The 72,089-nt window shown below is 39.7% G+C and overlaps 3 protein-coding genes across 5 annotated transcripts in view; 1 reads left to right on the top strand and 2 right to left on the bottom strand.

Annotated features, from left to right (window-relative positions):
* The window catches only part of LIAS (lipoic acid synthetase), a 16,590-nt gene extending 2,533 nt beyond the window's left edge, over window positions 1-14,057 (top strand). The window contains exons 3-11 of one of the 3 annotated variants that reach the window (XM_021701617.1): window positions 225-318; window positions 1,708-1,788; window positions 4,298-4,454; window positions 4,541-4,598; window positions 6,708-6,836; window positions 8,895-9,040; window positions 10,555-10,625; window positions 11,610-11,721; window positions 13,867-14,057. In XM_021701617.1, the coding sequence (XP_021557292.1) occupies window positions 225-318; window positions 1,708-1,788; window positions 4,298-4,454; window positions 4,541-4,598; window positions 6,708-6,836; window positions 8,895-9,040; window positions 10,555-10,625; window positions 11,610-11,721; window positions 13,867-13,922 (904 nt within the window). In that variant the 3' untranslated portion in view covers window positions 13,923-14,057. The remainder of the gene's footprint in view (window positions 1-224; window positions 319-1,707; window positions 1,789-4,297; window positions 4,455-4,540; window positions 4,599-6,707; window positions 6,837-8,894; window positions 9,041-10,554; window positions 10,626-11,609; window positions 11,722-13,866) is intronic. The other 2 variants (XM_044912747.1, XM_044912748.1) reach the window with 2 other exon arrangements.
* Window positions 14,058-23,683: 9,626 nt separating this feature from the next.
* Window positions 23,684-56,093, bottom strand: UGDH (UDP-glucose 6-dehydrogenase). The gene is made up of 12 exons (XM_021701570.1): window positions 55,807-56,093; window positions 47,796-47,964; window positions 39,745-39,846; window positions 36,270-36,470; window positions 35,941-36,138; window positions 34,703-34,850; window positions 32,053-32,147; window positions 29,202-29,332; window positions 28,831-28,964; window positions 27,522-27,613; window positions 27,292-27,402; window positions 23,684-25,050 (listed from the first exon to the last, which is right to left on the bottom strand). The coding sequence occupies exons 2-12, from the start codon at window positions 47,955-47,957 to the stop codon at window positions 24,940-24,942; spliced, it is 1,485 nt and encodes a 494-aa protein (XP_021557245.1). The 5' UTR covers window positions 47,958-47,964; window positions 55,807-56,093; the 3' UTR covers window positions 23,684-24,939.
* A 12,622-nt stretch (window positions 56,094-68,715) lies between these two features.
* Window positions 68,716-72,089, bottom strand: part of SMIM14 (small integral membrane protein 14) — an 83,640-nt gene continuing 80,266 nt past the window's right edge. Inside the window, exon 5 of the mRNA XM_021701551.1 lies at window positions 68,716-71,892. Coding sequence (XP_021557226.1) covers window positions 71,860-71,892 — 33 coding nt within the window. The 3' untranslated portion in view covers window positions 68,716-71,859. The remainder of the gene's footprint in view (window positions 71,893-72,089) is intronic.

Raw genomic sequence — 72,089 nt, 5'->3', positions numbered from 1 at the left:
AGTGCTCTGTTAGACACAATTACGAGGGTTTTCTGAAGTGGTTTGAGCAAGCCTAAATTTGAGTCTCTGTTCTTACTCTTATGACAGAAATTGTAAGAGTTAACCCAGGATTATGGAAAAAAAACCTCTGCACTAAGAATTGTTACAGAGCAAAGTAACTTCAAAGCTGTGTGATTATTTGGGAACATATTTGTTAATGGATAGTTATGTTTGACTTTCCTCAGGTTAAGACTCCCTCCTTGGCTAAAGACAAAGATTCCCATGGGGAAAAATTACAATAAACTGAAAAATACATTGCGGAATTTGAATCTCCATACAGTAAGTTTCAAAGTGTTAAATGTCCCTCTTAATTAAAAGTCGTAGTGTTTCTGCATATGTGTAACTTAAAATTTAATAAAACACATATCAAAAACAGCAAGGAAAGTGAATAAAGATGTTTAGGGACGCATTATTATCAGTAATGGAAATACATTTTTTTAAGAGATTTTGTTTCTTCATCTGAGACACAGATACAGAGAGAGAGCATGAGCATGGGGAGACGCAGAGGGAGAAGCAGGCTCCCCACTGAGCCAGGAGCCCGATGTGGGACTCGATCCCAGGACCTTGGGATCATGACCTGAACCAAAGGCGGATGCTTAACCATCTGAGCCACCCAGGTGCCCCTGGAAATACATTTAAAAATCATTTTCCCGGGGCATCTGGCTGGCTTGGTCGGTAGAGCATGCAACTCTTGATCTTGAGATTGTGAATTCAAACCCGATGTTGGGTGTAGAGATTAGTTAAAATTTAAAGTAAAAAAAAAATTTTTTTTTAGGGACGACTGGGTCACTCAGTCGGTTGAGTGTCTGCCTTCAGCTCAGGTCATGATTCCAGGGTCCTGGGATTGAATCTGGCATCGGGCTCCTTGCTCAGCAGGGAGCCTGCTTCTCCCTCTGCCTGCCGCTCCCCCTGCTTGTGCGCGCGCTCGCTCTCCCCTCTCTCTCTCTGACAAATAAATAAGTAAAATCTTAAAAAAATTTTTTTTAAATCATTTTCCTTGCAAAAGAAACAAAAGGTAATTGTATTTCTTAATTTCACACTTAATAGTACAAAAAAAGATTTTTTCCCTTGCAACTTAGGAGATGAGAGGTTTTTTCTATGTTTTATATTACAAATTAAATACGTGCTTATTGGAAAGAATATAATGTTAAATGTGAAGCATCATATATGCAATCGCAAACGTTAACTACACCACTTTTATTTTTTAGCATATTTCCATCCAGGCCTTCTTTGCATGTATAAAATATATCCATTCCTATTGTTTTTAATTTAAAAATGGGATCCTGATATATATACAGTTTAACAATTTAACAGCATTTTTGGTTTTTTTGTTTTTTTTTTTAAAGATTTTATTTATTTATTTGACAGAGAGAGACACAGCGAGAGAGGGAACACAAGCAGGGGGAGTGGGAGAGGGAGAAGCAGGCTCCCTGCAGAGCAGAGAGCCCGATACAGGACTCGATCCCAGGACCCTGGGATCATGACCTGAGCTGAAGGCAGTTGCTTAACCAACTGAGCCACCCAGGCGCCCATTAACAGCATTTTTGAATAGTGACTTTCTTCATAAATACATTGTAAAGAATGGACAGTTTAAGATGCTTGATGACTACTTTGCTCAGCTGGTTAATATTTTCAACTTGATTGTATTCCATTCCTTCTTACTCACAGGTGTGTGAGGAAGCTCGATGCCCCAACATTGGAGAATGTTGGGGAGGTGGGGAGTACGCGACTGCCACAGCCACAATCATGGTAAGAACAACCTCAGCCTGTGAAGTTTTAGTCTAGAAACTGAAAGGGATATTTTATGTCTTTCTCCTAAAAATGTGCACTCTGAATCTCTGGCCAGATTTTTTGTTACATATGAATTTATGAGAAATATGAGGGAAAAAAACCTGACAAAATAGTCTAGGCTGATACACTCTCATCCTTCTCTGAATAAATCTATTATTGATTTTTCCATGTATGTGACAGTTAATCATGTGCTACATTAAGATACCTCTTCTGTTAATTTTTGGAAATGTTATTCATGATTGCTTAACTTTTTCCCCCTAAACAATAACAAGCATTTATTTTTCTGTCTATGGCCTGGGGTATAGCTGCTCTTGACAGGGCTGAAAATGGACTGCAGGAAGTAGGTTGAGGTCTCAGGGTTCAGGTCTGCTCCACAGAGCTTTATTCTCCTTAGACCAGCAGGTCTCCAAGCCACATTCTTATCATGAAGAATGGAAAGCACCAGAGAGCAGGCCAACCATCCATGCACATTTGAGGCCTCTGCTTGGTCATGCCTGCTGTCATTCTGTTGGCCAAAGTAAATCACATGGCCAAGCCGAACAGCAGTGGAAGTAGAGGTATAAGCTCCCCCCTCCTCAGTAGGAGGGCCCTGCAAGTTAAATGAAAAAGAGTGAGATGTATAATCTTAATATGGTGGAGTCAGGATTGGCATTAACTGTGCACACTACCATCTTTATCCAGAGGGGCTTGGAGATTCAGGTATCGGGGTTAAATCTAATTGTGTGCTACTGAAAGTTCATACATATCTGGGAATGTCTGTGTTGTACCAGTAGGAGGCTGTTTACCTGAGGAACCAAGGATTCTTATGAAACAGAGCTGGCTGTGGAGCTTATCCAAGTTATAGAACCTCAGTTCTTGAAGGAACGAGTGATTTTCAACACTCCATGATGGAAATCTCTGGTTTCATCCCTTGCCTGGCCCTTCCCCACTGACTCATGACTGGTTTCTGGGAAGAGTTCATTGTTTCAGTAAATCCCTATGGGATGTTGGGACCATAGCGATGAGTTCACCCCCCTCCCCGGGGGGTGGGCGTTAAACATAAAGAGGAGCTTTTTCCTCCAGATCTCAACCCATCACTTTGCAGGTTTGAAACTCCAGTGGCCCCAGAACATCTGCAATGGCTATGCTTGGCAGGGGCCAGAACGTGGTAGTTACCTATAGCAGCAGAAGCAGTGTCCTGAAGAATAACTCAGAGGAAGCAGATTTTACGTGTTTTCTGTTTCATCTATTTAACAAGGAGCTGTGCCTTCTGTTTAACTCCCACAGAGACCTACATGTTGATACGTTAATTGAATATTTTATTTCCTTTAAAATCATTTAAAAAAATAAAATCGTTTTTATTAATATTAAATAGGTACAAAAAAACTTTATAAACTATATGTAGGTTTTATTTTTTATTTTTTTTATTTCTTTTAAAATTTTATTATGTTAGTCACCATACAATACATCATTAGTTTTTGATGCAGTGTTCCATGATTCATTGTTTGTGCATAACACCCAATGCTCCAGGCAGAATGTGCCCTCCTCAATACCCATCACCCGGCTAACCCATCCTCCCACCCCCCTTCCCTCTAGAATCCTCAGTTTGTTTCTCATAGTCCATCGTCTCTCATGGTTCGTCTACCCCTCCGATTCCCCCCCTTCATTTTTCCCCTCCTGCTACCTTCTTTTTTTTTTTTTTCTTAACATATATTGCATTATTTGTTTCAGAGGTACAGATCTGAGATTCAACAGTCTTGCACAATTCACAGCGCTTACCAGAGCACACACCCTCCCCAGTGTCTATCACTCAGTCACCCCATCCCTCCCACCCCACTCCCCTGTAGGTTTTAAAGAGTAACAGTATAGTAGACAGCCTGATACCTCCAGTTTGAGAGTAGAACATTATTATTATCTTTGAACCCCCCTGTACATCCTTTCCTGATCCCATCACCTTTTTTTTCCTTTAACATTTTTTTTTAGTAGGCTTCACACCCAGCATGGAACCCAGCATGGGGCTTGAACTCTTGACCCTGACATCAATACCTGAGCTGAACCAACTGAGCCACCCAGGCGCCCCTCTTTTTTTTTTTTTTTTTTTTTACGATTTTATTTATTTTTTGACAGAGAGAGAGTCAGCGAGAGAGGGAACACAAGCAGGGGGAGTGGGAGAGGGAGAAGCAGGCTTCCTGCCAAGCAGGGAGCCCGATGACAGGGCTCAGTCCTAGGACCCTGAGATCATGACCTGAGCTGAAGGCAGACGCTTAACAACTGAGCCACCCAGGCACCCCATCCATTTCCTTTTCTTTCCAGTTTTATTACATATATTTGTATTTCTTAACTGTATTTTGTTTACCTTTGAATGTTTCAAATTTCCTATAAGCAAAATCAAACTATATTCATTTTTTGTAACTTGCTTTATTCTCTCAGCATATGTTCTTTTGGGTCATCCATCTATGTGATTTAAATTATAACATCTCTGTTCTAGTTGATGGGTGACACATGTACAAGAGGTTGCAGATTTTGTTCTGTTAAAACTGCAAGAAATCCGCCTCCACTGGATGCCAGTGAGCCCTACAATACTGCAAAGGCAATTGCAGAGTGGGGTCTGGATTATGTTGTCTTGACGTCTGTGGATCGAGATGGTTAGTGCGTCATCATTGCCTCTTCCAGAAATTGGTCCTTAATAAGTTGTGACATCATCTTGAGCAGTGGACTCTTTTGTTTCTAGATTTGCCTGACGGAGGAGCTGAGCATTTTGCAAAGACTGTATCATACTTAAAGGAAAGGTACTTGTTCTTGCATTTGCTTGTGTAATTTGATGACTTTTTTTAGCCCATATAAATTCAATTTCTTTAAGGTATTTACCTTAAAGCAGAGGTTATTGGGGCGCCTGAGTGGCTCAGTCATTAAGCGTCTGCCTTCAGCTCAGGTCATGATCCCAGGGTCCTGGGATCGAGTCCCGCATCGGGCTCCCTGCTTGGCGGGAAGCCTGCTTCTCCCTCTCCCACTCTCCCTGCTTGTGTTCCCTCTCTCACTGTGTCTCTCTCTGTCAAATAAATAAATAAAATCTTAAAAAAAAAAAAAAAAGCAGAGGTTATTAACCTTTTAGGGGATTATAAACCCTTCTGATAACCTCCTGGAAATTATGTGGTCTTTTCTCCAGAAAAAGTATATTCAAACGTACAGATACATATTTGCATAAAATTTTAGTCAGCAGCACAGACTTACAGACCTTTAGGCCATAGAACCTGTCCTTCCTATTTGAGTGTCAGTTTAAACTTTGAGTAATTTTTAAAAAGATGTATAACACTGCAGTCTTCCCGGCACTAATTTTGAATAAATCATCATCTAGAAGTATATAGAATGAGATAAGTTCTCACATTGTTAAAGTATGCAATGCTTGATATAGATTTTATCCATATTCATATGCCCTGGGAAATTTACCCATGATCCACATTTTATTAATATTTAATCCCATCTATTTAAAAAGTATTAAAAAAGGAGTTATGCTTGCTTCCTACAGCTTAGTGCTAGTTGAGCACCTAGCACTTAGTAGATGTTTTTTTAATGATTCCCCTAGTGTTTTCTAAATTTTTTAATAGTTTACTTTAAAAAGTTCTGTTTGCAACCCACTAAATTGATTTCACAAACTACTGATGAGTCTCAACTTTACAATTAAAAAAACAGTGAGTTATAAGCTATGTTCTTTCAACATTTCTTTTATCTTATGAGAGGGTATATACGTGGTCCTTTTTACATCTGTTCTCTCAGGAAACAGCTCCAGAAACTTTGCCATTGGGTTTGTGAAAAAATTTATCAGCTGTCCTAGTCATTTCTACTGCTGTCAGAGGGAACAGCACTATGACCTAGTTCACATTTTAATGCTTGAATGCATAGATATAGCCAGAATATAAATAAGAAGATTAATGTTTAACTTGTATTTCATTTAAGCAAAGCTCATGACTCAGCAACTCAGAAAACAGTTTTTAAAACCCACAGCACTTGTGAAATATTTGCCTGAGGAAAGGAGGATGACACTATTTGATGAATTTTTAAAGAAATCAGAATTAAGGCAGTCAAATACTATTTGCATTCACATAAGAACTGTCCCAATTTACTTTCCAAAGAATAAAAAGATATATTTCATGTTTTAATGTTTATATTTGAATTCTTTTAAGCAACTTTTTTTTTTTTTTTTAAGATTTTATTTATTTGTCAGAGAGATAGAGAGCACAAGCAGGGGGAGTGGCAGGCAGAGGGAGAGGGAGAAGCAGGCTCCCCGCTGAGCAGGGAGCCCGACGTGGGACTCGATCCCAGGACCCTGGGATCATGACCTAAGCCAAAGACAGTTGCTTAACCAACTGAGCCACCCAGGCGCGCTCTTTTTTTTTTTTTTTTTAAGATTTTATTTATTTATGTGAGAGAGAGAGAATGAGAGGGGGAGGGTCAGAGGGAGAAGCAGACTCCCTGCTGAGCAGGGAGTCTGATGCGGGGCTCAATCCCGGGACTCCAGGATCATGACCTGAGCTGAAGGCAGTCACTTAACCAGCTGAGCCACCCAGACGCCCGAGCAACTTTATTTTCTTAATACTGCTCAATAAAGTATAAGTCTATTAATCTCAAAATGTATTCTGATCATTATTTGCAAGCAGATCTGTTGTAACCATTATGTACATAATATTTGATGTTCAGGGTTGTTTTTTTTTTTCATATAACAGTTTATATATGAACATTTGTATGTTCATGCTTTCTAAAGCATGATTCCCAGATTGGCAAGATTCTAAAGATAACTGTGTTGAAACTGATACCGAATGAGTACTGGTAATTTCTGTTTTGAGCAATAGTTATGTGAATTCTTTGCCTCAGTTTGATACTTATTTTTTTTCCCCTCATAGGAACCCAAAAATTCTTGTGGAATGTCTCACCCCTGATTTCCGAGGAGATCTAAAAGCAATAGAAAAAGTTGCTCTGTCAGGATTGGATGTGTATGCACATAATGTAGAAACAGTTCCAGAATTACAGAGGTGATTTCATGTACAGAGTCACATTGGCAAGTTTGGAGGGCCAGAATCTGCTATCTTTTCTCACGTTTTGCAGGGGAGAACTTTCTATTTGACTTTTACAAAATGAGCTCTCTTTCTTTTCTTAACAAAAGCAACATATACGTATTATAGAAAAATCAGAAAATAAAGCCAACAAAAAGAGCATAAGCATCACCCGTAATATTTCCACCCAGTAATATCAATTACCATAACCTAAGTGTATGTATTTATATGCATGTGTGTATGTTTTGGTGCACATATACATCATGAGCATCTTTTTTTTTAAAATAGTATCATACTGCAAGTGCCGATGAGTAATTTTTTCAAAGAACGGTTTTCAAAAATAAAAGAAAAAATTATACAAGAGCAACAACTCTGATTGTAATTCTAAAAAGAAAAGACTTTTAGAATATTTAATTTAATTAATTAATTTATTTATTTGAGAGAGAGAGAGTGAGAGAGAGCACAAGATGCGGGAAGGTCAGAGGGAGAAGCAGACCTCCCCGCTGAGCAGGGAGCCCGATGCGGGACTCGATCCCAGGACTCCAAGGATCATGACCTGAGCCGAAGGCAGTCGCTTAACCAACTGAGCCACCCAGGCGCCCCAGGAAAAGACTTTTAAAAATACATTTGGCACTGGGGATGCCTGGGTGGCTCAGTCGTTAAGCGTCTGCCTTCAGCTCAGGTCATGATCCCAGGGTCCTGGGATCAAGCCCCGCATCGGGCTCCCTGCTCAGCGGGAAGCCTGCTTCTCTCTCTCCCACTCCCCCCACTTGGGTTTCCTCTCTCACTGTGTCTGTCTCTGTCAAATAAATAAAATCTTAAAAAAAAAAATACATTTGGCACTAAAATATGCAATAAGTGATACAAAAGGAACACTGTTATCTTTCAGATGTATCTTCAATCTCTTAAAAAGTAGGTACTATTCTTTCTAATAATGTTAATAGTTAGGAAAATTTACAGATTGTTACGCCACAGTAATGATCATATTCATATTTCAGAAAGATGAAAATTTAACCTTCAGGCAAGATTAATATGTTTATTTAATTTTAGTAAAGTATATTTGGCAGTGATCTTAATAGCTGCTGCACATTATCTGTATTATAGGACTTGAAAAAAGTATGGTAAACAATAACCAGCCTTTCCACTAAATCATAAACATTAGGGAGCATAACAAAGCCAATGGAGAAATACTTTCTAGAGTAGTTAGTTCGGTATTGTCGGGTTTTGTGGTTATTTTTAAACTCGCAAATTGGTTTCCTTTCTTCCTGTGAACTGGTCTCTGATTAAAAATAACAGCAAGTAAGTTACACAAAATAAAGATGCATTAGGATTCAAACGGATACTGGATTAACGTCAACTGATCAGCAACTCCTTCCTTTTGGCCTTCTCGCCATTTAAAACGTGGTGGTTTGGCTGCTGTTGAAGTCTGACACACAGCGTATTCCAGCGCTGTCATTTCTCATGAAACTGCCACCAGTGGGTGCCAATTTCCCTGGTTTCACTTAAGAAACATTATCCTTTCCAGTGAAAATTCCAGAATCATGCGTTTTTACCGAAGAGATGTCAGTGTCATATACTCACCAGCAGAGGGCAGCTTGGTCTTTAGAAAAGAACTGATCATAAAAGTTTCAGACCTCTGAAATGTGGGTACATGTTAAACAGTTTTTCCTTTGTTCGGTGTTGAGATTTTCTTCCACTCTTTTTCTCTTCTCTCTTGACTATCCCTTACAATCACTCCTCGGCTTCGAATTTTGGTTTCTCAATGAGTAATTCATAAACCGAATTATTTCCATTCTAGTTTTCTCTGCCCCAGGCTTGAAAGGCCTTAAAAGTAGACAGAACTACGGGGCCCAGTGAAGCCTGATTTTCTTCACAAAAGCAACAGCTAGATATTTGTGCACAAATGCTAATATTGAACCACATGATGTAATATAATGTCCAGAATGTCCTTTCCCGGTCTTTTAACTTGCTTGCATAACTATGTACTCAGTTGAGCTTGTGGTTATTCTTGCTGACAACAGCCCTGCTGTTTTCAAGGAAAGTTCGTGATCCCCGGGCCAATTTCAACCAGTCTCTGCGCGTACTGAAACACGCCAAGGAGGTTCGGCCTGATGTGATTTCTAAAACATCTATAATGTTGGGCTTAGGCGAAAATGATGAGCAAGTATATGCAACACTGAAAGGTAAAGAAATTGGAAAATGAAAACTCTTTTTCATTTAATTTGAGTAATAGCAGGAACTCCATTTTGAAGGCCGTGTTATGCTTCCTCCATAGTCTCAGTGAAAGTGCCAGTAAGAACAAAGTACAGAATATGATTATAACAGCAGCATAAAAAGGAAAGGAAGTAGTTTTCTTTTCTTTTTTTTAAGATTTTATTTATTTGTCAGAGAGAGGGAAAGCACAGAGGGAGAGTGGGGAAAGGGAGAAGCAGACTCCCCGCTGCGCAGGGAGCCCAACATGGGGCTCAATCCCAGGACCCTGGGATCATGACCTGAGCCAAAGGCAGACGCTTAACCGACTGAGCCACCCAGGTGCCCAGAAGTATGTTTTCTTAGAACACTATGGAATGATATGCAGAAAGGATATGAAATTTGTATCCCATTTTATTCCATACCCTTTAATCAAGTGAAAATAAGATTTTATCCACGTTTCTTATTTAGTCATTGCATAGTTTTAAGAGCCAGCCAGGTTTCCAGGAGCTCTGACAGGCAGTGACAAGATGAATAAGATGAAGCCAGGCCTTTGAGGAAGAGCTTACTGGTAACATTGTCACATAATATGATGTGCTTTGGACTTTGCTGAATCTTAGTCTCATAAGCCCATCTGCTTTATGATTCTTAGGCTTTATAAATTGTAAAAAAAAAAAAAAAAAACAACCTGTTATTTACATGAGGATCCTTTGCCTACTTGCAGTTATTTATTGGTTCTAAGAGTAACAAGTGCAAATAGTAATTAAAAGCTTCTCTTTACTAGAGTAAAATTACAGTTGTACTAGAAAGATTCTGATACATGAGAGGTCAAATCACATCCTCCAAGCATATCTTGCACAGTTAGTAAAACTGAGTACAGCATGTCTGGTCTATAGTATGAGTGATTTCAGGCCTTTTGTATACCATTCCCTTCCTCTTTTCTGCCCAACAGACTTCTGCTCGAAATACCCTTAACCCTTATTTTAGCATTTATTCCATAGTATTAGAGTTATTTGTCCTTCTTTTTGTCAGCCGCTCATGACTGTCTTACTCATTCCTATGTTTCCAATCCTTTTCATATTCCCTGGCACTTTTAAATGGATAGATATAGTCTTACTCCCCAACATCAGGGTTTTGGGACAGCGTAAAATTCACACTGTTCTGAAGTAAAATCATGCTCAGGGAAATTATGCTTAAATCTACAATTTCAGCATCATAAAAACATCTGCCAGTGGAGCGCCTGGCTTCCTCAGTCTGTGGAGCATATGACTCTTGATCTCAGGGTTCTGAGTTTGAGTCCCACCTTGGGTGTAGACGTTACTTAAAAATAAAAAAATCTTGGGGCGCCTGGCTGGCCCAGTCTATAGAGCATGCAACTCTTGATTTCAGGATCGTAAGTTCGTGCCCCATTTTGGGTGTAGCAATTACTTAAAAATAATTTTTTTTTTTTAAGTTAAAAAATCTTTTTAAAAAATCTGTTAATGTAATGTGTGCCTTTTTTCTACAGCACTTCGTGAAGCCGATGTAGACTGTTTGACTTTAGGACAGTATATGCAACCAACAAAGCGCCACCTTAAGGTATTGCTATCTTGAATTACCGAACGTTCACTGGTAATTTGAATTAGATCTTTGTCGTCTGTAGGTACAATTAAGAAGCTGCTGACTTTCTAGTGTAATGTTCCCTGTATATTTCCAAGCCCCAGTTTCCTTTTTATTATCTGCATAAAGCCAACAGATATACTGGCCTGAAAATTATACGACTTCAGTGAATGTACAGAAAAAGAATTAAATAGTTGGGAAATGGCATTCATTCACACTTGGTCATCTTGTGATTTGTTTTAGAGGGACATGAGAGCCAGAGGTGAAGTAAAAAAGAAAAGTCAGTCTTGGGCGCCTGGGTGGCTTAGTTGGTTAAGCGACTGCCTTCGGCTCAGGTCATGATCCTGGAGTCCCGGGATCGAGTCCCACATCAGGCTCCCTGCTCAGCAGGGAGTCTGCTTCTCCCTCTGACCCTCCTCCCTCTCATGCTCTCTGTCTCTCATTCTCGTTCTCGCAAATAAATAAAATCTTAAAAAAAAAAAATTTAAAAAAAAAAAGTCAGTCTTCTTATTTCTGTATTGGACATTCGTTCGTTCAAGAAACTTTTGTCGAGTAGTGACTATGTGCCAGACTCAGGGCTGAGCACAAAAGACGAGACAAGACATGGAAGTCTGGTCCTCACGAACCTTGTAGACGTGATTAATTCTTGATTATACCTGTTAGTCAGTGAAGGAGTAATACAGATATGTAATCTCTACAGATAATCTCATCTTTTAGAATAGTTAATGTACTACAAAATTGATGTTTTCTCTCCTCTCTAATTCCCCGTGATCGAGTACTGATAGAGGGGCCCAGTAACCAGTAGACAGGTCGTCTGTGAGGAAGGAGAGGAGAAAAGCCCCTGGGCAACTGGGTAAATTATGAAGTGAAAACCATCCTGAATGCATGAGCATAGATTTTCTACAGAATCACAATGATTTAGGGAAATTCTAAAATCTATCTGAATGAATTCTTTAAATGTAGGTTGATGAATACATTACTCCTGAAAAGTTCAAACACTGGGAAAAAGTAGGAAATGAACTTGGATTTCATTACACTGCTAGTGGCCCTCTGGTGCGTTCTTCATATAAAGCAGGTAAGTCAGACCGCAGGGCATGGTTTTATTTAGACCATAACTTTCCATGTTAAATTTATAATAGCTGTGGTTGCCTTTTATAGGAAAAAATAAGTTTTTTTCTGGAACTTCCTTAGGAACTTTGCTCCATAGAGGACATGTTAAGGAAAAATTTCTCTTAAGCCTGTTTTTTCCTTTAAATAAAGAATTCGCTCCCCCTTTCTAGCTCAGCTACTGTGACGAAAGCAGGAGGAATCAGCTTATTCTTTGTGTGGATTTCAATAGTAGGTTATTCAGAAATGACAAATACCAGTTAAGTATATAACGTGGTTTTCTGAAAAATGTATATTCATTCGCCGTCATGCCTGCTGCATCTCTAAACTCCTAATTTCAGATCAGTTTAAATCCTGAGAAGTAGCTGTTTGACTACATTGCTGTTTCTCTTAATATCTCTGTGGTTTTCCTCCCAGAGGCAACAGGAAAAAAATGTGTAAGGTTATTTTCCTTATAGAAATTGTTACTGTTTTTATTAGCTACACTGCAGTTCTTCACCTTTGTAATTTCAGCTCTTATTTTGGTCAATAGCTTGAGCTGACTTATGAAAAGAAAAGCCTTTTCCAAGGGATAAAAAGTCATGTGATAATGGCCATCAAAAAGTCTATGAGAACATATCTGAAGCCTGAATTTAATCCAAAAAATGTTTATAATGTTTTCCCTATCAGTTGGACATAACAACTGTAATTTCTTGAAGAATAAGCAGTTATTTTTTAGATCAGTCTAAACTACATGATTACTGTAAATGATCTTTTAGATGATTGTGTTATATATTGGGTTTAAATCATGAATATATTTAAATTAGGCATGCATTCTATTGGTAAAAGCTAATGTTCATGTATTAGTGATGTTCAGTGTGTTCCTATAAAGAAATTCAGGGCATTTCAATGAACTAACAACAGCTTATCCTAGTTATAAAACCCAAGACTTTGATTCAACACTGACTCACAGGATGTGGGGACTTTGGAAGCCAATAAAGTGATTCTTCAAGCAAGAAGAATTCTGCTGGCAAGCTGAAAACCTCTGTAAAGAATAGAACTAACATCAGCTTCCAGAGTGGTTAGAGTAAAGTAAAATCATTTGCAAGGAGTTTTTATTTTGTTTTTTAAGGAAAATTTTTAACATTTATAAGAAAGTAAATTATGAACTTTTTAGTGCTTTTAAAGTTACCAGTAAAAGATATATGTAGCGCATTAGACTCATATGATGGGCTAGGGCCTGGTAATGTTGGTTCTGCTCCTGCCAGATTTAGATAAGGTCTAGAGGAGCATGGATAACTCTCCATTACGTGGCTGGGTTGTGAACCTTGGGATTCTTGGTGATTGTGTACACGTATGGTCGTTGCAGTTATACGTATATATTAAGATGACATAGCAAAGTTCATCAGACTCATAAAACCAGGCCCGCGGTGCTGGGCTCTGCCAGTAAGCACTGAGCCATGCTGTAACAGTGAGAGACGAAATGGAACCCTAATGACCTGAAAAGGGAATGTGCCCCCTCTAAGCAGCTCTCTGAATGCTCAGGCACAACTGAGGGGGTGGGGAGAAAGCCCATTATAAATGAAGAGCTCTTGCTTCCCTAGAGGGGAATAAGCTGAAGGGATTCCATCAGATGAGTCTGCTCAACTGCAATGAGGTCTGTTTTATAAACATCAGATCCAGGCTAATAATGGAGCAGAATTGCTCTCTGAAATGAATTGTGCCAACGGCAATAGTTTGTCAGTGGCGAGGAATAGATAGTGCACATAAAGTGGAATAAATGTTCAAAAGTGTACAATACAATAGAAACAATACGTAGATACAATAGGGTCACCCTTTTAAAATGTTGAATTACTAGAAAGAGTAACAGACTATAGTGATAAAAAATTTTTTGTAAGCATTGGGGGTAGAGTTTACTTAAAAAAAAAAGATAAAGCTAATGGGGCGCCTGGCTGGCTCAGTCGGTAGAGCATGCAACTCTTTGATTTCCGGGTCACGAGTTCAAGCTCCACATTGGGTGTAGACCTTAACATTAAAAAAATAAATTAATTTAAAAATAGAAGGGAAACACTGACGTGTAATTCTGAAATTTATGTTAAGTTGGTAGTAATGTGTTTTCATTTTTCCTAAATAGGTGAATTTTTCCTGAAAAATCTAGTGGCTAAAAGAAAAAAGTCCTCTCAAATATAACAAGACCTTCAAGATCACATGAATTGTGAATATCTGATTCCAACTGGTAATAGAAGTGGTACCAGAGGGCGCCTGGGTGGCTCAGTCGTTAAGCGTCTGCCTTCAGCTCAGGTCATGATCCCAGGGTCCTGGGATCGAGCCCCGCATCGGCTCCCTGCTCGGTGGGAGGCCTGCTTCTCCCTCTCCCACTCCCCCTGCTTGTGTTCCCTCTCTCGCTGTGTCTCTCTCTGTCAAATAAATAAATAAAATCTTAAAAAAAAAAAAAAAAAGAAGTGGTACCAGAATGCCTGACTTCAGTGGACATACCTCAGTCTCCTTGTTTTAAGAAACACGTTGAGAGCTGTGCATATTTAATTCACTTGCCTTTTAGCGTATCTTCTTTGTTCTATTAAACAATTGCTTGCTGTGATATAATCATAAAATGTCTTTTAAGAGTTTTACTGTTAACAGTATAATTAAAAATACATGAAAAACTTCTAGAAAAGCTTCCAAGCCTATTACCTGTACATCATCATCACATGGCACTTGTGAAAAATGACCTATCGTGATGAAACAGCACAGCTCGAGGGTGATCTGCTTTCTTACAGTCAGCATGTGGCCTTTACAGAATACTGCAGCATCGCTGGAATAATTTAGAAAGGCTTAAGAGTTTGCATGTTGATTCTTTACATTGGGATGACTGCTTAGACCTGCAAAATAGTTTCACAATAGTTACTTGGTTAGGACCTCGGGGAAACCAAGATCACGATGGTATTGGAAGACAGGGAAATAGAACCTAAGAAAAAGGGTGTTAACCCTCATTTTACAGTAGTTTGCCACATCCACGTGTACTATCCCACTGATTCCTTCTATTTTTCACACCACTCCACTGAGGGGGTTGTATGCGATGGTAATGACCTGAGGGAGGATTTTCTTTCCCAGGTACTAGAATTCAACTTCATCTTTTGACTCTAAATCCTGTTTTTCTACTACGTTCTTGCAAAGGAAGTTTTTAGATGGCTAAAGTTATAAAATATGTAATGTAGAAGGCCAGTTTGATTTTGATTTTTCAAATAGGCGAACTAATATTTTTTTTATAAAAGTAATGCATAACTTTGAACATGAGTTACATTTTAATTGAACTCGAAGGAGCCGTATATACTTCGGCTTACTTTCTTTATAGATCCTAATAAATTTTGTTTTGTAAAATTACCCCAACTTTAAACATCTCAGGCAACCACCCTCCTTAAAATCTGTTATTTCAGGGGCGCCTGGCTGCTCAGTCAGTGGAGCGTATGACTCTTGATCTCAGGGTTGTGGGTTTGAGCCCCATACTGGTTGTAGAGACTGCTTAAAAATAAAATCCTTAAATGAATAAAATAAAGCTTTCAAAAATCTGTTTTTTCACAGGAAAAATGGATTACTTTTCAGATTCTGATTCTATGACATAATCTGGATATTTCCTAATTTTGCACAATGTAGGTGAATGGTAATGAAACATTTTAGCAGCGGAAGAATTTTGTCGAATGAAATTTTTATAGAATTCAATGTAAAATAATTAAAACAGCATTTTATTTGTGCAAATACATGTTACAGTTTCATACAGACATATTTGGAACTATATCTAAAAATGCAAATGATAACATGAAGCTGTTTTGTTACAAATGCAGCATTGGGAGTCATGGATGACTTTTGCAGTTTTTGGTCAGCCGCAGCACAGTATCAAAAAACTTCTGACTGATAGGGTGAAATAATAGTGAATTAGACAAAATTTTAAAACACCTACTGTTGCAATCTCAGGATACTCTCCAGTTAAACTTAATCCCAAAACTTGAAAGAAGAGTAGCAGGAAATGTTTGTTTCGAAGTGGAATCACAAGATGCCTGGGTGGCTCAGTAGGCTGTCTGCCTTCGGCTCAGGTCATGATCCTGGGGTCCTGGGATCAAGTCCCAAAGTGGGCTCTCTACCCCCTCCCCTGCTTGTGAGCTTTCTCTCTCATGCTCTCTCTCAAATAAATAAAATCTTGAAAAACAAAACAGCAACAACAAAAAAAGTGGAATCACAAGTCATATCTTCTGAATTTGTTATTTCTTCACTCCTTATTACATAACTGGCCATTATGCCATGACTAGACCATGTGACCAAATACCTGGGTCTTGCTGGACATTTGAGTTAACATGTGTAGAGATATACTCCCTTGCACAACTGTACAAGAATGGACAGGCCTGAATCTTAAAAAGCCAGGGCAGAGCTTTGACCTTCCTAAACAATGATGCATTAATAAGCACATTTAAATGCACAGACATGATAGGAGGTCTATATAAAAATTCTTGATCCAGGGGTGCCTGGGTGGCTCAGTCGTTAAGCGTCTGCCTTTGGCTCAGGTCATGATCCCAGAGTCTTGGAATCGAGCCTCGCATTGGGCTCCCTGCTCCGAGGGAAGCCTGCTTCTCCCTCTCCCACTCCCCCTGCTTGTGTTCCCTCTCTCGCTGTGTCTCTCTCTGTCAAATAAATAAATAAAATCTTTAAAAAAAACAAAAATAAATTTTAAAAAAGAAAATGGAAGTGATAAATGCACGTGGTTTTTAAGATATCAAGTAATACAAGAGTTTCAGCCCCTTTTCCAACCACTGAATCTGCCAACACTGAAAACCACTTCCTGTTTGGTGAGATAATAAGTATCTTCATTAATGAAACCAGTTTTGGGGCGCCTGGGTGGCTCAGTCGGTTGAGCCTCTGCCTTCTGCTCAGGTCATGATCCCAGGGTCCTGGGATCAGTCCCACGTTGAGCCCCTCATCCAGCTCCAGCCCTGCATGGAGCTCCTGCTCAGAGGGGAGTCTGCTTCTCCCTCTCCCTCTGCCCCTCCCCATGCTTGTGCTTTCTCACGCGCTCACTTTCTCTCTCTCTAGTAAATAAAATCTTTAAAAAAAAATGAAACCCAGTTTGGGACGCCTGGGTGGCTCAGTCGGTTAAGTGTCTGCCTTCGGCTCAGGTCATGATCCCCGGGTCCTGGGATCGAGCACCACATCGGGCTCCTTGCTCAGCGGGGAGCCTGCTTCTCCCTCTGCCCCCCCCCCCCCCGCTTGTTTTCTCTCTCTCTCTCTCTGACAAAAAAAATCTTTAAAAAAAAAAAAAAACCAGTTTGAATAGGAGTTTCTCTTACTTGAAGCTGAAAGCATGTAACTTCAGAGATATTATCAGTATCAGAGGTATTACATTAACAAACATGAGTACCAGTGGCTTTGCAGAAAAATGGGAACAACATCCCAAAGAAGGATTCAGAATGTAAGCAGAGCAAGGTAACAGGACCAGCCGTGAGAGGGGTGTGAGAACATGCCCTTCATCCCCCTGAGGATCTAGCCACGCACGCTTTCACATACATTTTTACTAATAAAATACCATTTCAATCTATTTTAAGTTGGGCTTCCATGAAAATTTCCTCTGACAATGATTCCCTTGCTAAAATTTTGGCCACCGCATTTTCACTTTCAAGAGTTCTCTGATGATTCCTTTTTTTTCTTCTTTTTTTTTTAAATAGCATCCTGTTCTTGTTTCCTAGCTGCAAGTTCTTCTATTTTTCTCTCTGAGGATAACTAGTCTTTTGAAGTTGTGTTTCTCCACATTGAGCACTGTCTCCGTTTCCTTTGTTTTGTCTCTGCCCTTCGGGTTGAAGGGTCTCCTCAACTGCCTTGTGATCCTTGGCGGCACATGCCCACTGAGTGATGAGCCGCCCTCAAGCTGCCAGAATGCTGGGGTGGGGGGAGCCCCCCTGTAGTGTTTGAGGGGAGAGCTAGATTCCTCAGTGAGGGACTCCCAAATGTTTGGATTATTTCTCCAAAGCCATTCAAGTTTAAAAAGATAATATTTTTTTAAATAGCCTTGAGGGTTACCAACTTGGCTGCTGACTTTCTCAGAACTGGGTGAAGAACAGCAAGGAGGATGTTGGGGGGGGGGTGTGGGTCTCTGTTCAGCATGCAGGCTTTTAATTAGTTCACTTATTTCTAGGCTGGCATCTCACTAACACCCTCCCTATGTCTGAAACTTTCTGACTCTAGTCTTCCTGAAAATAAACCTCTAATAGCCTATGAGAGTGAGGGGTGGGAATGGTAGTTTCTTTTTGTAGGAAAGAGATCGGGTGCAACGAACTTCCTTACATGTACGGTCTTCCACAGAAGTCCTCTGTTTTCCGCCCCACACTTAGGCTCCATCCTCTGTGATACCTGGTGCTTCCAGTCCTTGAGATCTTTTTTTTTTTTTAAGATTTTATTTATTTATTTGAGAGAGAGAGACAGAGTGTGAGAAGAGAGCATGGGCAGGGAGGAGAAGGAAAAGCAGGCTCCCCGCTGAGCAGGAGCCCCACCCCAGGACCCTGGGATCATGACCCCATCCCAAGGCAGACGCTTAACTGACCGAACCACCCAGGCGCCCCTCCTTGAGATCTTCTAAGGAGCCATTTACCTACACCAAGAAACAGTCCCTTACATGGGCATTGATGTTTCTGCTCACTCTTCCTAAGTTACTCAGGTTCCCATTGCTTTCCACCTAAGACTTTGTTGACATCTCTCATCCATGCATGCCTCCTTTCTCACTCTCTTTGTCTGTTTCTAGCTTTCTCATTCCTTTCCTGCCATTTTATCTTATTTTTCCTTTACTGTCATGTTGGTAAGTAAGCTCGAGTGAGGGCTCATTCTCTCATTCAGGAGAGAATGAAAATAGTGCATGTGTTTAATTCAACACATGTAACTGGAAGTCCAGACAGCCTTTTGACTAGGGGCTTTGCTTTAGGGCAAAGTGGTGTTGGACTCAGAACGCAGAAAGAAGGCTTAGTTCTCGTGCAGGACAATTCTCATCGCTCTAGTGCTCCCCAAACAGTTTAATCAATTTCTTTAGAGAAGAGCCCTGTCCCTATCCCCACCCAGTTTGTTGGTTTGGGTTTTGGTTTTGGTTGGATCCCGGGGGCTGAGAGATGTAGTCACGTAGGGGTAAATGCACCAGGCTGCCTGTCATTCTGCTTGTAGAGGAGGACTGGGTGAGAAGGTTGGCTGCTGAAGTTAAAGACCCTCAGTTAAGCACACCCTGTGTATCCCTCTCTCTCTCCCACATCCTTTTGGGTAGATGGTCTGCTGTTCCGCGGGGCAGGGCCTCCTCCTCTGCCAGTAATCCAGGAAGGAGCTCTTCTTAGTCAATATACATCCATCTGCTCAATGCTTTCCAGAAATTTCTTTAAATCTCTTGACCACGGATGGTCCCTTCCTATTCTCTTTGTTTTATTGGATTATGCCTTTTCCCTCTCTTGCTATAATTTTCATGGGGTTCTAAGAAGGGAGAGGATATGTGTGTGCTCAGTATACCAGGCTGACAGAGAGCTCTGCTTGCTGTCTTTTTAATAATAGCTTGGTAGGTAGTTTTACATTTATACTGTAATTATCTATGTGTGTATATATGTATTTATATTTAAATCAGTCATCTGCCGGCTCCCTGAAACACCTCTGTAGAGATGCTTGGGTCACAGTTTGCAAATCATTGCTAGAGAACTATTAACACCTAATTTTCACTTTACATCTGTATGTTTGCCATTACGTAGGCATGGTCTTTAAGTGTTAAGAAAAACTATCATCCCTGGTAGCTTCCTAAGTTTAGTGTGACCAATTAAAACGACCAGGGTATTTCCTAAACTCTACTCATTCATATACAACCTCTACAATTTTTGCCCTATCTCAATGGGAGCTACAGTATTATTTTTTTTTTTTACAACTGACTGAATTTCTAAACTTAAATCCCTTTAAAGTGAAATTTTATATCCCCCTACCATAATGGAAAGTCAGCAATAGCAAAGAAAATGTTGATTTTATGTGTAAGAGTCTGCTAATTATTCCCAATTTTTATCAGCCTCCTATGATTATAGAATTTTTAGCTGGCACATGGTTGGTAGTCCTGCTAAAAATTATATTTCCCAGACTCCATTGTATCTGGTTGTGAATATGTGGCTAAGTTTTGACCAACAGTAGGTGAACAGAAATGATCTGTGCTACTTCTAAATTTGTTCTTAAAGAGTGGGCCATACCTTTCCCTTCTTTCTCCTCCTCCCTGCTGGCTGGAATGAGAACATGACTTTGGAGCTGGTACAGCCATCTTGGACCCTGAGATAGACTTGTGTCAAGGATGGCAGGGCAACCAGGTGAATACGCTGAGACCTCTGACTATGAACGTGCTCCACCAGCCCTGGACCACCTACCCAGACTTCTGTATGAGAGAGAAATGTATTTCTGCTGTTTAAGACACTGTACTTTTTGGTCTCTGTTAGAGTAGCCAAGTATATGTACTAACTAATACAATTTGTAAATGATGTTTATTCTAACACCTTCAAAATAAATTCCTATTAAAATTAAGAAAAAATGTATATTCACCTAAAATTAATCTCCCATGGTAGTAGTGGTATATTGTAAAATGCAGATCTACAATGAGTACTCTCTTTTATCTGTCTGCATTTAGAAAAAAGGAAGGGAAGAAGGAAGCAAGAGGTCACTGTATCCAATTTATCCTCTGAAGTTTAAAGGTTACTTATAGGGGTGCTTGGGTGCCTCCCAGTCCATCGAGCATCTGACCCTTGATTTCAGCTCAGGTTCTGATCTCAGGGTCGTGCGATCGAGCCCCGTGGCAGGCTCCCACTCAGCGGGGAGTCTGCTTCTCTCCCTCTGCCCCTCCCCTGGTTTCCTTGTGCTCTCTCTCTCTCTCAATCTCTAAAATAAATAAATAAATCTTTTAAGAAAAATAAAGGTCATTTATTTTTTTTTTAATATTTATTTATTTGACAGAGAGAGACACAGCGAGAGAGGGAACACAGGGGGAGCAGGAGAGGGAGAAGCAGGCTTCCCGTGTAGCAGGGAGCCCAATGCGGGGCTCGATCCCAGGACCCTGGGATCATGACCTGAGCTGAAGGCAGACGCTTAATGGCTGAGCCACCCAGGCGCCCCAAGGTCATTTATAAATATTATTTTACAAGGCTGGCGCTAATGTATTTCTTCTTGTGTTTTGGTCTAAAATTTGAATTCAGTGCCAGAATATGATTAAATTAGATGGTAACATCTGGTTTGGGGCTGCATGCTCTAATTTTTGTTTGTTTTTAAGAAAGTGACTACATTTTAAAAAGAAAACCTTCAGTGTTTCCATTTTATCATTTGAACCATATTCTAAAGTGTACAAGTCAGTGGCATTAGGCACATTCACAGTGTTGTGTATCTACTGATGTCTCCATTTTGACAACAAAATGAAGCCCATACTCAGCTTGGCATTCAAGGGTTCCTACAGTCTGTTCTTAGTGTAAGCTTCCAGATCAGCTCTTCCTCTTCATTCTCCTTTCAACTCCAGAGAAAAGGCAGCTTGCTTTCCCTAAAACCAGTCTGAATTTTCCTGAGTCCATCTTTTTGCTTCCATTGCTTCTGCCACTGATGTGCTCATCTTACCCACCCCTTCCTTCCAAATCATGTCTATTAAGACCTACCTCACATGCCATCCTGCCTCCAGGAAACCTTCCTGTTTTCCTCAGCTGGAGTGAACGTTACCTTTGTGCCCACATAGCATTTTATTTTTATCATTTATGGCAATTCTCATATTTAATCAATTATTTCTACATGTGTCTTAGCTTCTCTACAAGACTGCTCTCATTCACCTATGCCCTCCATTTTTTAGCACCTCACGGCATCTGCTTTATGGGGGTACAGACACTTAATTAGAAATAGTTTGAATATTGCTACCTGAATGTGAATACAATGGATCTACGGAGAGCTAGCCCTTAATTTCGCTGTCCTAATCATCTCCCCTTTCTGTCCTCAGCCTCCAGTCAAACCTCAGACCCCTTTCTGGTAGTTGGGAGTCTCCGAGAGGATAAAGGGCAGGGACTCACATCCTTCTCAGCTGCTGCTCAGGCTCTTTTGCCCTCTCTACCTTCTGATTCTCTCCTTGGGATGCCTAAGGCCACAGGTGCTCACTCTTTTCATAATACCTCTAAAATTAGGATGTTTTCAACGTCAAGAAAAGTTCCTATTCAAACCGTTGTGACCTTGAGCAAATTACTTAATCTCTCTAGCCTCCTGCCTTCATCTGAAAATGGGGATAGAACTTATCTCAAAGGACTTATGTGAAGAATAGATGAGAAGATGCACCTAAAGGGCTTGGCGTAGAGCCTGCCTTTGTAAGCTGTGTTAATTTAATTATACTCTTAGTGATTCCAGAGCCTACACGTGGTTCTGGTTCAGTGGGACCAGCTTGTTACGGTGTCTAATGGCAATGTCCATCCCGCCAGCCACTGTGCAGTAAGATCTTTGCATGACCACTGATCTCACATAATCTTTGTAACAACTCTTGGTGTTAGAGGTTAAATAAGGTTAGAGGAAAAATAAGGCTTTCAGGTAACTTAGCCAAGATATCACATGCTAATAGGTAGTGCAGTTAGGATTTAAAGCTTAAGTGGAATGACACATTCTGGAGAATGTGAGAATTGTGAGAGAGATTTCACTTTTCTATATATACTTTGTCTCTATTTGAATGTTTTGTTTTGTTTTGTACCATGTCCCTGTATTGTTTTCTTTCTTCCTTCCCCTTTTCCTTTCCCCCTCCCTCCCTTCCCCCCTTCCTTTTTTTAAAAATTTTTTTATTTTTTCCTTCCTTCCTTTTTATAGGAAGGGAAGAGGAGAGGGGCAGAGGGAATCCCAAGCAGGCTCCACGCCCAGCATGGAGCCCAACAAAGGGCTCTGTCTCACGACCCCAAGATCATGAAATGAGCCAAAGCCAAGAGTCCAACGCTTAACTAACTGAGCCACCCAGGTGCTGTCCCTGTATTAGTTTCAATTGTAAATCCTAGTTAATAATCTGACCAGTATTCATTGCCCCAATCAAAAACATACCAGCTAATAAAAATAGAAATCTTATGTCATTTAAAACACACACACACACACACACACACACAGTCTTTAATTTTCTTAGTAGGGAGAAAAAGGCTAATCACCTTCTTGCAACTTTTCACACAAAGGACTCAAATTGCTGTGTTAGGTTACTTGCCCAGTTACTGGTTTTTTTTTCTCCCCATTACAAACAGCAAATATACATGGTTCTATGAGTTATCTCTTGCCCTTTTTTCCTTCTCTTTAGTCAATAACTATACTTTACACATAATTATTTACTTATCAATCCTAGGCATCGAAACATCCTGCAACTTAAAATCAGTGCCTGATTCTATCTGCTTTCGCAGGACATCTTTGGGTTATAATCCCCTTAACAGAATATAAGATTATTGTGCAGAATACGAGAATATTTTCAAGCAGGAATGTAAAGCAAATTCTAATTAATAAGCTCATTCTCACCTCAGGGTCTTATGAGTAAAGAATTATTTTATGTTGAATCACTCTGGTGTTTTTCTGATATTTTGTTTTTTTCACTCTGATCTGCAAACGTTTTCTTAAAGAGCCAGATAGCAAATATTTTAGGCTTTTCAGGACAAGGGGCAAAATTGGGGACTTACATAACCATTTAAAATGTAATCATGTAAAAATGTAAAAACCATTCTTAGCTTCCAGGTGGCTGGCCAGATTTGGTCCATGAGCTTTGGTTTGCCAATATCTGATCTATTTGCTAAATTCCCACCCTTTCTTACATCATTTGAAAGAATGATGTAATACCCTTTTCCCAAAAAAGTGAGGAGTAATATTTTTCTATCTAATGTCAGACTGTCATGACTCATTTGTTACTTGCACTATGACAAAAAATACACCCATGCAATTGTTGATACAGAATATTTTATTTATGTATTTGATATCTGTACAGATGTCTGTCCTCATCTTTATATTTGTCTCTGCATTCTCACTGAGCCACAAAATTCCTAAAGAATGAGACTTGTATCTGTTTTACTTGATTTGTACATTCTCAGCAGAGAATAGCATCAAATGGACATCTGACATATTTCAATAATGAAAAAGTACAAAAGAAAATCAAATATAAGTCAATAAAAGCCATAAGAAAAAAGCACATGGAAACATACAAAAATTCTTATTTTAGAATTATGCTATACGTACTTTGTAAAATCTACTTCTTTAAGTTCATACATGAGATTATATTGGTTTTCTTATTTAAAGAAAAAGGGGAAACTTCAATGAGTTACAGAAATAAAAATGTAAAATACAGGTAACAAATATTTTTGGCTCTTGAACTAAAAAAATAATGATCAGTGAGAAAAAAATGAGATGTGAAGAATAAACTAGACCAATACTGATATTCTATTCATGTTAAAAATAAAACTGCCTTTTAGTCTTATTTGGATTGATTGGAAATGAGCAGTGATGATCTTCTTGGGCTAAAAAAAACAACACAGCTCCTTAAAACAAAAGGAGCAAAACCAAACTTATAGGGTCACTAGTAACATGGAAGCATAGGGAAAATGTTTTAAGCACATCCAAAAAGAAAAAGAAAAAGAAAAGCACACAAGGCCCCATTCTGTCCACTGCATCTTCCTTCCAGGTTCAAAGAGACAAGAAGTGGCTTGGCAAACACCTTACCCGATTAAGCCAGAAACCTCCAAGTCTCCAGGACACTTTTTGAAAGGTTAGCAGGTTTAGCCCAGTATTTAGGACAGCAATCTCATGGTTTAAAATACATATTTAATGACAAGTAAATAAACCAATGATCAGAAAAACCAAGGAGTGCCTTTTCCTTTACAACGTGATATTAAAGTGCTGGCTACGGACATTTTATAAAGTAAAAAGTGTTTCAGGTTTAATTTTTATTTTACAAAAATTGACACCATTAAAACCAACATGATTATTTACCACTCATCCAATCACTGAGGTAATAACATTATAAAAATATGTAAAAAATATACTAGATTCCTAATACCAGATATGCTAATTCCCATACAGCTAGGATAAATTTAATTATTAAAAAAATAGCTTTGTTTCCTTAAAAACACTTGGTTCATTTACCGTTTAATATCAGATAGATATCTGCTATCCTAAAGTACCAAAAAAATTACCAAAAAAATGGCAATGTCTATACTCTGGGTTTCTTGTTCGGTGGATCCTGAAGACTAAACTTTGGAATTTCCCCAGAAGGAGCATACGGAATTCTCTTTGAAGACACCTTTTTTCCAATTGTTTCAATCTAGAGGGGGGAAAAAAAGATTTTAGGAAGAAAATCTAGAGTATTTTTTTCCTTTTAAAAGCAAAAGAGGGTCTCAAGTGGTCTGGGTTGCTACGAAAGATCTTCGGTTCCCTCCATCTCTTTTGTGTCTCTAGAGTCAATCTGCACGCCACTCTTCCTAGTCATGTCTAGAGTCTCTTACTTCTGCCACTCCCAACACCGGACCCCCTCAACAGAGGACCGGCTCACATGCCGCCATTGTCTCAGCACGTGGATGGAAGCAACTCACAGACCAGATTCCAGGGAAATCACAGTTTCTCTCAAACTTTCTTCTCGTGTCTGCTTCCCTTATTCTAAAAAATTAGCATACGCTGTCATAGCGTAGATTTCAGGAGTTCAGGCTTCAGAGTCTGAAAGGCCCCAGCTGCATTCCTGACGGATAATTGTGTCCACCTAAGCTCTCTAGGTCTTTCTTCCTCATTTGTAAATGGTGTCACTACCACTTACTTCCAAAGGTTGTGGTATGGATTAAATTACATAAAGTGCTCGGCACTACGCCTGGCAGACAGTCAGCCTTCAATAAATAAATGGTAGTCAATTTTTATTTTGCGTATTACAACAAACTTTTCCTCACATATCCAAAATCATTAATCTTATTTTTAAAGGCACTGCTTCTTCAACGATCATAAATTGAGCTCCTCTCTACAGCAAAAATATACTAGGTAATTTTCATAAAGGTCTTTTGAGTTAAAAATTAATACTTAATTCTGACTCAGAGGGCTTCTGCTTTGTATTCATCAATTGTCTCAGTGACTTATAAATGCCCTTTATTTAGTGATTCCATTCCTACTTTTTTCCCTATTTTTTAAAATCCCTACCACAAAAAGTTAACTTTTATAAGAACCCAAACTCAAATTAAATATATATACATTAAAGAGTATATATATATGTGTATATATATCTATCGATCTTTACAACTCTTCTCCCTTAGATGAGTCATACAAGTAGGAGAGAAAATGTGTCTATGCCTTGGAAGTCATCTTTAAAAAATAACATTGCTTCAGTTTAAGTCATGACTGGCAAGAGTAGTCATGCTGTTACTCACTAAGGAGGGGCAGGACAGAAGAATCCCCAAGGTCCCTGATGGAGTGTTAACAGACAAGGATGTCATCTGATTCTTGTTGCAAGTGAATCTTTCATGAATGAGAAATGAGCACCAATTCTAAATAAGAAGGATCTTCAACAGCTCAGTGACAGGTTACGGGAACTAGAACACATATTCTGAGCAGTAGATGAGGCCCTATCAGTATGTCCCCAAGACAGCTGGTGCTGAGCAGACGCACATGGCCAGCTCTAACCCCTGCCCCGCTCTGCTCTGCTCAAGGACTCTGCTGACTGCAATCTCCTGGCATATTTCCTTATCCTCCTCAACCTCACCTCAAGCCTCCCGCCCCCACATCCACACTGCTCTGAGGAAATGGAAAGTACCTCCTTCTCATGAATACTCATGGGACTCCTGGGGGAAACTGATAGAGATGCAACATAAAATGGACGGGTCGGGTGACTGTCAGCTCTCTGAACATTCCAGAATTAACTGACAAACTTGGAATTGAAAAGGGCCAGTCCCACGGAAGCTCCCATACTTTTCACTCAGACTCTCAGGTGCTAGGACAGTGCTGAGCACTCAGAAGGTATAGGATCCTATACAACATGTGACAACTATACTGCATTTTGCAGTTTTGTTTGGTCTTAAGGTTTTATTTATTTATTTATTTGTCAGAGAGAGAGAGAGCGAGCACAAGCCGGGGGAATGGCAGGCAGAGGGAGAAGCAGGCTCCCTGCTGAGCAAGAAGCCCGATGTGGGACTCCATCCCAGGACCCTGGGACCATGACCTGAGCCAAAGGCAGTCGCCCAACCAACTGAGCCACCCCAGGCGCCTGAAAAAAATTTACTTTTAAGTTCGTATATTTTCTTACTTGATCTTTAGATGAGGTAAGGCAAGGTACAGTCTATCCCCATATAATAGGCAACTGCTGAATCCTAGGTACTACATAAGGAAGACCACTACTGAATGATCTTTAGATCACAAATTAAGGAGGGAATAAAGTAATTACACACAGCACATAGACATTTCCCAGAGAACACATTGCCCCAATTTATGTTATTGCTAAAGAAGGGAATATTAAAATACTAAAACTCAAACCCACTAAAAAGCAAATGACCAAACAAACAAAACCAAACCAGTCTGGGACCATAATTACCTGGAAGCCAATGGTTTGTAATTCATTGTGGAGCCCATCCAGGACACGTCGCCCATCAAAGATAAAGGCTGGCTTCAGCATTTTTTTATGAATGCGTTCATAATCCAGTTCCTATAAAGACAGAACGAAAAAAACAAAACAATTAGAACATATACATGAACACACACTCAACCCCAAATGATACCAGAATACTTCTAAAATTTTCATTAATATGACTTCTGTCACCTCACCTTAAACATGTCCCACTCTGTGCAAATAACCACGGCATGGGCGCCATCACAGGCTTCATATGGGTCCTTGGAAATGGTCACGAGCCGGGACACTATAACGACAACAGCCACGAGATATTGGCAATGAGAAAGGAGTTATCTGAAATTACGCACTTTACTACTAGGATTGCAGGCAGAGTTGAGGGTCTGACAGAAGTGGAATGGTCTGGTTGAAATGAGAATGAGAGGAATGGTGGACGCCTGGAGCACCTGCACCTTGCCCTAGCAGCATCTCCTTGGAACCTCTGAGGCTTTTTAGAATATGTTGGAAAAACCATTAGACTTACCCACTGCCGATCACTTCAAATCAAAGTTGATGGAACAATGTCTAAGAGTTTAATTTTAGAGAAATGAGGCTGAAAAGAGGGCCTACGAATGATATAAATGGAACGACCATGGAAGCAACACAAATGTCTATCAGTAGATGAATGCGTAAAGATGTTTTTTTTAATTTATTTATTTATTTTTTTAAATGTCCATACAGGCGAAGGTTTTTTGTTTTTTTTTTTTTAAAGATTTTATTTATTTATTTGAGAGAGAGAATCAGATAGAGAGAGCATGAGAGGGGGGAGGGTCAGAGGGAGAAGCAGACTCCCTGCTGAGCAGGGAGCCTGCTTCTCCCTCTCCCACTCCCCCCGCTTGTGTTCCCTCTCTCGCTGTGTCTCTGTCAAATAAATAAATAAAATCTTTAAAAAAAAAAAATTAATATATATTCCATTGTGTACACACACACACACACACACACACACACACACACAATGGAATACTATTCAGCCATAAAAAAGAATGAAATCTTGCCATTTGGAATGACATGGATGGAGCTAGAGAGTATGATGCTAAGTGAGGTAAGTCAGAGAAACAAATACCATATGATTTCACTCATGTGGAATTTACGAAACAACAACAAAAAAAAAACAAAGGAAAAGAGAGAGAGAGAGACAAACCAAGAAACAGACTCTCAACTATAGAAAACAAACTAATGGTTACCAGAGGGGAGGTGGGTGGGGCGATGGGTGAAATAGGTGATGGGGATTAAAGAACACATTTATCATGAGGAGCACTGAGTAATGTATATACTTGTTCAATCACCATATTGTAAATCAGAAACTAATATAATACTATATGTTAACTATACTGGAATTAAAACTTTTTTAAAATGCAGCATTTCATTAAAACACACACACACAAGGACAGAACAACCAAAGGTTTCTAGAGAACAAACAGGTTTTAGGGCCCATACTCAGAGTGATTCATGAGACTCAAGCCTTACCTTGGTCATCCTGTGAAACTCCTGGGTGAGAAAGATCCACAACTATTTGTTCCCTTGGTACTTTTGGATCATATATATGGAGATGTGCACCTTCATCCATCAAATATTTGCTGATATATATACTAGAAGATTCTCTGAAGGAAAAAAAAATCAGTATTGCTAAGCTTTGAAATGGCATATATTCTAATATCTAGGAGTTTATAGAGGTAAGACTCTATTTCTTGTGAGGATACAGATACTCACTTTATTTTTACTCTTTATACTATATATATATGTATATATTTCACATACACACATCCACCATTAAAAATCAAAATGAGATGAAGAGTCAGCACTCTCAAAGGGGTAGAAATATTTTAAAGAACTGATACCTCGTATCACCAGTGTCCTTTTTGAATGCAAATCCCAAAATAGCTATCTTCTTATCAGTTACCGTATTAAACAAACTGTCTATAATCCGGGAAGCAAACCTCCTCCTCTGGTAGTCATTCATATCTATGACCTGAAATTACACATACAATTGTGCAATGTTGCGTACAGTTAGTGCAGTTAAAAGAAGTGCATCCTATGCCATACACTGCTCACAGTTTTACAGGACTATTGTATGAATACCAGCCTCATAAAGTAACAGGAGGCAAAGATTAACCAACCTCTTTAGTATCTACTGGTTTAAAAAAAAGAATTAGTACCCTACCACTTAAAGCCATCATGAACATTTTCACTTGGCTTAACTTTCCATGCATCAATCTGGGATGGAATGAATATAAAGATGGGGAGTACAGTTAAGTTTCAACCCCATTAGAGATCTAGCTATAAGAACAGCCTAAAATGGAAAACAAGTGCTTTCCTTAGCCAACTTCTCCAAACCCTGTGGAAGCAAAGCTATAAGCAATACAATCCCAAAGCATCCCCTCATATGCTTACCCCTCACCCCTCACCAGCGAGTACAAAGTGGACAGAGAACAGTTGAACAATGCAGAGTTATAGTTGCCCTCTGGATGAACCATAACACCACTAACCCTTGGCAAACTTGTTGTTTTTTTGAGAGAGAGAGTGTGTGTGTGCAGGGAGGAGGAGAGGGAGAGAGAGAGAATCTTAAGCAGGCTCAATGAGATCTCACGACCTTGAGTTCATGGCCTGAGCCGAAATCGAGTTGGAAGTTTAACCAACTGAGCCACCCAGGTGCCCCTCTCCCTTGGCAAAGTTTTTAAATTGATATTATAAAAGTCTCTGATCACCTAATCCTTTACTCTCCTAAGGGTATAAACAATCTTCATATTGGTGACCAGATGAATATAAGGAAAGAGACTGGTTTTTACCTTTTTTTTTTTTTTTTTTTTACAGCTCTGATTTCTAGGGCCTGTCACAAAATTTGAAAGCTTGGGAAATGAGCCCAAAATGTTACAAAATCAAGCATTTATCTGCATTTCTGCCATGATGGACAGGAAGATAAAGTCACCTTGCTGGATCGAGTGAAACAAACTTTTACATTGTACATTTTTCTTAAAAATGTGCATTTTCCTATATTCTCACCCACTGCTGAAATCTATAAAACTATAAACTTGCAGAAAAATTTTGGGGGAAGATATATATACTGGCTGGTATCTTGGACAAATTATTTAACATCTCTAAGACTCAGTTTCCTCACCTATAAATGGGGGATAATATTAGTGATGAGGACCAAACGAAATACTACATGCAAAGTACCTAAAAAAATGCCTGGCACAGAGAAAGCACTCAATTAATGTTAACTCTATTTTCAATTTGGGAAAGGTCTCTAAGTTTAGCTCTGAATCTCAAAAGGACAAAACAGATATCAACACACACAAGCCACCTGAAAGCATTACAATACAGGTTCTTCCTTTATTTTGATTTTCTGCCTTTCAAGATAGAAAAGAGTTATAATTTTTTCTTTTTTAAAAAAATATTCTTTTATTTATTTATTTTTAAAGATTTTATTTATTTATTTGCGAGAAAGAATGAGTGAGAGAGAGAGCACGAGCAGGGCGAGCAGCAGAGGGAGAGGGAGAAGCAGACTCCCCCTGCTGAGCAGGGAGCCCAATGCAGGGGCTCAGTCCCAGGACCCTGGGACCATGACCTGAGCGGAAGGCAGATGCCCAACTGACTGAGCCACCCAGGCACTCCAGAAAAGAGTTATAATTTTTTTAAAGATTTATTCATTTATTTTAGAAAGAGAGTGAGGGAGAATGTGGGGCTTGGGGCAGAGGGAGAGGGAGAGGGAATCTCAAGCCGACTCCACAATGAATGCGGAGCCTGAGGTAGGGCTCAATCCCAAACCAAGAGTTCTATCTTTAACTGACTGCGCCGCCCAGGTGCCCGAAAAGAGTTATAATTAAGAATAATAGTTCTTAGGATGTCTGGGTAGCACAGTCGGTTAAGCATCTGATTCTTTTTTTAAAGATTTTTTATCTATCTATTTGACAGAGAGAGACACAGTGAGAGAGGGAACGCAAGCAGGGGGAATGGGAGAGGGAGAAGCAGGCTTCCCGCAGAGCAGGAAGCCCAATGTGGGGCTCGATCCCAGGACCCTGGGATCATGACCTGAGCCAAAGGCAGACGTTTAACGACTGAGCCACCCAGGCGCCCCAAGCATCTGACTCTTGATTTTGGTTCAGGTCATGATCTCAGAGTCTCAGAGTCATGAGATCAAGCCCTGTGTGGGGCTCCGGGCTGAGTGTGGAGCCTGCTTAAGATTTTCTCTCCCTCTGCCCATTCCCCCACAAAAAGAATAATAGTTCTTGCTTTATTTTGGGAGCAAACTTGTTATAAAACTAGAAGAAATATGATTTACCAGAATTACCATCAGAGTTCATTCGCAAAAAAGACAATTAAGAACAGAGAAGCCTAAGAAATAAAACTAAAATAAATGAATATAGGGGCGCCTGGGTGGCTCAGTCATTAAGCGTCTGCCTTCGGCTCAGGTCATGATCCCAGGGTCCTGGGATCGAGCCCCACATCGGGAAGCCTGCTCCGTGGGGAGCCTGCTTCTCCCTCTCCTGCTCCCCCTGCTTGTGTTCCCTCTCTCGCTGTCTCTCTCTCCATCAAATAAATAAATAAAATCTTTTAAAAAATAAAATAAACGAATATAATGATAGTTGAGTTCCTGGAATAAAAAAATCCTATCAAAAGCACTTTATAGACAAAGGGTCAAATGTTTTCATTAGAAGTTAATCAAAAGTTGTTGACTATCAAGATTAATACCTGCTGCCAATAACGAGCTACTTCAGGCAAATTCAGAGCCTCACAGAGATAAACCAAATTCAGAACATCTTTCTGAAAGCAGCTTCCACCAAAACCTGAAGAAAAAAGTGACAATATTTTCATTTAAGAACCACGACCGAATCATGTGACAAATCTGTCATACTAAATTTGAGGGCCTATGCTAGAATTTTTTTCTAAGTAAACTCCATACCACATGTGGGGCTCGAACTCACAACCCCGAGATCGAGAGTCACGTGCTCCACTGACTGTGCCAGCCAGATGGCCTTATGCTAGGATTTTTTTTTTTTTTTTTTAGAGAGAAGGGAGGGGTGGGAGGGTTAGAAGGAGAGGGAGAGAGAGAATCTTAAGCAGGCTCCATGCCCAGTGCAGATCTCACAACCCTGAGATCACGACCTGAGAGGAAATCAAGGGTCAGACATTTAACCAAGTGAGTCACAGAGGCGCCCCTAGGATTTTTAATACTAAAATTCAGATGTTGGAAATTTAGTGGGTTTATAGATTGTGTGAAATCTTTAAGCAACTAATAAACTCTATAAATAATTTCCAGATAACCTTCTCGTTAATGTTTTATTATGGCTACATTTTCTATTTTATTTCTCATTCATCTAGTATCACCGCCCTACATCTCTTACTTTAGCACAGGGCTGGTAAACTTTTATGGGACAAATTGTCAATATTTTAGCCTTCGTGGGCCACACAGTCTCTGGCACAACTATTAACTCTGCCTTTGCTCAAAAGCAGTCAGACAACATGTAATAAAATAGCCATGGCTAAGTGTCTCTTTAATCCCCATTACCTATTTCACCCATCCCCCACCCACCTCCTCTCTAACTATGTTCTTTATAGTTGAGTCTGTTTCTTGGTTTGTCTCTTTTCTCCTTTGTTTTGTTTCTTAAATTCCATATATGAGTAAAATCATATGGTATTTGTCTTTCTCTGACTGACTTATTTCACTTAGCATTATACTCTCTAGATCTATTCCTGTTGTTGCAAATAGCAACATTTCATTTTTTTTATGGCTAATATTTTAATACACACACACACACGTATGTGTGTGTGTGTGTGTGTGTGTATTCCACTACCCAGTAGTGGAATTACTGGATCATATGGTAATTCTATTTTTAATTTATGAGGAAGCTCTATACTGTTTTCCACAGTGGCTGCACCATCTTACATTCCCACCAACAATGCACAAGGGTTCCTTTTTCTCCGCATCCTCGCTAACACTTGTTGTTTCATGTGTTTTTGATTTTAGCCATTCTGACAGGTGTGGTATCTCATTATGGTTTTGATTTGTATTTCCCTGATGATGAGTGATGTTGAGTCTTTTCATGTGTCTGTTGGCCATCTGTATGTATTCTTTAAAGAAATGTTTGTTCATGTCTTCTACCCCCACCCTTTTTTTAAAGCTCTATGCCCAAAATGGGGCTTGAACTCATGATCCTGAGATCAAGAGTCACAAGCTCTACAGACTGAGCCAGGCAGGTGCCCTGTATCCATTTTTTATTGGATTATTTAGTTTTTTGGGTGTTGTTATATAAGTTCTTTTATATTTTGGATACTGTTTATCGGATATGTTATTTGCAAATACCTTCTCCCATTCAGTAGGTTGTATTTTAGTTATGTTGATACATAATCGTTTTGTGTTGCTTTTTTTTTTTAAGTAAACTGTACCCCCAACGTGAGGCTCAAACTCATGACCCCGAGATCAAGAGTTGCACGCTCTATCAATTGAGCCAGCCAGGTGGCCCTGTTTTTATTTTTGTGTGTTTAAAGACACCTTATTTAATATATATTATTGATTCATTAACACTAAACTCACAGCCGACAGCACTATAACTCGTGCCTGAATAAAACTTATCTAACCACGTGTATTTTGTCTGAGGGGCACACATCACAGCCTCCTGGCATTTCAGAACCCTAGATAACACTAGCACTTCACACACAATATACCTGGGGGCTATTTAAAAAAGGTAAATCACCAACAAAAACGTAAAAAATGTGACACTAAATAGACCACAAAAAGAGCTCTTGTTTACAGAACGGGAGCTGAAACGAGAAAACAAGAGCATTGCCTGTCGCAAATTCAGCTGGGAATGTCTGTGTTGGGTGACTCAAATTTTTTGCCGCCGTGTGTGTGTCTGCAGATGACCATGAAAGCACTATGAGCATTGATTTGGGGATTCCAAATAAATTTTGGCAAGTAGGATAATTCATATGTACAGAACTGGCAAATAATGAGGACCAACTGTATTTCACCAAGACCACATTTCCACAACTATATATTAGTAGGCAAAGCAAATGATAGGGGATGTTCTTCCCATTTGCTTCAGTAAGGTATTGAGTTATGTCCTATGTAGTCTCCCAAACTTACTCTTCCTAAATGTTCTACTTAAATATTAATTAATCCTCCTAAAACAGTGAACTATGTTTATCTTACTAATCAATCAGTAATTATTAAAACAATAGAAGTTTAATTATTGCTTCACTTGGCAAGTTCTTGATAGGTTGAAGGTTACATGTATCATGGAATCATTACTCTAAGGGCATTAAGTTATACAAAGACTTCCTTAAAGTTAGAGACCTAGCTAAAGGAACCTCCTCTATATACAGAAAAAATTCAGTTTACCAACACTGGCTTTCAGAAACTTGTTTCCAATTCTCTGGTCCATTCCAATGGCTGTTGCCACTTCTTCTACATCAGCCCCTGTTGCTTCACAGAGGGCACTTATGGAGTTAATGCTGCTGATCCTCTGGGCAAGAAAAGCATTTGCTGCCTTTGGAGGGGGAAAAAAGGAAAATTATGATGAGTTAAATAGCAATTTTATATGTCTGGATTATATTTCATTGAGTTGATACAAATTACTGAGGGAGATATGAAAGTTACTGACAGGCTCAATTTGAGGAGGCTATGGATGTGTTGGTAAAGGAAAATGTATTTTTTAAAAATTTTTTATTTATTTATTTGTCAGAGAGACAGAAAGAGAGAGAGCGAGCACAAGCAGGGGGAGCAGCAGGTAGAGGGAGAAGCAGGCTCCCCGCTGAGCAAGGAGCTTGATGACAGACTCTATCCCAGGACCTGGGATCACAACCCGAGCCAAAGGTAGACACAGAACCTACCGAACCACCCAGGCGTCCCAAGGAAAATGTTTTAAAGTAGAGAAGAAAGATGATTAAGAATGGGATTAAAGATAGAGTGATTTTAAAAACTATTTTTTTTTAAAGATTTATTTATATGAGAGAAAGAGAAAGGGAGCAAGCAAGTGCAGGGGTGGGGAAGGGGCAGAGCGGGAGAGAGAATCTCAAGCAGACTCTCCACTGAACGCGAAGCCTGACTTGGGGCTAGATCCCATGACCCTGGGATCATGACCTGAGCCGAAATCAAGAGTCAGACACTCAACCGACTGAGCCACCCAGGAGCCCCATTAAAAACTACTATTTTGGGACGCATGGTAGGCTCAGTCGTTAAGCGTCTGCCTTCGGCTCAGGTCATGATCCCAGGGTCCTGGGGTCAAGTCCTGCATCGACCTCACTGCTCAGCAGGGAGCCTGCTTCTCCTTCTCCTCCCCACTTGTGTTCTCTCTGTCTCTGTCTCTCTCTCAAATAAATAAACAAAATCTTAAAAAAAAAAAAACTACTATTTTAATGCACCCTCCATTTTATGTTACATTTTATTAAAAATTGAGAATTTTCCAGAATATTTTATACCCTGATATTTGATTTCCCTTGTGAAAATTATTTCATAATGGACAAGAATATTATGTTCTAAATATTAATATTAAGAAAGTACCTGTGTGGCTTATCAGGCTTAAGAGAAATAAGTCCTTAGCTTTAAATGTAATGGAGGGTCGAATGCTATGTACCAACCAGTTTGGAAAGTTCTGAAGACCAAGTATTAGTGGTGAGGATCTTTTCTCTGGGAACCCAGTGCTCATACACAGCACACAGTGCCTGCACAGCTCTCTGGCCCTCTGGGGTTTCATCCCCTCCAATCAGTACTCTGTCTGGGTTCCTTAGGTCCTTGATGGCTGTTCCTTCCGCCAAGAACTCAGGGTTGGACAGCACCTAGAATTCCAATGCAAAGCAAAGTTTTAAAGTTAGAATTAACCGTTGGCAACTATAAGGCATCAATATTTATTTAAGAATCAGGTTCCAAGAAAAAAAAAATCAGGTTCCAATGCTTCCTTTGTTTATACCTGTAAATTCAAGTTGGGTTTTGTGTTTGCATCAAATATTCGACGAATACTTTCTGCTGCCCGCACTGGAACTGTGCTTTTCTCAGTCACAATTTTGTACCCGTGTGAGTTTTGCACAATGCGTCTGGCACAAGCCTCGATATACTTCAGGTCTGCCGCGCGACCTTTCCCCATTCCGTAGGTTTTTGTTGGAGTGTTCACCTGGTGAGAGCATATGCGATTATGAACAAGAAGTATCTGTGAGAGATTCAGTGATTTCAACATGAACCTTGAACCATCAATTAACTAGTTAAGCGGGAAGTTAACTATCATCATTAGCTTTAATTTAACCCTATTAGTTTCATGGAAATGATACATTTTAATAATATAATCATCAGACAGGACATCCTGAAGCATCTGGGGAACTCATTCAACAAATTTTTGTTGAGAATCTACTATATAGTGACAGATATTAGGGCAGGCAGGTTGCAAGCTAAGCCCTGGAGATACAAAGATGAATGAGACTGTTGCTGTCCTCGAGGAGTTCGAAGTCTGAAATGAAATGTAAGTTTTCTTTCCTCTCTTTATTGTATGTAATATATTATCCTGGTCTCTAAAACCTTTTCTTTTTTTTTTTTTTTTAAAGATTTTATTTATTTATTCATGAGAGACAGAGAGAGAGACAGAGGCAGAGGGAGAAGCAGGCTCCCCACAGAGCAGGGAGCCCGATGCGGAACTCGATCCCAGGACCCTGGGATCATGACCTGAGCCGAAGGCAGACGCTTAACTGACTGAGCCACCCAGGCATCCCTCTAAAACCTTTTCTACCCTCCTTTTTAATAGACCTATATCAATAGCTTTTCAAAAATATTTGCAATATCATTCACAAATGGCTTTCTCAGATCATTAAAGCTAGACATTATCTAGCATCTTTAGGACTCACAATACTATGTAGACGATTATCATGAGTCCAGAGTCTAGGCATTTACTTTTGGCTTAGCCGTACCATGTAACCTTGGAGAAGTGTAGCTGCCTTTGCTTCAATTACCTCATTGGAAAATGAGGATAGCATGTGCTCTAAAATCTAACACGTGGGTTTTATAATGCTTTGGTAAAAATCAAAGCACTTCAGAAAGCCCACAATTCTATACAGGAAGAGTGAGTGTGTGTGTGTGTGTGTGTGTGTGTGTGTGTGTGTGTTTAAGCAGGCTCCACGCCCAATGTAGGGCTTGAAGTCAGGACCCTAAGATTGAGTCTTGTCAACTCTGCCAATTCAGTCAGCCAGGTGCCCCTATACAGGAATAGTTTTTGAACCAGTAATTAGTGGTATCAATTCTCTTCCCTTGACAAGCTTATAACCTAATGGGAGACTAAATAAAGGAAGAAGCCAAAATAAATCAAAACTCAAACACTGTTGAGGTACGAAAATTAGGAGAACAAAAGTTGTTCATTTGCATGGAACAACTTAGGAAAAGCCTTAGACATGGAAGTCAGGGTGCACTGGGGTACAGAAGGGCCAACCCACTAATAGGATAAGGTGGAACATGCTAAAGATGAGAGAGGAGCAGACAGCTCCCCTAGTAAAGATGCTCTGAAGAGGGCAATTGAACACTGATCTATATAAAACTATTCCTACCTGGAATATGCCTAAAAATAGCCTGGGGTAGGAGGAGAGGGAGAGAAGTAGTAAATGAAACAGGATCAGCCATGGTAACTGCTGACAATGGAGAATGGGTAAATAGGATTCATTATATTATTGTCTTCATCTCTTGTATGAATTTGATATTTTCCATAATGAAAAGTAGACAACAAATTTTAAAAAGCTGATCCAGAGAATAATGGGAAGTAGATGTGAGTTATACAGTAATAAATTACCATAACAGGTATGCAAAGTAAAAGCTTGGAAAGATTCAGCACAGCTCAAGCTAGATCCGCAGAGAGGCAAGTGTAAAATTAGCTGTCTGGCCAGACCACCCTACGGTGGACTCTACTGCCTGAGAATAGATCTTTTTAAATATTTTTTTATGGAAAATTCCACTACTCCCATTCCAGATTCTCGTTATCCAAAAGTTGGATTAAGATAACTTCTTGATTTTCTCCAAGTACCTAGCTACTCCAAAATCTTTTCTCATTTTCTATGCCTTGTCTCTTAACCTTCTCCAAGCTTAAGTAGACGATGGGCAGGCAAGTCACAGGAGCTGCACGCACTTCTCTGAAGTAATTAAGAATGCCAAAAGAGAGAATGAATTCATAATGGTTTCACCACTGGCGTCATTACCACTTTCTTCTGGAGTTATCTTTATGGTACTGCTTTTGTCTCATCAGTCAGAAAGCAACCCCTAATTCAACAACTTACAATCATTAACAACACGCATAATCAATTCAACAACATCTACCCTCTAGGGCCCCTAGGATATTTCTCTCCTTAAGTTCATGGGGCTCAGTGAAAGCCCATGCCACTGGCTTCCCCTTTATTCTTTAAGGCCCTGAAGGTCTTGAGTCATAGAACACCCTAGCTCAGCCACAAATTGATGATTACTATACTGATCACACATAGACTATTTGAGTAAATGGCTACAAGGACAGCAAAAGTTACCTTGGTTCAAATATTAGATTACCAGAGTTTAACTCCCAAGTATTGGTTCTATTTTTTCATTACAAAGGTACATCAGGGTTAGCCATATTATGAGCCAAAGGTGCCTGTGGACTAGCTTGTAACCTAACGAACACAAGCCAAATTGCAAAGAGTTCATTTAAAATGACTTCTGCTGGGACAGCTGGCTGGCTCAGTAGAGCATGAGACTCCTGATCTCGGAGCTGCAAGTTCGAGCCCCATGTTAGGGGTATAGATCACTTAAAAATGAAATCTTTATTTTTTGTTTTGTTTTGTTTTAAAGATTTTATTTATTTATTTGAGAGAGAGAGAGAGAGACAGCGAGAGAGGAAATACAAGCAGGGGGCGTGGGAGAGGGAGAAGCAGGCTTCCCGTTGAGCAGGGAGCCCGATGTGGGGCTCGATCCCAGGACCCTGGGATCATGATGTGAGCCGAAGGCAGACGCTTAACGACTGAGCCACCCAGGAGCCCTGAAATCTTCTTTAAAAATTCAAAAAATAAGAAATAAAATGACTTCTGGAACATAATTCATCTAGGTAGGAGATGCCCATAAATTTGCACACATGCTTTGCAGTGGTCGAAACAAGAAATGATGAAATATATATACTATTACCACATGAACTCACACCAGTACTTCCTAATTCTAGATCCCAGACTAGAACTTCCTCCAAATTTATTTGATCAATGATCACTGATATATTTGACCAGGTGATTTACAGGATATGGTGAAGTGTTAGACAAAGTAACAACCAAAATTCAACTGGATAACCCTATAGTAAGTAAAGATGTGGCTTGATACCAACAGATTACTATTCAAATACAATGAAACTTCTGTACAGAAAAGAACACATTAAAACTCACACAGCAAAAGAAAATACTTACAGAAATAAATACAAGATCAGCTTCTTTAATGGCATCATCAATATTGGTAGAAAAAAATAGATTTTTTCCTCGACAGGATTCTACTACTTCTTTTAGTCCTGGCTAAACAGAAAAAAAAAAAAAAAAGAGCTGTATATACAGTTTACCAGTCATATGAGATTACCTAATAGCATAGAATTACCTTTGTTAAAAGAGAAAGTTATATTACAGTTTAGAGGTCTAGACTTGCTCTCAAATAACACCTTTGTAGAAAAATCTAAGATCCTACACCAAAGGCCAAAAGTGTACATTATGTAACAATACTAAATAGAGCAAAATTGACTGTGCCACAATAAAAGCACCAGCTTGTTTTAATGTCTCATTGTTTACCATGTGCTTGTTTCATAAGAGTTAACAATTAACTGAGTATCAATTCAATTATCAGAAAATTCAAGGTCTTCGTGATTTCAGGCAAACATTTGATTTTGCGTCATCATCATGAATGCAGGTTTTTACCCCTAAGAATTCAAGTCATACAACTGGTTGTCAAACAGTCAACATTTACTTCATGCATACCTAAATATATATTTTTTCTAAGTCCTAATGTAAGAAACATTTTAACTGAAAATTTTATTACTTTCCCCATACAGTTTAACAGGAAATATAGTTATATTAAGAATATTGGGCTGTACAAAACCACCTAAGTATCCTTGCCAAAAAAAGAAAGAAAGAAAGGGAGGGAGAGAGGGATGGAGGGAGGGAAGACAAGAAAAAAAAAATCAGATCTAAATCTGCTTAGATCAGGGCGCCTGGGTGGCTCAGTCGGTTAAGCGTCTGCCTTTGGCTCAGGTCATGATCCCAGGGTCCTGGGATCGAGTTCCGCATCGGACTCTTTGCTCGGCAGGAAGTCTGCTTCTCCCTCTCCCTCCTGCTTGTGCTCTCTCTTTCAAATAAATAAATTAATTAAAATCTTTTTTTTTTTAGATTTTTTATTTATTTATTTGAGAGAGAGAGAATGAGAGAGAGCACATGAGAGGGGGGAGGGTCAGAGGGAGAAGCAGACTCCCTGCCGAGCAGGGAGCCCGACGCGGGACTCGATCCAGGGACTCCAGGATCATGACCTGAGCCGAAGGCAGTCGCTTAACCAACTGAGCCACCCAGGCGTCCTTAATTAAAATCTTTTTAAAAAAATAAATAAAAAATGAATCTGCTTAGATCAGTACAATCAGCAAAACCCAGACTGAGAATTTATATAGGATAAACAATCTAGTTTCTTCAACAAATAAACTGAAGAGAAAAACAGAGAGAAAGAGAGATTAAAATACTATGGTCTTTTTTTTTTTTAAGATTTCATTTATTTATCTGACAGAGAGAGACACAACGAGAGAGGGAACACAAGCAGGGGGAGTGGGAGAGGGAGAAGCAGGCTCCCCGCCGAGCAGGGAGCCCAACGCGGGGCTCTATCCCAGGACCCCAGGATCATAACAGGAGCCGAAGGCAGACGCTTAACAACTGAGCCACCCAGGCACCCTAAAATACTATGGTCTTAAAAGACACAAGTGATAAAAATCTATTGCAGTTTATGGATCTTACTTGGATGTTGATTCAAATAAACTACGGGAAGAAGGACCCGTATAAGAATTCTTGATATAAAGAAACTATTCTTAAAATCTGTAGTAGTAACAATGGTGACATGCTTACTTTTTTTTTTTTAAGACTTTATTTATTATTTAGAGAGAAAGAACACAGGAGAGCAAGCAAGCAGGGGGAGGGGCACAGGGAGAAGGAGAGAAAGAATCTCCAACAGACTCCATGCAGAGTGCAGAGCCTGAAGTAGGGCTTAATCTCACAAACCTGAGATCATGACCTGAGCGGAAATCAAAAGTTAGATGCTTAACCAACTGAGCTACCCAGGTGCCCCAGGTGACATGCTTATGTTTTTTAAATAATTATTATCTTTTTTTTTAAAGATTTTATTTTATTTATTTGACAGAGAGAGAGACAGTGAGAGAGGGAACACAAGCAGGGGGAGCAAGAGAGGGAGAAGCAGGTTCTCTGCCGAGCAGGGAGCCCAAAGTGGGTCTTGATCCCAGGACCCCGGGATCATGACCTGAGCTGAAGGCAGAGGCTTAATGACTGAGCCACCCAAGCACCCCTATTATCTTTTTTTTCAAGATTTTATTTATTTATTTGAAAGAGAGAGAGATAAGGTAGAGAGAGAGAGAGATAAGGTAGAGAGAGAGAGAGAGAGAGAGAGAGCGTGCACATGTTGGGGAGGGGCAGAGGGAGAGGGAGCCCACGGGTCATAGAAACCATTTTCTTCGTTCTAGAAAATGAGAGTAAAAGATTATAGAGTAGGGATTTTGCAGAGAAGACTGAATTTAGTCTTATATATAATCCCCTAATATTTAAATTAAAGTAACCTAAAATCAGAGCAATGCAGGATTTATACTAACTAAGCCTTAATAACACCTCAAAACAAACAACTATATTATTCTGTTAAAATCAATGGGATATTTGTAGATCTCCAAAACTGATGCAGAAGTAGTTAATAAATAGGTTCTACCTCTTATTAAATTCATTATGTAATTATCACAATTAGTATTGAGAATTTATAGGGTACTTTTTATGGAAGAACTCAATCCTTTCACAGGGTAAAATTATCATTCATTTTATTCAGAAAAAGTAAAGCAAATTATCCATTTTACTTTTTAAAAAGTAGCTATTAAATTATTACAAAGTTAAGAAAAGCAGTGACTATTCAAAAAATATGGTAATACAAAATACTTTAATTGTTAAATATTAACACTTTCTACTATACTATTTTCTGAGTAAACACTTAAGTATCTTGTCACCATATTTTATCTGATGATCATTACTATTTCCTTTTCCGGCAGTAAAAACGACTGTTTTTTTATTCATATAGTTTTGGCCCATATAATATAAACATATTGAATTAGAAAGAACCACAATAAACAAGCTCATGGACCCTAAGTATATTTAGCTGGGTTTTCTTTCTTCTTTTTTTAAAGATTTTATTTATTTATTTATTTGAGAGAGAAATCACAAGCAGTGAGGAGGTGTAGAGGCAGAGGGAGAAGCAGACTCTCTGCTGAACAAGGAGCCCGATGTGGGGCTCGATCCCAGAACCCCGGGATCGCGACCTGAGCTGAAGTCGGATGCTTAACTGACTGAGCTACCCAGGGACTCCTAGCTGTGTTTTCAATGTGACCTGATAATCTTTTATTTTGTCCTCTCTATTCTGAGATTATTGCTCTGAACCTCCACTATTTGCAAGTCCTTGACCCAACATTACCCCTTCTATCTTCTTCAAAATATCTTACCTCTTACTATCAGACAATTGAAATTGCCAATATGTCAGTCACCTTTCTTTCATGTCCCCACCGACAAAACTGTCCATATCTTTATCCATTCTTGTTTACTTTCCTCCAGTCTCCAAGGAAGAGGCTTTCAAGGCCAATCCTTGTGCTTTTGATTCCATCCTTTTGCTCTCTTTCTGGACTTTATTCCATCAATTAGCCCCTTCTTACATTTTGACCTTTCCTTCTCTATGTAATTGGTGACTTTAGTTTTGAACATCCTTGATCCTTTATCAACCACAGAAAAAATATATAAATATATAAAATCACTGCCTTTAACCCTTCAATGAATTACTCTCCATTGCTTCTTGATGGCATTTCCTCCTCCACCTATCATCAAACATTACAGATTTTCTGGGTTCTGTCCTTGACTCATGCTCTGTTCTCTCTGCAGACTCTTTTTGGGAGAGCTCAATTACTCTGATTTCAACTACTACCTGTATAATCCTAACTTTAAGTCTCCAGCCCTGAATCATTTGCTTACACTTTTGATATATATCCAACTGTCTCCTAAACATCTCTATTTGGATGTCCCAAAGCCTTTATAACTAAATAGGACCAAAGAGAATTTGAAATTTGATCTCCCACTACTCTCCACAACATCTTGCATTCTTGATCTCAATTAATGGCACAATCATGCACCCATCACCCAAACTGGAAACCTGGATATCATTCTGGATTCCTTCCTCTCCTTCATCCTTCTTATATCATCAACAATCAAGTCCTATCATTTTTCCTTCTAAATATTTTTCCAGGGGCGCCTGGGCGGCTCAGTTGGTTAAGCGTTTGCCTTTAGCTCAATTCATGATCCCAGGGTCCTGGGATCAAGCCCCACATCAGGCTCCTTGCTCAGTGGGGAGCCTGTTTCTCCATCTCCCTCTGCCTGCCACTCCTCCTGCTTGTGCTCTCTTGCTTGCTCTTTCTCTCTGTCAAATAAATAAATAAAATCTTCTTAAAAATAAAATAAACACAACATAGAAATCATCTTTATTTTCTGATTTATAAATTCCTTAAGCAGGCATCTCTTAACTGATGTCTAAGAAAGACACAGGAAAATTAGAGCCTAAAGTCATTTACTTGCTAAGAGGAAAATCATTCTACTTACTAAGATGATTCCTTCTAGAATTTTAAAGTATCAGTGCCATGTTTTTAACCTCCAAAGCCAGTGGGTTTTGGAAAAAGATTTCATTTCTTTTGTACGCTACACTAAATAGTGCAAAACTAAAATAGCTGCTAATGGTCTAATTTCCTGGAATTAACATATTAAAAATGGGATAGGGGCACCTGGCTGGCTCGGTTGGAAGAGCATGCCACTCTTAATTTGGGGGTTGTGAGTTCAAGCCCCACATGGAGTGTAGAGATTACTTATTAAAAAAAAAAAAGACAGCAAGAGAGAGAGATAAAAATAAGTTATAACCATTAAATAAAACCAACACAATTATGAGATTTCAGGGTTTTGAAAACTCAGACATTGACTCTAGTGAGGACAGTGCCAGCTAGACTTTCAAATCTTTTATATTCTTTATAAAGAGATTTAAAGAAGAAAAAATTTACTTATGAAATAAAAGTATGAAATATAATACTTCTGTCTTTGTTTATAAAAGATAGGTTATTGAGAAAAAACAAGTATGATATGGAAAAGAAATTATTTTAGATCTTAACTCTCTCAATCTAACTATATATCCCAGCTGGATTCAATGTCAATGTAGAACATACGATCTTAAATTTAAAGCACTGAAGTCTTAGGTGGCGCCTGGGTGGCTCAGTCGTTAAGCGTCTGCCTTCGGCTCAGGTCATGATCCCAGGGTCCTGGGATCGAGCCCTGCATCGGGCTCCCTGCTCCACGGGAAGCCTGCTTCTCCCTCTCCCACTCCCCCTGCTTGTGTTCCCTCTCTCGCTGTGTCTCTCTCTGTCAAATAAATAAACAAAATCTTTAAATAAATAAATAAATAAACAAATAAATAAATAAATAAAATAAAGCACTGAAGTCTTAGCAAGAGTTTCAGATGTCAATCAATGTAAATAGTAATACCAACAATAAGAATCTGGCCAGGGAACATGCCTGGCCAATTGATTTTTTTGTTTTCTCCAAGAAAAATGTCTAATTCCAATACATTATAGTTTGTATTTTTTAAGATTTATTTTAAGATTTATTTATTTATTTTAGGGAGAGAGAGACAGAGAGCACACGAGCGTGAGCGCACATGTGAGTGGGGGGGAGGGGCAGAGGGAGAGAATCTTCAAGCAGACTCCCCCACTCTGGGCTCAGTCTCACCACTGAGCTCAGGCTCACGACCTGAGCCAAAACTAAGAGTCGGACACTCAACCCACTGAGCCATTCAGGTGCCCTTAGTTTGCATTTTTTCCAATTCAGGATACCTTTGTTTTTTGTTTGTAAGCTAATTTTTATTGAAATAAAACAAAAATACATAAAATTGCATATACATTAATATAGAAAAGTGTGTAGCTCAATTTTCAAAAGTGAACACGCTTGTGTAACCACTATCTGTAATGAGAATTAGAACATTAACTGTAAATCAGAACCTGCAGTTTGCCCTCTCCGAGTCACCACCATGGCTCAAATTAACACCATGCTGAATTCTATCATCAGAGATCAACTTGCTTATATTTGAACTTTATACAAGTAGAATTATACAACATGGACTACTTTATGTCTGACAGCACATTATTTTGGGGAGAATTTAACCATATTCTTGCATGTAGGAGTAGTTTCATTGATTTTCAATGCAGTATAGAATTTCATTGCAGGATTATGCTATAATTTATGTATCCATTCCAAAGCCGATTAACATTTAGGTTGTTTCCTATTTAAGTCTACAATGAATAGTACTGTTAATACCTGTCTTTTGGTGCACCTAGGTATGCCTTTCTGTTGGATATATACCTACAAGTGGAATTGCTGGATCAGACTACACAGATTTTCAGCTTCAGTAAATACTGTTGAGCACTTTTGAAAGTGGCTATACCAGACTACATTCTGGCAGCACTGTGTAAAATTCCAATTGCTCTAAATCCTTGCCAACACTTAGTATTGTCAGTATTAATAATTTTAGCCATTCTGATAAGTGCCCTTTGTTTCTGAAGACTAGAGTACACTGCTGGCAGAATTAGTTACTGAATGATTGGATATAAATATGGCTTACAGGATTTCAGATTACATGCAGCCCTTTTATAAAACTCTTTTATTAAGTTATCTTTCCAAAAAAATTTTTTTTAATTCTCCAAAACCAAATCTAGTAGTAATGTTATAACAGGAAAAGAAATGCTACAGCACTAAAGTAATTTAAAGAACTATTATGGGGTTGGAGGACGCCCGGGTGGCTCAGTCAGTGAAGCAACAGACTCCTGGTTTTGGCTGGGTCATGATCTCAGGGTCATGGGATAGGGCCTGTGTTGGGCTCCACAGTGCAGAATCTGCTTGTCTCTCTCCCTACCCCACTGCCCCTCCCACCGCTCTGTCTGTCTCTCTCAAATAAATAAATAAATAAATAAATAAATAAATATCTTTAAGGAACTATTATGGGTGGCTCATCTGGTAGAAAAAGAAAGGGTAAAGCACAAACAGAAGCTACCACACAAAGAGATTTTTTTTTTTTAATGCAAAGTCTGATTCAGATAGGAATGTATCCATGATGTTGGGTAGCTACAACTCTGTGGGTGCTTTTTCATGGATTTCTATATTTCATATGCCTATAAAACTGGCCGAGACTTCCCTTCCAAAGGACTAACACATTTGAAGACTATGATTAAGCAACCAACTCTTGATTTTGGCTCAGGTCATGATCTCAGGGTGGTGAGATGGAGCCCTGAGTCAGGCTCCCTGCTCAGTGGGGAGTCTGCTTGAGTTTCTCTCCCTCTCCCTCTGTCCCTCCCCTTGCTCACACTCTCTCTCTAAAATAAATAAATAAATCTTAGAAAGAAAGAAAGAAAGAGAGAGAGAGACTATGGTTGATAACAGTCTTACAAATAACAAAGCTTTCCTGAAGGAAAAAAAAAAGAATATATTAATGTTGGAAAAAAAATGCCACCATCAAATTTTCAAAGGCTTCTCTGTTGGGTTTCAAAAGCATAATATCATGAACTCATTTTATAGGGAATTTTTAAAAATGGGATCCTCATATCTTAATAAAATAGTTGGAAGAATATTTTCCTAACTATATATTATCTAAATTCACAGGAATTTTCAAATTCTAATTAAACAAATTTGTGATACTAAGCACTAGATATAAAAGACATCATTTATCCACTCACGGTTTACCTGATATAAGTACAGTACAATTACACCCAAATATAATGGACTTATATGGATTAGTATTATAAACATCCACAGTTTTATTATTTTCTTTGTACAGAATACCTTTCTAAAATTTTACTATTACAATATGGTAACCATGAACAAAACTAGAAAACAGAGAAGAGAAAAAATTACCCATATTCTCACTGCACTAATACAACCATCATTAATATTCTAATACATTTCTTCCCAGTCATTTTCCCCGGGCATACTTGACATAATTATAAATGTAATGTCCACAACATTGTGTATCTAGATTTCCCATTTAATTCCTTTTCAGTTGCAGTCATAGATTTTTACATTAATAGCAATTTATTTAACAAAAACAGTAAGAAAACAAAGAACGTAAGAACAAAAAGTTGTTTAAAATGGTTTACCTCATAAATAGGGAGTGTAGGAGAGTTCCATGCATTGATTCTTGATTCATTGACGTCAACAACTGTTACCCTGATTTCAGGGCACATATGAGCAATGACACTACATGTAGGTCCTCCAACATAGCCCGCACCAATGCAACAGATCTTCTTAATTTCAAACATGATTAAACTAGAAAGGAAGCAGTAAGACTGTTCTACTATTGAAAACAGAAAATTTAAAGAAATCATATTGCATATTTATCATGCTTTATAAAAACTGTCAAGGTGACAGATAATCTGGAAAGATTGCCTGCACTCATACTCATTAAGAATTTTTTTTTTAAAGATTTTATTTATTTATTTGACAGAGAGACACAGCCAGAGAGGGAACACAAGCAGGGGGAGTGGGAGAGGGAGAAGCATGCTCCCCGCTGAGCAGGGAGCCCGATGTGGGGCTCGATCCCAGAGTCCCTGGATCGGGTCCCGCATCCGGCTCCCTGCTCGGCAGGGAGTCTGCTTCTCCCTCTGACCCTCCCCCCTCTCATGTGCTCTCTCTTTCATTCTCTCTCTCTCTCAAATAAATGAATGGAATCTTAAAAAAAAAAAAAAAAGAATTATTAAAAGAGGGGCGCCTGGGTGGCTTAGCCGTTATGCATCTGCCTTCAGCTCAGGTCATGATCCCAGGGTCCTGGGATCGAGCCACGCATCGGGCTCCCTGCTCAGCGGGAAGCCTGCTTCTCCCTCTCCCACTCCCCCTGCTTGTGTTCCCTCTCTGGCTGTGTCTCTCTGTCAAATAAATAAATAAAATCTTAAAAAAAAATTATTAGAAGAGTGATAATATATAACATTCCAATTGAAATGTCCATTCTCGGCTGCACTAACATAAAACATGGACAAAAAAAAGTAACTGATATTACTGAAGAAGTGTCACAAAGATTATAATGATCTAATATTCAAAAATTCAAGAAGCAAAATAAAATCTTACTTAGGTCTCCCAGGCCACTAGGATAACTTTGACTGCTGAGGAAAAACTCAAGGGTGAACAACCAGTGCAATTCTTGCTTAAATAAATGCTGGTGTACAAAGGTCAGCCTCATGGCAGGTTTATTTTTATTTTTTTATTTTTTAAAGATTGTATTTATTTGACACACAGAGAGAGACACAGCGAGAGTGGGAGAGGGAGAAGCAGGCTTCCCATTGAGCAGGGAGCCCGATGGGGGGCTCGATCCCAGGACTCTGGGATCGTGACCTGAGCCGAAGGCAGACGCTTAATGACTGAGCCACCCAGGCGCCCCTCATGGCAGGTTTAGACTAACATGACAGATAATAAGAAACATGACAGATAATAAGAATAGTTTGAAAGTCCAGAAGTGGCCTCTGTGATTATATTCCCTATACAATTTGGCTTCAGCAGTTTATTTTTAGGTACTTGACAGTGATCTTAAACTATTGCAACTTTAATCGGAAACTATGAGATGGCTAAAGGAAAGTAATTTCTGTATTTAGCAAAGCTGTTACACAGATTTTGATGGGTTTTCAAAAGTCATTTAGGTGAACTGATTCACACTAATCCAAATGACAAGGTACTGATATATATATATGAATGTAAGTTTATTCTTTATAATGAGAACTAGAACTGTCAAACTGATCAGATTCTTAGAATTTTAGTCCTTACCAAGACCGACCTCAGACATCATCTAATCTAACCCATTCATGGATTCCAAAGAGAAGAAAAATGGTAATCAAAGAGTTTAAGAACTTGTTAGTATACTCCTGCATGGGTCAGAGAAGGTATAATGCTTGGCAAGTACAACCCTATTGTGAAAAAAGATACACAAGCCACATAATTAAGATGATCCAGTTCCCTTAAGTCTGAATCTGTATTAATCAAACAATGTTCTAATCACTGGTTTTCTGGGTAGACTTCCCTACTGGAAGAGAGTAAGCTGAATAACCCATACAAGTATCCTGGTCTGTGTTAGGAAACAAGTAAGTCAGCTTATAAATCAATCTTCAGTGGTCATGTTTAGCAGATATCAATTCAAAGTCTAATATCTAATGACCTTTAAAAAACTTTATAAAAAAATAGAAATTTGGTAAAACAGTAAATATGAGCAAAATTTGGAATCTATTGATTCTACAAAAGAAAGCAATATTCTCAGTGATATACATACAAAGAAATTTTTAAAATTTAGTTTTTGTGGGATTCCTGGGTGGCTCAGTTAAGCATCTGCCTTCGGCTCAGGTCATGATCCCAGGGTCCTGGGATCGAGCCCTGTGTTGGGCTCCCTGCTCAGCGGGGAGCCTGCTTCTCCTTCTCCTGTTTGTGCTCTCTCACTCTCTCTCTGTCCAATAAATAAATAAAATCTTTAAAACAATAATAAAATAAAATAAAATTTAGTTTTTGTTTTGAATAGGTAATAAATTCATACGGTTCAAAATTAAATCTGTATAACAAAGTATACAGTAAGAAGCCTCAAGTCTACCCCATCCTTATCTCTTGGCTACCCACTACCTTGCTTCCACAAGCAACCCTTTATTAATTACTTGTGTATCCTTCCAGTGTTTCTTATAAAGTACAAGTAAATACATGTATATATCTTAATAATCCATTCTTTCTAAATTCAATAGGTATAATACTATAATTTATTATCAACACTCGGCTTTTTTCACTTAATGTATTCTTAAGACCTGTCTATTTCCCCCCTCTCTCTTGCTCTTTTTATTTTTTATTTTCATTTTTTTCTGTTTCCGGTAGAACTCTCTCCCTTTTAGAAACAGTTACACTGTATTCCAAAGTGTGGATGTACTTACCAGGAAATATTAAAACCATGCTAAATCTGTTAGATCCTCTTTAATTATTTATTTTTTTAAGTAGGCCCCATGCCCAACGTGGGGCTTGAACTCATGACCCTGAGACCAAGAGACGCATGCTCTACCAGCTGAGCCAGCCAGGTGCCCAGGGTAGAATCTCTCTTTAATAATCTAAATAAATGGGTTAAGAGTTCCCTAATATCACCTGTGATGCCACACAAACATGATATTCCTATTAAACTTTTAGGGTTCCAAAATTCACTGCAGCAAAAATACTGAGCCTAACAAAATTTATTTTGGCAACCATTCATCTTTCATTTCTTCACCCTTCTTCTACACTTCAGTTCTGACTTACTACTCGCCAGGCTTCAAGTGCCCTATACACAAGGAGAAAGAGACACTGCTAGAGGAAAGGACTGCACTGGGATTGCCAAGCGACTAAAGCTCAGGAGAATGTTCTGAAAAGCTCCCACCTGGGGGACAGTTGAGCCTGGAGCAGCTTACCATAGATGTGTCTCCAGCATTCGCTGCCGCTCTCCCCACCTCTACAGTAGAAAGGGCTTGGCATCAGGTTTCAGAAAAATTGCTTCAACTGCTTCAGGCCTAGTCCCTTGTTCTCTTTCATGAAAAAGTAATATTCCCAATCCTACCTGTGGGCACAGCAGAGATTCTGGCCATAGATATAGGCCCTGACACTCAAGAATTTAACAATTTACTTAGGGAAAAATTCAATTAAAAAACATTTATTAAACACCCTACTATGTCACAGCCACTAATGTTCTAGGTACTGTGGATACAATAGTGAACATGACAGGTACAGTTCCTACTCTCACATAGTTATATTCTAGTGGGAGAACGCAAAACAAAATAATGGTAGCTGTGATACATTCCATATAAAGGAAATAAACACGTAGGTGGAGAGGGAGAGACTGTCTATGGGGAAAGAACTACTGTAGACAGGACAGTTAAAGAAGGACTCTCCGAGAAGGTGACTTGTAGACTGACTTAAAAGATGAAAAGGAGGGGTGCCTGGATGGCTCAGTCGGTCAAGTGTCTGACACTTGATTTTGGATCAGTTCATGATCTCAGGGTTGTGAGATGGAGCCCCTTGCCGGGCTCCATGCTCACTCAGTGCAGAGACTGCTTGTGATTCTCTCTCTTTCCCTCTCTCAAATAAATAAATAAATAAAATCTTAAAAAAAGATGAAAAGGAGTTAGTCACACCCAAGTAACATATAAGGCAGTATAATCAATCAAATGACAAAACGAGTATGAAAGTCTAGAGGGAAAACAAATAAGAAGGTATCTAAAACAAGGGAAATGTAGAATCTAAGCTTGGCCTAAAGAATAAGTAGGATACAGAAAGAAAAGGTCGGTGGGGGAGAGCATTCCAGATGGGGGGAAAAAAAAGGAATAAGTAAGGACTCATAAACAGAAATGAGTCCAAAGAAGTGAGGAGATTGGCCTACTTGGATAAAGATATGGGTATTAAGAAGTGGTAAGAGGTAATAACTGTCTTGTAGAGTGGAAATGAATTTAAAGGGTCTCAAATGCCCCTTTCAGGGAAGCATGTCTATGACTATTCAGGAGGCTATAATTTAATAACTTAAGGTAACATGGGCTCCTGGGTGGCTCAGTAGGTTAAGTATCTGCCTTCTGCTCAGGTCATGATCCTGGGGTCCTGGGATCAATCCCCACATCAGGCTCCGTGCTCAGTAGGGGGTGTGCTTCTCCCTCTGCCTGCCCCTCCCCCCTGCTAGTGCTCGCTCGCCCGCTCTCTCTCACAAAAATAAATAAAATCTTAAAAATAAAATAAGGTAACATAATTGAAAGTAACCATAACAATCAATAGCATTTGTTTAGCTAAAAGGGAGGGGAAGAAAAAAGGGAGGATCAACTTGTAGCCCAGAAAGAGGGAGTTAAGAACAAAAATGATGTGTTTATTTCAGCACTGTCTAGAGATGAGTGACACAGAATCTGGAAGTCAGAAGTGTTCTGGTTGGGGTGCCTGGGTGGCTCAGATGGTTAAGCGTCTGCCTTCAGCTCAGTTCATGATCTCCAGGTCCTGGGATCGAGCCCTGCGTCTAGCTCTCAGCTCAGTGGGGAGCCTGCTTCTCCCTCTCCCTCTGCCTCTCCCCCTGCTTGTGCTCTCTCTGTCTCCATCTCAAATGAATAAATAAAATCTTAAAAAAAAAAAAAGTGTTCTGGTTTCAGAGAGGTGGGGTAAGAATAGGCTTTCCCAGTGCTCAGATGGCATGTTCTCCGAAGATTCTTTGCGATGATTCCACTCTCCCGTATGAATTCAGATTCCCAGGAATCATAATAATAGAAAGGGATGACTCAAATTTGAGATATAAGTATTCCAGGTACTGCAATAAAATTTCCCTACTATAATATCAAAGTTTCATTCGAGTGTAACCATTAGTCTCTTAAGAGTTTAATCATTTTAAGTTAACATCTAAAGTCTCATTAACCCTGGGCCCATGAAGGGAAAAAAAAAATCTACCTTCCAGATCCACAAGGCTGAAGATGAAGTTCTGAACTGTGATGAACCTAAAGAACTATCACACTGTAACACCCTTACTAAACAGCTAGCCAACCTCTCTAATTACAACCAGTATATCTGGAATACCTAAAAAGTAAAATTTCAAAGTATTTTTGGACCAGAGGATCTTTTCGGGTTACCATTTAATCCCAGAGCCAAGAGTTATAACATTCTTATATAAACATAGATTGAATGTTTACACAATACAACTCTTGGGTTCAAGGAGTTCATAATTTAATAAGGTGCTCCCAGGCTAACAGCTCTTACCTGTTGCTGTTACCTCAGCACTTAGAATAGTAGGTTCTCAATAAATACTAATTGAATGAATGAGTAACTCTCCATAGGCCTGTTTGAGATGAAGACTGTTATTTGAATATCTTTAGCTCAGATGGCTGATCATTGTATTTTTGCTGAAACTGTCCAGAATACTTTCAGCCTCCCTTTTTTATGTAGAACTTTGGCATGTCTTTCCAGAGATACTTCTTTTTTTTTCTTCAAAGATTTTATTTATTTATTTGAGAGAGAAAGAATGAGACACAGAGAGAGCATGAGAGGGGGGAGGGTCAGAGGGAGAAGCAGACTCCCCACTGAGCAGGGAGCCGGGTATGGGACTCGATCCCGGGACTCCAGGATCATGACCTGAGCCGAAGGCAGTCAGTCAACCGACTGGGCCACCCGGGCGCCCCTCCAGAAATACTTCTTATCCACCTTGATTGCCAGGCTGTATTCAGCTTGCCTTACATACAGCAGCTAGGTAAACTATTGATGGACCTATATTATAGACTTACATGTGTTTTGGGGTGTCCCTGTGGTGCTATTTCACATGAAGCATGGCTTGTAGATGACAATGGGAAAATTACTGAAGTACTGTGCAAGTCCCCATAAATTGTCACTTGCAAGTTTCAATAAAATCTTCAATCTTTATTATGGAGTTTGATACAGCATTAGTGTTAGTAATATACTTTGACACAGATGTCTTCTGATTCCATATTCCATTTCTACTTTTATGTACCTTCTGATTTTCTGTTGTGCTGTCAGGGAAATGGGAATGTTTGCTTACTGAGTGTGTCAGTTTGAAATGAGTTTTTACCTCTGTATTTTGGGAAAATCTCAATAATCCAGACTGTTCCAAAACTACTCTTCATCTAAAATTTTATAAATTCAGATCAATATTTCAACCTAGAACATGTGGCTAACAAATATCGAAGGTCCTATTACAATCTCAGCTGAATATAATCCATCCATCCCCACCCCTCTTCAGTATACTCGGCATAATTACCCAGTAGCTAAGGCAATGGACGTTGTAGTTGGATACATCAACTTCACACATCACCGTAGTCATTTCCAAAAATTAAATACTAACAGATGCCCGACCCGGGGAAAAATATTTTATCAGTGAGAAAGGCAGTGTTAATGTTATATCTAAAGGGCATCATATAAAGCTGTGTAAATAAGAGGGAAGATGAAGTATGCTCATTAGTTACATACTTAATGTTTGAGAAAGGAGTACAGCAATGGGAGAAGAAATGAGATCCTTTCAATGAGGGTTGTCTACCACTTACCTTAACTAGATGTCGGGTACTAACAAGCACATCTCAGAGCAGACAGTAAGCTCTTTCATTTCCAGAACCCCCCTGAAGAAACAGACCAGACTACTGTTCTCCATTTCATAAGGGATTTGAAGAAACTCAAAGACTCACTGTGTCTTTGAGGGCAGTCAGTGGACAGCTACTCCTCTGTATATCTGTGAAAAGCTCCCTACCAGTGAATCCTTCTTTTCAATAAACCGTAATTTTCAAGCCTACTTAGTTATCTTCCTATATATAAGAAGTATGATTTTTCTTGTTTCTTTTCTTTTTTAAAGATTATTTATTTATTCATTTGAGAGAGAGAGCGCACAAGCAGGGGCAGAGGCAGAGGGAGAAAAAGATTCCCCGCTGAGCAGGGAGCCCCATGCGGGGCTCGATCCCAGGACCCTGAGATCATGACCTGAGCCAAGGCAGGCGCTTAACCGACTAAGCCACCCAGGCGCCCCAAGAAGTATGATTTTTGAAGGTCTCACACAAACATGATCTGAAGTACCCAAGAAAGGCCTTCCCTGACATGAAATAAAGCAATTACATGGTGTGGCAGTCAACAATGGATTCCAGGACAGCCCGTACAGATGTCACGACAGAATGTCAGGATTTCGCCCTCAAGGGCTTTCTGGCTTCGTTTTCTCTTTAGTTTCTTAAGAAGGGTGGCTAGTGACAGGAGGAAAGCAGCAGCTCCCCAGGTGAGCACACTAAACACAAACAAAAGACCAGGACTCTGAGACCAAAATGGGGTCCCTAACCAGAGGACCGCTTCCTTCGGTGGACGTTCGGCTTCCTGGGAAAATCTCATTTGTTTCAAGTCAGAAAGTGAGAAAAAGCAGAAAGAGAAGCGGCTGGAAGACTCGCGAGGGTAGAATAAAAAGCCCACGCTATCCCATTCTCAGGGCAGCGGACCAAAAGGCGATTCCCGCCCAGAGTCCAAAGGAGGAGACCAGGGTCGTGAGACTGGGAGCCCCTGACCGAGCGCAGAGCGCAACCCGGAGCAGCGCGCACTCCCCCGCCCCGCTCCCCGCACATCCCACCGGGACCCGGGACCTCCCCAACGGGGCGGCAGGGCCAGCCCCAGAAAGGCGCTTACCCACTTCCAGGCACCGAGCGCAGCGGCCGCTCCTATCCCGACCGCTCGGACAGCTCCTCGCTACGGGCCGCGCTGCAGCAGCTTCTGCGCTCTCGTCCTGCTCCGCCTGACCTCCCCTCACCGCACGCCCCTCCTTCAGGCTGCCAAGCACAGCACCCAGAGTCCCGGGCCCGAGCCCGTATTTAAAGGATTCTGCCCGAGAAGGCGGAGGCTTCATGCCCCCGTAGCCAGGCCCTCCAGGACTCTGCCCTCCGCCGCATCCCTGCTCCTCCTCCCGCCACAGTAGGCCCGGGCCCGCCCCTATTTCCTGCGGGCCCGAGGGCGGGGAGTCAGGGCGGGGCTAATCGTAGCTAGATGGGGAGGCCCCGCCCCTATCCGACGCTGGGCGAATCCGCTCAAGCCAGCTCAGCGGTCCCGCCCCTACCGCCAGCGGCACGGGGCGGGGCTGCGTGCGCGGCAAGTTGGCTGAGGTCCCCGGGGTGGGTTTCCAGGTGCCGCTAGGCCGGGAATAGTTTCCCGGCATGAAGCCGGTGTCTCGTCGTTTGGCCCCGCTTCCCTCCCTGTGTCGCGGCCCCAGCTGACGGTCAGCGCTGCGGTGGTACCGCGGGCGCGCCAGGTCGGCCATAATCTAGGACTGCGGGGATACTGGGCCGGCTGCGGCCCGAGGGGACCGGAAGGTCTCGGCCCCCTTTCCGGTCTCCCCAGCGGCCCCGACGGCCGACCTCGTCTTTCGGCCCCCTAGACCCTGCGGGTCAGACCGCCCGGCGGCTTACCACCACCAGCCCCCGCCACGTCCTGCGGGCCGGCGGCCCAAGGTTTAGTCAGATCCCTTCCCTCGCCACTTCTGGGAAGGAGGCGCCTCACGTCAGTAGGATGCTGAGTCTTGTCGAGACTGGACCAGTTAGTGCCTCCGCCCTGATCCCGGGGAGAAATGACACACACGCCCTCCAGACATATTTTCCAGAGCTACTCCTGCCAAATTCGGGATCTGGGTTGTCAGTGCTGAGAGTTTGCAACATACAAGTTCCGTGTATGCGGCAGAGTAACATCAATGTATGGACGCTGCCCGTTTGGTTTTTTTTTGTTTTTTTTAAATGAGGGCAGTTCTGTTCTCTTTCTTCTCTCCAAAGTCATCTTAAGTCTCAGATCTGAGAAGAGAAAAGCAGTCATGACTTTTTTTGTGTTCCTCATTAAGAATCACATCAGGTTACATAATCTATACTTGAAGTCAAAGACCATTTTTAAATACGTCATGAGGAACGTGATTAGGGGTTTATAAAGACACATTAAAATGCCTCATAGATGATGGTTTTTTTTTTTTAAGTTTTATTTAAGTAATCTCTACATTCAATATGGGGCTCCAACTCACCATCAGGAGATCAAGAGTCCCATGCTCTTCCGAATGAGCCAACCAGGCACCCCGAGATGTTGGTTTTCTTTCCTTTTTTTTCTTTAAATATTAGAGAGAGAGAGAGTGAGACAGAGCACGAGCGGGAAGGAGTGGGAGAAGCAGACTCCTGGTGAGTAGGGAGCCCTATGCCCGTTGATCCCAGGACCCCGGGATCATAACCCGAGCGGAAGGCAGGCGCCCCAAGATGATGGTTTTCTTGACAGGATCATGACAACTTTAAGAAAGCTGTTGAATATTGATTCAACAGTTTGCTATAGATTGTAGAAAGTGTGATATGATATGTAAGTGTTTGTACATTCCAAGCAGGTAAATTCATTTGTCCAGCAAATATTTAGTGCCTATTGTGTGTTAGACTTTATCCCAGAGACCAAAGATGCAAAATGGATTAAGGCCCAAGTTCTTCTTCCAAAGCTCACAGGCTATTAGGAGAGAGAAGTGAACAAGTAATTGCAATACATGTGACAAATACTGTGCTATAATAGTTATCTTTCTGAACTTGGCATATACTTAGATTTAAATTACCTATTACAGTTAGCTTCATAATAAAAACCACTTTTCTGTGATTCTTATTCATGTCATGGATTTATTATTGTCAGTGTTAAGATATTTATGTATTTTTCATAATTTGTCAATTTTCATTTCTAATAAGGTAAATACCAATGGCTATAATCAACATGAAAAAACTTTTTTGGGCCTTCAAACTTTAAATGTGTTAAGGAGTCCTGAGAACAAAAAGCTTGAGAACTGCTTGATTTGAATTATTTTCAAATTATGTTTCACGGAGCTCTAAGTTTCTCTGGTGGTGTGTCACTCTGTGAGGAAAGAGAATGAGTGGATGAGTGGAAGGTTAAAACAGAGCTCTGGGTCCTCCTACATCTATCTCCCCTTTCCTCCAAATCAGAGCAGTTCTACTTTTATCTGTTTAATCTGCTTTATATATCAATTTTTCATGTACGATTTCAATTTATACATGGGTTCCTCTTCAAACTTAAAAAACATTGATTCATTCATTGAATAAGTATTTCTCTCCAAGTAGTTCCTACGTGCTAGTCACTAGGAATACAACTGAGTAAAGAATGATACATTCCCTTCCTTTATAAATTTTATTCTATGGGGAAACATCAATCAATCACACAGATAAATATAAAATTACAACTTTATTAAGGTGGGATATATATAGTCTTATGAGAGTATACAATAGGAGTATTTAACATAGTAGGTAGGGATGTTTCCTCAAGTTGTGATAATTGAACTCCTAAAGGAAATATGGGAATTAACTGGGGGAAATGAAGAGGGTAGTTACAGGAATAAAAAGAGTGAATGTGAGGAGAACAATTCAGAACTAATTACAGTAATTAAGAATTAGAAATAGCATGTCCAGTGTAGTAGCCATGGAGATTCAGAGAAATGGACGGATTCAAGAGATAATCAGGAAATAAAGGCAGTAAGACTTTGGTAATGTTCTCCAACACCTCCACCCCCACCAACACACACGGAAGGTGACACCATCCTGATTTCTGACAATATATCTTAGTTTTGCCTTGCACAGATATATTTAAGGAAATCAATTTCCAGCTCCTCAACTTCCACAGGTACCCTTTCCCAAAATTGATATGCTTAAGAATAGTCCATTTTATAAAAGAAAGGCGTACCTTTCACCCAAGTAAAACCTTACTACCATCCATTACCCAGGGGTAAACTTCTCCTGAGTACCAAAGAAGTAAATTGGATTATTGTTTGGGGGAAGTCCCCTATGGTGGTTAGTAAAGACACCTCAAATCCATCTTTCTTCCTTTTACACTTATTTTTGCTAAGGCTGAAGTCCAGAGAACAGGACATGTTGGCCTATGTTGGGATATTCTGAATTCCAAACAGAAGATGCCATATGAATTAGTGACCTTGATTCTTTTCAAAGCAACTTGAGTATTGGGGCGCCTGGGTGCCTCAGTCAGTTAAGTGTCCGACTCTTGGTTTTGGCTCAGGTCTTGATCTCAGGGTCGAGAGATAGAGCTTTGCATTGTGCTCAGCATGGAGTTTGCTTTAGATTCTTTTCTCCTCCCTCTCCCTTTGCTCCTCTCCCGGCTCCTCGCCACCGCCCTCCCCCCAACAGCCCCACTCTTGAGCATGTGCACTCTCTCTCTCAAATAAATAAATAAAATCTTTAAAAAAGCAACTTGAGGGCGCCTGAGTGGCTAGTTGGTTAAGCATCTGCTTTCGGCTCAAGTCATGATCCCAGGGTCCTGGGATTGAGCCCTGCATCGGGCTCCCTGCTCAGCGGGGAGCCTGCTTCTCCCTCTCCCTGCCGCTCCCCCTGTTTGTGCTGTCAAATAAATAAGTAAAATCTTTAAAAATAAATAAAAAATTTAAAAAGTTAAAAAGCAACCTGAGTATTTTGCAGAACCTGAATTGTTCTCCTCACATTGCACTCTACTAAAATTTTCAAGATATCGGATAAAACTGAAATGGAGAAAATTTACAAGATTTATTCAGTAAAATAGTTTAACTTAGTTATATCAAATCTTAAGAGATGTTTTTCACTTGTAGTCCTCATTTTTTTTTAAAATTTTTATTTATTTATTTGACAGAGACAGAGATAGCGAGAGCAGGAACACAAGCAGTGGGACGGGGAGAGGGAGAAGCAGGCTTCCCCCCGAGGAGGGAGCCCGATGTGGGACTCGATCCCAGCACCCTGGGATCATGACCTGAGCCGAAGGCAGATGCTTAACGACTGAGCCACCCAGGCGCCCTGTAGTCCTCATTTTATACAATGTTTAATACTTTTTGGTTTTTTTGAGAGTTTATTTATTTGACAGAGACACAGCGAGAGAGGGAACACAAGCAGGGGGGAGTGGGAGAGGGAGAAGCAGGCTTCCCGCTGAGCAGAGAACCGGATGTGGGGCTCGATAGTAGGACCCCGGGACCATGATCTGAGCCGAAGGCAGACGCCTAGTGACTGAATCACCCAGGCGCCCGTTTAATACTTTTTATTAATAAAATTAAACTCACTTATACCTAGGACCATATTAAATGTCAACTTAAAATGTGTGAGGCATTGACTGAAGTCAGAGCCACTCTCCAACATTTCCAAGCTGTTTAATCGCATGGATTCTGGCACTCAGGACAGCAGCTGGGGTTGTGATTGTTTTAATGCTTTGGAGCTATCCAATTTTGTGTAATGTCTTGCAAATTCTCTTGTAGTTTCTGCATTGTGCGCTTGCTGTCACTAGGTGTCTTTATTGTATTAAAAGAAATGGAGGTAATTTTGAATGTGGAGCAAAGATTCCACTTGGTGTGCTCACTGATGGAGCCAAGTGAATTTAGGTGAAAAGATACAAATCAAGGCTTAGATCCCCTTCTGCCTCCTTGTATATTTTGGCCAAATAGAGTGAAAAGAATTAAATGACACCAACGGTATTGTTAGCTGCGCAAGTGACTGAAGTGGGAGGAATATATATGAACTTTTATTAGGGGAGAGTGTCAAGATTGCTTTGCATTGCACTTTTTTTTTTTTTTTTTTTGAATCGTACATCTAAAAGGAAAAAAATGTGCAGGACCATACATAGTTTTTCACAATTCTTTTAGGAATATACAAGCAGCAAAGTTAGAAATTACAGGTCTAGAATATACCAGTGGGAGTGGGTGGCTGCAGTTGTGTGGAAAATAAGATGGCTGGAGGAGCGGTTAGGGGACTGAGTATTGAATTGTCTACTTGGATATTGATATCCCCAAGAGTCACAACAGGAAAAGCGCTGAAAAGGCAGGCAGAAAGTCCAGAGCTAAACTGAGGAGTGATCCAGGGGTCTATGACTTTGGAAGATGGAATGCTTTGCCAGTAGGAGCTTTCAAAGAGTTGGAAAGTTTTAAGGAGAGAGGGAGAGCCTGGCAGCCAAAATGAGAAGCTGGGAAGAAGCTCACTCTACCTCAACATTCTTTGGTTACAGGGTCTGGAAAAGACAACAGCTCCCATTTTGAGAGGGCAATGGGAGAGACAGTGTGCATAAGGAGATGCCAAGTTTGGTGAAGGGTATGTTCAGAGAAAAAGGGTGAAGGTATGGGGCTTTTGCTGATGATGGCCTTTGAGTTTAGGATGTTTGAGGCATAAGGAAGGGTATAAGATTGAAGCAGCTAAGGGGGATGGCTGAGTGATGACCTGGGAGTCTTGGACTTCTAGTGAACACCAATACAAACAGGGGTATAGCATGTGATTGGATTAATCATGATAATCTCTAAGGCCAATTATAGTGAAGCCATGAGTGTAGGGAGAGTATAGGAAGGCAGGGTTGAGGGAGCCTTGGCAAAAACATGTAGATCTCAATGGGTCTTCCTTTCAGACATGACGATAGTGGTGCTGAGGCCAACAAAGAGGTGACACCATTGTGGGGAAGCAGAGGGGGTTCTGTGGGCATCTTTTAACAAGTCTGTAGATAATCTTTTCTTCCATCTCAATAAAACAATAAGAATATCTCCCTCTCACCCCAGACTCAAAACCCACTCAAGTAATTGCCCCTAGCTCTGCCCCCATTCATTGTAAAACTCCTCCAAAGAACTGCTTGTACTTCTCACCCTCTGTACCCCCAGTTCTTTCCTTAACTACTCCAGATGGGCTTTCACCCCCATCACTCCACCAAAACATCTTTTATCAAGTTCACCAGTGAATCCTGTCTGCTAAAATGTTCAATTCTCTGTCCCCATGATTTGACTTATCAGACATGGTTTTCTTTCACTGGATGCTCCTTCTCAGTGTGTTCGTTCCTCTTTCTAAACCAGAGCTCTAAATATTGCAGTACCCTGAGTCCCAGTCCTGGGATTTCTTCTTTTCTGTGCCTTACTGTCTCTTTAAGTAACTTTATCCAGTCCCAAAGATTATTCAAATATTATCTGTATTCTGTTGGCTTTTAATTTTTCTCTCTCTTCATGATGGAACCTTACTTAGCTCTGTATGTCTCTATCCAACTACCTACTCAAGAGCTCCATTTCGATGTGTCGTATGCACCTTAAAATCGTCATAGCCAACACATAAGTATTGTTTTTCCTCTGTGGCAGCAACTGCCAGCTGACTCCAACAGCCACACTTCACTTATTTGGTAAGAGAATTCCCGAATTTTAACTGGGCAGGTATTCTCCAGGATGAACATCGACTACATCTAGCCTCTTTCGGGTATGGTCATGTTACCAAGTTCTGGCTCATGGAATGTGAATGGAAGGGAGATGTACAACTTCCAGGACAAACCCTTAAATGAACAGGTAGCCCTCCATGTTTCCTTCCCCACCTCCCCAGCACTGACCCAGTGAGTATTGTGGTGAACTATCTTTGACAATGCAGAGAAGGACAACATCAGGTGGACAACAGCCGTTTGAGAAACACTGCTCTAGGGGTCAGTGGAGCAACAAGATAGAGTTTGAGTTCTGAATACCTAAAGCAAGCTGTAGTCTATTATGTGAAGAATGAATATTTATCCTATTAACAATTGTGATCCGGGGCACCTGGGTGGCTCAGTTGTTAAGCGTCTGCCTTCGGCTCAGGCCATAGTCCCAAGATCCTGGGATCGAATCCCGTATCAGGCTCCCTGCTCGGCGGGAAGCCTGCTTCTCCCTCTCCCACTCCCCCTGTTTGTGTTCCCTCTCTCGCTGTGTTTCTCTCTGTCAAATAAATAAATAAAATATTTAAAACAAAAAACAAACAACAACAAAAAAAACCAATTGTGATCCAAGCCCTTACAAAGTAATAATCCCACCTTTATTCCTTATTTTAACAGTGGTGTTTGTTTCCTTAGCATGTTTTGTTTTTCTTTCTCTCTTCCTTCCTTTCTTTTTCTTTCTTTCCCTCCTTTTCTTTCCTTCCTTCTTCCTTTTATTTATTTTTTTTATTTTTTAAAGATTTTATTTATTTATTCATGAGAGACAGAGAGAGAGAGAGAGAGAGAGGCAGAGGGAGAAGCAGGCTCCCAAGGAGCAGGGAGCCCGATGCCGGACTCAATCCCAGGACCCTGAGATCATGACCTGAGCCGAAGGCAGACGCTTAACCATCTGAGCCACCCAGGCGCCCCCCCCCTTTTTTTTTTTTAAACATAGAGCCTTCTCATGAACTGAACAGGCTTCTTTTATGGCCATCCATGAAGAAGGATGACATCTCCCTTCCTCATCCCCACAAGAAAAAACTGAGAAAATAAAAAAGCATTATTTTTAAGCATCAAGAAAAACTGTGAAATATCATTATTAAAAATAACTCTACTGCAGGAGACTTTAAGATTTCACTTAATTCCCTGCCCATATATAGAAATCACCTAATATAAAAGAAATTAATTTTTGCTTTTGTTTTGTTTTTCATCTCTAGAACTAAACACAAGCGTTAGCATTCTTTTTTTAAAGATTTATTTATTTTAGAAAGGGGGGGCAGAGGGAGAGAGAGAATCTTGAGCAGACTCCCCACTGACCCCAGAGCCTGAGGTGGGGCTTGACGGGGCTCGCCAGGGGCTGGACCACGGGGCTTGATCTCACCACCCAGAGATCATGACCTGAGCAGAAATCAAGAGTCAGACACTTAACCAACTGAGCCACCCAGGTGCCGCAAGGTTTAGCATTCTTTTTTTTTTTTTTTAAAGATTTTATTTATTTATTTGAGAGAGAATGAGAGACAGAGAGCATGAGAGGGAGGAGGGTCAGAGGGAGAAGCAGACTCCCCGCTGAGCAGGGAGCCCGATGCGGGACTCGATCCTGGGACTCCAGGATCATGACCTGAGCCGAAGGCAGTCGCTTAACCAACTGAGCCACCCAGGCGCCCCAAGGTTTAGCATTCTTAATGCCAGCAGTTCTTACCCTTAGCTGCTACTGGAATCACCTGTAGATGCTTAAGTCAAACCCCATACCAGAATCTCTGAGGTGTGGGGCCAAAGCACCAGGTTTTTAAAGCTCTCAAAGTGCAGCCAAAATTGAGAACTATTAGTCTAATTAGTTTGCTCTTTAGCTTTTATGACAATGGATTTAGTCACCTATTAGTCAAAATGCATTTGCTTTCCAGTTTACTTTTCAAGGATTTTAAAATCTTGACTGGAAACTGTGACAATTTAGTTAATTTTTCTTTTTTTAAGATTTTATTTATTTGATAGAGAGAGACACAGCAAGAGAGGGAACACAAGCAGGGGGAGTGGGAGAGGGAGAAGCAGGCTCCCCACTGAGCAGGGAGCCCAACGCGGGGCTCGATCCCAGGACCCTGGGATCATGACCTGAGCCGAAGGCAGACGCTTAACGACTGAGCCACTCAGGCGCCCACCCTCTATTTAATGTTTTAATCTTTCATGTTTTTCTTATGCCAGACTCTGACCTAAAAGTGCCATTGTCCATTCTTAGTAGAGTTAATTCCTTCCAATAGAAGTTCAATGGAAGTACCTCCCAAATAAATATCCAGTTTTTGTACAACTTAAGGTTTTGAAAAGGGAGAGTGTGTATGTGTATGTATGTGTGTATGTGTGTGTGTTGGGTTGGTGAGGGCCTTTACATAACAGTATTTAAGACTTCACATTTTTACAAACATTTCATTTGCTTTTTACTTTAGCGTTCTGTAAAGTACCATATTTGATAAGTAAATGAGGAAACTAATGCTCCAAATTAAGTGGGCTGCCCAAGGGTCACATAACTTGTTTTCCTTAGTATAGGCTGCTCAAAATACCATTAGTCATTTAGTTACCAAACACTGGCATTCACACAGTTTCACAAGAAGGGAACATGTTGTAACATATTGAATGCAGAAGTAGAAATATAACCCAGGTCGCCTGGGTGGCTCAGTCAATTAAGTGTCTGGCTCTTGGTCATGATCTTGGGGTCTTGAGATCAAGCCCCACATGGGGCTCCCCACTCAGTGTGGGGTCGGCTGGAGATTTTCTCTCCCGCTGCCCCTCCCCACTCTCTCTCTCAAATAAATAAATAAAATCTTAAAAACGATAACCCAGACTTCTTTTAAGCCAGCTATTAAAGAGATTTGCAAAAATGTAAAAGAGTGCCACGCTTCTCACTAAATTTTCATTTTGGAAAATGGCTATTTTTTCATAAAAACCTTTATATTAACATGTATTGGGTTTATTGTTATTTTAAAATACTTAATGCTTTTAAATGTTCTAATTTCGGATACAGTATATATTGATAGATATAACAATACATATAAACAAAAATTCTTTGGAGTCTCCAAACCAGAAAGTTTGAGAATCACTATAAGCTATATGCTATAAACTATATGCTATCTTTTAGATGTAAGAAAAGCTAAAGATCTGAATGAATTCTTTACCTTAACATTAAGCCCAGCTCACACAAAGCTACTTGAGCACTTTTTCCCCAAGGTTAAACACTATTGGCAATACTACGTATTTTTATTGCACATGAGACAATCACTACAATTAAGATAGTACTTTGAGGGCACCTGGGTGGCTCAGTTGGTTAAGCAACTGCCTTCGGCTCAGGTCATGATCCTGGAGTCCCGGGATCGAGTCCCGCATCGGACTCCCCACTCGGCGGGGAGTCTGCTTCTCCCTCTGACCCTCCCCCTCTCATGCTCTCTGTCTCCCATTCTCTCTCTCAGATAAATAAATAAAAAATCTTTAAAAAAAAAAAAGATAGTACTTTGAGAATTGGACAAAAATTACAGAATAAGTGATAAAGAACACCAATTGTCAACTATCTTTCTTACCCAAAAACACCCTTTCAATATCACTGATACTTTTGTAGATTAGCACTGGAATTTATGACAAGATTATTTTTTAAATGTTGATAACCAATTCTTTTTTTTTTTTTTAAGATTTTATTTATTTGATAGAGAGAGAGACTGCAAGAGCGGGAACACAAGCAGGGGGAGTGAGAGAGGGAGAAGCAGGTTCCCTGCCGAGCAGGGAGCCTGACATGGGGGCTCGATCCTAGAACCCTGGGATCATGACCTGAGTTGAAGGCAGACACTTAACAACTGAGCCACCCAGGCGCCCCTATCAAGATTATTTTTATTACAAGACTATTGCTACAATTATTCAACCTTAACTGTTGCCAGTTTATACCTATTTATGTGACTTTCGAGTTCTTAAAATATTGTGACACAATGAAAAGAATTCCTTGGATGTTGTGGAGGGAGAAAATTACTACCCATTCTTCAATGGAGGAATTATAATTTTTAATTATACTTTATTTAAGCTTTCTTTAAGCCTTGTATTTTCTGACTTAGCTTTGGCTAATGGAATCATGCTTGAAGCTTGAGAACACCAGCTTTCAGTAGGCTGCTGTTAGTGAAACCCTCTGGGAAAGAGGATGTTGATAGAGGTACGATGTGAGACAGGACAGAATAAAATGTAGTTTTTAAGAAAAGGTTGTTAGATTAAAATTGAAGGCTAAGCATATTTGCAAGGATATAAATCAATCCATTTGTTGGGAGTTTTGGTGTCAGATTTTTATCTGTTCTGTATGTTGTCACCACAAAATTCTACTTGCTGGATTAATTGCAAGGAATCCCCTTTAAGACACCCAGACTTCGAAAGTTTAATGTTTATATACTAATTAGTTATCAGGGAAAGCTGCATTCAGGCTTTCCCTGAATTACATTCAGTCTGTAATGCCTTTTGTATATACAGTGCTTCTTCCTTTGGCACTGAATTAATGAGTGACTATAACAGATTATTTTTTTAAAAAAGGAAAATTATGTTTATTTATTTATTTAGTTCAAGACAGAGCAGGGGGTGGGGTGCTGTATCTCACTATCCCAAGATCATGACCTCAGCCAGACACTCAACTGAGCCACCCAGGGATCCCAACAGATGCATTTCTTTAAAAACGACATAGGAAGGTTTCCTGGGTGGTTCAGTCGGTTAAGCATCTGCCTTTGGCTCAGGTCATGATCTCAGGGTCCTGGGATCGAGTCCCGCACTGGGCTCTCTGCTCAGCGGGGAGTCTGCTTCTCCCTCTGTGCGCTCCCTCTCTCTCAAATACATAAAATCTTATAAAAAACAACACAGTAGACTTATTCCATAATGCCGAATCTGCTTTGTAGTACATGTGCTCTTTGATTCTGCTCAGTTCTTCAAAATGAATAAAAATAATGCAATTCAAATCCATTAATCATCAAAACATAGCCTGAGTGTCTGAGGTTATGAGCAGTATGGGAACCAAATATTTAAGAGGTAAGGCCTCTAGTATTGCAGGGATTGTAAATATTTTTTTCTCATTCCTGAATTTCCTGGAAATAAGCAGAGTGTTATACAAGGGAATATGATTTTTTTTTAAGATTTATTTATTTTAGAGGGGGTGGGGCAGAGGGAGAGGGAGAGAGAGAGAGAATCCCAAGCAGACTCCCCACTGAGTGCAGAGCCCAAAGCATGGCTCTGTCCCACAACCCTGAGATCATGACCTGAACAGAAATCAAGAGCTACATACTCAACCAACTGAGCCACCCAGGCGCCCCGGGAATATTCTTTTTTGATATGAAAGTTGCTTTATTCTTAAAACCACACATATTATTCTTCATCCCTATCTATTCCCTGCTTCCCAAACATCTCCTTCCACCTCCCTTTCAAAAGACATCTTAATTTGGCATCTGACGGTTTAAAATGTTTTCTGTAACATAATTCTGAATAACACCCATTCTAAAGCAGAAAGTTAATAAACAAATATAAACACTGTTGAAATGTTTATTGAACCAACATAGTCCATTTGTTTGAGAAAAGATAGTAAAAGTTAAGTTGCCCAGGGGAAAAGATCACTTTGATAACTCCAGTTTTTAAAAATGTGAGCATGATAATCCTAGTTGGTGTTTATGGAACTTCTGGGTGGGGAGAAAAACTGACTCTTATAAACTGAGATCTGGAACTGAGACAACTATCAGATGAAATGGCAAGAAGCAAAAAAACCTTATTTTATGAGAATTCTACTTTCTGGGAGGAAAACTAATATTGCAGAACCATTTAATGAAAACTTAGTTTTACAGGGGTTCAGGTATCTACTGACATATATGACAAACTTTAGATTGAAATCATTAACTATCTCCAAGAAATTATATATTTCACAAATTTTGCTATTTTAAAGAACACTTAAGTATCAGACAGACACCATGCCAGAGCAATTTTACCATTTTTACATGTATATGGGGATTAATGATCTTTAGTATCTGGGTGCATTCCAGGTCATTAGACAAAAGCAAATCTTTACTTTTGTGTGTGTTCAGTATAGTTACAGGTCTAGCTCCTTTGGAGTAACACAGTTCTGCTCAAATATATAATTAACACTATTGCATATTATTCCCTCAAAGCAAATGTCTACTAACCCTGTATTCTAGGAAGAAATAAAAAAAAGAATAAGGAAAGAAATGTAATTGCAACCTAATTTCCTAGAGATTCTCAGAATCCCTACTTCTGAATATTGGCCCCACTGCTATTACATCCATATTTTTCTTGTAACTTAAAGTTCTCTCTGTGGAAGGCCTTTAGTTAGGGGTAAAAAATCTTACAAAGAAACTGTTTAATAAAGGATGTAAACATTTTACTAAGCAAAAGATGCTTGCTTCATTTCCCACAAATGCCAAACAGAAAACAATACATTACTAACGTTTTCTATTTATTCATTAATAAAAAGTGCATAGTACAAGCCCTTTATCCCAGTCCAAGTACTCAGTAAAAGATTACAATAAACCCTGGGTGGCACAGACATGATTTGTTTGGCATGATTTAAACATTTAAAAACAGCAATTAATATTTAGTACAATCACATGACCACTTTCGCTCTTAACAAAGTAATCATCAGACATGGTAACAAATACATATGCTTTTTCATTTAGAAATATTATGTTAAGACTAAACCTACTATTGCAACAACAAAAATTTAACCCCTTATGTGTAAACTCTTCGTTTCTCCTTCAAGTTGCTGTTTTGTGTCTTAAGCTGATGAGCTGGTCAAATTTTAGCACGTTTATTTAGAGTGACAGGCTTTAATTCAGAGTGGTAAATTTCCAAGGTTCCTTGAAAATAAAAGAATTCAGTAATTCTATAAACACTATCACATCACATACCACAATGACACTAAAAGTAACCATGGAATAGCTGAACCTAATATTTACTTCAGAAAATCTCTGCAAGTTATTTAAAATACGACTTGCTGGCCATGGGATAGTGCTTGGATAGATACATGATAAAATCTTTTACTATACACTGTTCCAATGTTAACTTTTTCCATATGGAAAGCAAGAAAACATTATTTTGCGTAAGGGACATTACATGACTGTAAAACAAAATAAACGTAATGTTATTTGTGGTATATTTAAGAGCCAAAAGTGATTAAAATATGAAGCTTTATCTTTCTTTTTTCCAGATTATTTAAAAATGATTGTAGCCACAGTTCTGGTGAGTGTTTATAAGCCAAGTAATGAATAAGAGTGTGCTCAATAAAAAGGCCACATGTAGAAGCTTTAAGAATTAAATAGAATAATATAAATTACTAGTTAGGTTAACAGGAACACTTTATATGCAGTAGTATGCGGTCCTTCTCAGGAATGTAGAGAAATTTTACAAGCAAAAAAACCAAAACTAAATATTTCTCCAGAAACTTTTGTTGCTAATTAAATAGATGGTCCATATGGAAAAGGTTAATATACTAGATGTACTGTCAATTAAATGTATGTGACAGAAAGGAAGAACCAGGAGTAAGAATCTAGATTTGTAAGTCTCTAACACTAGACATTCTGTTTCCATGTCAAGGCCAACTGGCTTCAACCAAAGCCAATTCTCAATTACTTGTGAGCCATAGATTCAGTGAATGCATCAGTATCTCTGCCAGAGGTTGGCTTTCTAGCAGCTTAGAGAACAGACTGGTAGGATGTATGTGCAAGCCTTCAAAGTCCAGGGACCAAGAGCAGGAAAAGGAATGCTTATAGAGATTTAACTCCATCCCCTGCCATCCCTGCCCTTTCTGCATTGAATACTCTAACAGCTATAAAGCTGGGAAGGCTTCCAGTAGGCCACAGCAAAAGGAAGAACCTTTAATCTATGGTGCTCACTTATCCGAGATTTGACTTACCTGTGTTATGATACCCCTCAATTAGCACAAGTAATTAAGAGTAGGTGATACTATGTCAAGAAGTTGAGTACAAAGCTAAGATGCACAGAAGGAATGCAAGCAGTCAATATTGGATTACATAATGAAATGAAGCCCTTAAAAAGTTTATGGCCTAAAATGTATATAATAATAAAGGGGAAAAGAATACCCTAGGAGCGTCACACAATTGTATCAGAGACTCTATTAACAGTACAATGATATAGAGAAGTTTATTAATTCATACAAGTAATTTCTCAGATCGATACAGTGAAAAGCTAGACTGATCTGGGGGGAAAATCCTTACATTGATAGCAAAATATCTTCTAGCCCCCATAAACCACCTGTAATCACTTGCTAAGAAAAAAATTCCATAACCATATAGGTAATGCAGACTTGTTTTTATCTCATTTGTATTCATTTTCTTTCAAACTGAGCAAAACAATGCAACCTTTTACTTTTTATACATTTCAAAATTTTACTTATATTAATGCTCCTCCCCACCCCAATCCATCTTATTACTAAATAAGAATGAGATAAGGGGTGAGAAAAAGATCCTTGATTGCTTTTTCATTTTCCTCCTTTTCCCTTGGAGTAAACCATCAAATATTTTCTGAAGTCAGAAGGATAACAAGAGACTCAATTTTTTCTTCACAGAAAAAAATAGACTAAATTAGTAAATAGCATTCAAATGTCAGTAACCCAATAGGCCCCCAATACAGCTTTAAGATAGTTCCATTTAACAGGGAAGTGTTAGAACAGAAAAGGTTCCTGAGAGGCACCCATTTAACAAATAAATTATAGCTTAAATTATTACTGTATAGAATATACCTGGCAAAGGCAGAAAGCATTAACTTTTTTCCTCCTTTCATGAACCTTATAAGGCTATAATGGACTGTAAATCACCCACTATATTTAAATCATGTTTAAAGTTCTCCTAATATTAGACATTTTTGTGGGAATAAAAAACTTAGTGAACAACTATTTCATTTCTTCTCCCCTCTTTTTCTAGCCACACAAGCCAGGTGTAGTGGATGACACAGATTTGTAAAATATTCCAAAGGCTGCCACAATCCCAAGAACTAGAAAAAAACTGCCACCCACAAATAAACTATTAAGGTAAATGTAAATACAGTGTGGCTCTAATTTTTTTTCATACAATCTCAGACAACCCCAAGTAACTTTATAAATACCTTATGAAAAAAAAAGCAATTTTAAAACCTATCAAAACTATTTAAAATATTTAAAGGCAGAATCTCAAATTTCCTTCAATCAGGCCAGAAATCATCACAAAAAATTATGACCACAGTTACAAACAGAATGAGTGGAATGTTTAAGTTTAGGATAACCAAAAAAGCCCATGTAACTTTTTTAATATAATCACTTACTCAAATATACTGTAAAAAGGAATGGTGAAAACACAGGAAGCAAAAATAAGCTTGCGAGTGAAATTTCTAGAAGCTCATGAAAACAATACCATCCCATATTGCAGATGCAAAAGGAAAAACAGTCTAATGGGGTTAAGAGTACTCTGGTCATCTTCGTTCATTTGGTCGTGCAAGGTGTTAACTATTTTCACTTCCCATATCACAAAGTTAGTCCACAGGAGGGGCTGGTGGATCTTGTCCCTGGCATTAGAAAGATAGAAATTATGGAACTGACTTCTTAAATCCCAGTGCAACCAATCTAACACATATAGTAAGAACTGAGCAGCATGCCTCCCCCAACCCTCCAATCCCTAATCATATACTTATTTGAACTTTTCATAAGTTTTTACACAAGGGAACACTAGCTTAACACTATAATTCACCAATGTTTGTCTTAT

The sequence above is a fragment of the Neomonachus schauinslandi genome, chromosome 2 (assembly GCF_002201575.2).
Source record: "Neomonachus schauinslandi chromosome 2, ASM220157v2, whole genome shotgun sequence".
Taxonomy (NCBI): Eukaryota; Metazoa; Chordata; class Mammalia; order Carnivora; family Phocidae; genus Neomonachus; species Neomonachus schauinslandi.
This window is presented reverse-complemented; position numbering and strand designations above follow the sequence as displayed.

What these genes read in the sequence shown, in the direction of transcription:
- UGDH (XM_021701570.1), bottom strand. Translation starts at nt 47,957, where the DNA reads ATGTTTGAAATTAAGAAGATCTGTTGCATTGGTGCGGGCTATGTTGGA. An exon ending in AGTTTCACAGGATGACCAAG is followed by an intron (nt 27,614 to 28,830) that starts GTAAGGCTTGAG and finishes TTGTCGTTATAG; the next exon opens with TGTCCCGGCTCGTGACCATT. An exon ending in TACAAACCATTGGCTTCCAG is followed by an intron (nt 25,051 to 27,291) that starts GTAATTATGGTC and finishes TCCCCCCTCTAG; the next exon opens with ATTGAAACAATTGGAAAAAA.